This window comes from Melozone crissalis, unplaced genomic scaffold, assembly GCF_028551555.1.
Source record: "Melozone crissalis strain CALT ecotype California unplaced genomic scaffold, PUWL_Pcris_2 ptg000009l_1, whole genome shotgun sequence".
Lineage (NCBI taxonomy): Eukaryota > Metazoa > Chordata > Aves > Passeriformes > Passerellidae > Melozone > Melozone crissalis.
In genome coordinates this window covers 4,123,659-4,195,747 of record NW_026535787.1, presented here as the reverse complement: position 1 = coordinate 4,195,747, position 72,089 = coordinate 4,123,659, and positions in this window count along the sequence as shown.

Here is a 72,089-nt window from a genome sequence, read left to right as displayed (position 1 = left end):
TTCCCATTCATTACTGATTGAAGAAATTATTTTAATGCTTGCTGTCTAGGAACCTCTTTATTTTAGATTTGTCTGTTTTCCTCACCTGTCACTATTTCAGTTTTGTGGCACTTTCCATGGAGATGTTTCTACAGCTGACGACAAAAATATTTCACAATAAAGTGCTGTCAGCATGACTGAATCAGGTACTCTGAGATCAGCTGCACCTCAGAGATGGTACACTTTGTGTAGGGGCTGCTGTAGGAAAATCCAATTGCAGATGGCTTGAAAGGGAGTAAAAAAGGGGCCTAAAAAGCCAGGTAAAATTTCACACAGTGTTCCAAAAGTCTTCTCTAGAAAAAAAAAATTAAATCCATATATAAAACCTGGAATAAAAAATGCCTTCAACCTTTAAATAGAGAATACCATCAAAACCTATTCTGTGGTTCAAATACAGCTTTACAGAGCCCAGCTTAAAAGTATTGGCTTATTGTTATCTATGATATTATATTATTATGATATTATCTATGATATATTTATCTATGAGATTCATACACTATAATAACAAAATCTTACTCATTATGAAGCAACATTTAATTAACCAGCGGTATAGAAGACTTAACAGAAAGATGTCATTTTACAAGGGCTGGTGAAACCAGAATTGTTGTAAACCAAAATCTTCCTGCTTTTCCATTTGAAAAAAACCTGAGAAGCAGTTTTCAGACAAAATCTGCCATCTCAATTTCTTAAATATATCTATAATATAAATAGGATCAGAGTTTGAATTTCTTATGCACCATTCTATAGTGAGAAGTACCTCTGGCCTTGATTTTTGGAGTATTACAATGCTTTTTCTAATTCACATGAGATGAAAACAAAGATACACAAGCTGAAGGACAAGGACTTGCAGCTGCATCCTGTACAATTAAAAGACAAAAAATCAAAATAAGATCAAAATAATGCAGGACTGCACTGCTTCTCAACCATCCTAAGGCTCTTGAATATTGTGCAAATTATCTTTAAACCAGCATTTCCTGAGAGAACATTAGTCCAGGTGGGAACAGTTATTCCTTTCACATTATCTGTTTGATTATAAGATCATTACTGTTGACCACTCCCCTATTTTTGGTTTATAGAGCATCTAAAAATTGAAGAACGCCCTGAAATGTAATGTTTTCCTACTATAAAAACAACAAAAATTTGGTATTTTTTTCCATGTAAATGTGTCTATATATGGAGGGAGGGAGGTGGAGGGAAACAGACCCTGTGTTTTCAATATTTTGGACTTCAGGGAATATATTTTGGCAATGAGTTAGCCTGCAGAATGTACAAAATAAAACAAAAAGATTATTATAGAGCCTATTTTTCTGCGGAGCAACTTCCTAAAAGATAACAGGCCTATTGGAGACAGGATTTAAACTTAGTTCAGTCACAACTTCTGGAATGAGGATAAAATGGAAGATAAAATGTGGTAAGATTTTCATACGATTTCAGCAATCCACAAAAACCCCAGAGTTTTCTGTCACATCACTTCTCACAAATGGGCACTGCAAGACCTTCCTTGCAGTGATATCTCAGATACAACAGAGACAATAAAAATGCAGTCAACTGCAGTGCATAATTCCACAGGTCTTTCAGTAGCTCTACCAGGGAGTCTCACCATTCAGCACACCCTGAAAGAAAATTTTAGGGAGCATCTAAGGGAAAAAACCTCTTTGAACTGCATTTTTGTACATCACTTTGACCTCATAATCTGGTTTATAGCTACCAGTTCTTTCAAGATGAGACCATGTGCCAAAGTAATTGGCAATTTTAGCATTTCACGTTCAGAGGGACAAATGCACAGTGACGAGCAGGGACACTTCTAAAAGAACTTTTAGAGGCTCTCAAATTCTAAAAGAACATTTTTTACCATACACACCAAGAAGTGGACTTCTTTTTGTAACTGCACTCATTCAAATACAGCCAGGAATGGTTTGCAGAGCTTGTGCTACCTCAGAGGGTACTGAGGGGAGGCATGAGGATGTTCCTTGTCTCATAACCTCCCCTCATTACTCATGGTTTACTTCTAGACCTAGTTACCAGCTGCAAGCCATTCTCATCAATTCCTCTGCAAACAACTGCAGGATTTCAGAAGAATTTTTCTAAAATTGCCAATTTTTAAAGGGCATTTTCAATGGACATGGCTAAAATGGCAGTGTCTGTATTGACAAATTCAGTCAGAAAGAAAAGAGAAAAGCCTCATTTTAAATCTTATTTATCACACTCAAGCTGCCAAGTATGGCTGTGCAAAATCTGTCAGTTTTTAAAGTGCTACTTACTGCATATTTAAAACCTCTTCAAAGAATATTTCCTTGAGTTACATCACATGCAGCCACCCACACCTCCCCACGTCCTGCCCACATCTTCATACAATTCAGGGAGCAGGGTGACAGAGCAGCATTAACCTATCACATCTGAAGGGTTATGTATGGTTTTACTTTGATTGGGAGTTTTTTTAAAAGACAAAAATAGAACCAAAACTCTCTTGCCTACTTCAATATTAGGTTCCCTAATACCTAAATTCTCTTTTGGAGACTATTTCCACAAGTAATGAGAGCTGGCTGCTAGGGGCCCTTTAGGTAATGATTTCTGCAGGAAGTCTTGTTAAGCAAAAATGTAAGAAATACCAACCTCACCCACCAGAACTCCATGTTGTGAATATTTGTACAGCAAAATTCCAGCAAGGATTGAATTCTGCCACTTCAGCTCCACAGAGCAACATTTGGCTCAGGATGAACAGCTCGTTTTAGATGGAGGGATTTAGTTCAGGCAGGGAAGGATTACTCACCATGAGTTAGAATGGCAGAATTTGGCCAGAGAAGCCAGAGCAGCCTTTGCAATACCAACACATCATTTTGAAACAGCTGGGAGATGGGTATCTAGGAAAAAAAATAAATAAAGGTTATGAAGGAGGATCAAATGCTGTCTTAATTGAAGCAGGAATTCAGTTTTTAATTCATCTAATTGTGTTAAACTGCTAATAGGCTAATTTGAAGAGCTCAGTGCATTCAAGAAGCTGGTATTTAATTAACAAAATCACGTTTCACACAATGCCAGACAAGGGGTCAATCCTTGAATGAGGAGCTCCCTTGAGAGGAAAAGGCACAATTAAGGCTGTAGAAACTTCTCATTCATTCTTCTGCTGCTAAATATCACTGATTGGGAAGAACCCCATTGCTTCTTAGCTAATTTATTTGGCATAGACTTCCCTCTTTTCCTTGTCTCTGTATCTGACCTCTGCATCCTCTCCTCTAGTGGATTTTGACCTCTATCTGGCTTTATGCATTTGTGATTATATTTATTTTAAAGAGAATATTATCCATGCAGACTTCTGCCACGGAAACAGAAGTTTCAATGATACCATTTTAGTGTCCACCAAGATTTTCCAACCCTGTGCCAGGAAAATGGCTTCTCCTGGCTTAAAAGGATTTTACACACCCCTAAAATTACTGGGCAGACTTCAAGGGATTCCTTAAAAAGGTTTCAAGCTTCAATGACAGTCAGCCTCCATTCCTTAGCTTCAGGATAAATCCTTCTAAGTCTTCATTACCTCAATTCAATTTTATTTGGAGGCATTTCTGGGCATGAATAAGGTAACAGGATCCAGTCCCCGTCAGGGCAGCATGCACACACCAAACTGAAGTACTGAGAGGTTCTGGGAATATTGATGTGGTAAGATTTGATGAACAAGGAGAAGAGATTATTTCAACACAAGAAAAGAGAGACTGCTTGGTGAACTTACTCAAGAGTCCTGGCAGGCATGATTATGGAGGTGGAACTCAGAATCATTTTCAGTCAGGGAAGTTTCTTCCTTACTCAAGTTCAGGGCATTTAAAATCAAAATTTACTATTGCTCGACTGAGGAGACATTCAGGAGAATATCTATAAATAGCCATGAGGGTCTTTAAAAGGTAGTTTCTGTCAGTGGCAAGATGCTTTCACAATTAGAAAACTCTGCCTGGGGCTCTATTAACCACAACAGCCTTTCCTCAGCAGCCAGACATCTCAATTAGCATGAAGAGTTGCTTCTGACTCAATACTTCCCATAACTAATACTGTGCTTGTTATCCTCAATTGTTTAAATTAAAGTTATTGACCTTCTGTTATTTATTACATGACAGCTATTTGGTGTTGACCTTAAAGAGAAGGTGTTTAAGTGTATATGAACATACATTCATAACACTTCAGGAAAAAAATCTACATTTATATTGCATGGAAAGACTACAGCTTTCTGTTTGTGTGGCATTTCTGGTTCTTACAGACTTTATTCTGTGGACAATGTAATGACTTATAAAGTGTAAGACTTTTCTATTTTAAAGAAAATGTCACATTACCACAACATATGTGGAACGTATGATTCCTCCCTGCAATTCAATCTGTACAAAGCACTTGAGCAAAAGATCAAGTACAGCATCTTTTGAAAGAAAAATAATTAAGAACCAATGGAAAACAATACTGGGAGAGCAATAGCCAATGTGTGGGTGGCTTTTGGTAATAATCTAAGAAAAAACAAATTATATTTACATTCTATCAGCAAATAGGTTGATAAAAAAACCCCCAAACTTATTCATTGGGCACAACCTCTTTCCTTTTAGGCTTCAGCAACATGCTCTACTCGCTTCACAGCTGAAATGACTGCTTTCAGAATTACTTCACAGGTCTGAAAACAACTCCCTGGAAAAATGTCACTTCTGTTCTCTTTTTCCTATTGTATTTGTGTGATTCACCATCAATGTGCAGCAGTCTCAGGCATAGAACTTTGGTTGCAGCAGTGCAACTACAGAAAAAGCAATTTTATTGTGTATCTTGGGGGAAAAAATAGCATTTTATTAAGAATATGGGCACGATTTTTATTGGATACCTCTATGATCTAACTGTAAGAACTATAAAAATCTTTTACCATTTTCTCTCAATTGCTATGCCAGAATTAACCAGAAGTTAAATCCATTATGAGAATAATTTCAAGTATAATTTTCAGTAGAACATTCACATGCCCAAAAATACATCCTTTACACCTTTAAAATATTTAAACAGAACAAATACCTGAATCAGCAGATAAACTCTACTCTTTTCTCTGGGTGAACAAGACCTTAAAAATAAAGATTCTTAAGCATTTAATGTCAGAATGAGACTTCCACATCTATTCAACCCTCTAATTGCAAATACATAAAGAACACAACCCTGAATTACACCTTTACAAGTTAGATTAAGTGATTTCAGTGCCTGTGTATGATCCTTGTTCAATGCAGCAGATTTACACTGCTTTTCTTGTAGCTAAATTAAAAATGAAGAAATAAGTTCTTCCTGGAGAGTTTGAAAAACTTCAAAACAGTGTGATTTATATAATAAAAAAATATAATTTATCATAATCCAAAGCTTCCCCTGAATGCAGTCACAGAAGCATTGGTAACAAAGTCTTGCTACACTTTTGACCTGTGACATCACTCAGGGGCTGTTTCAAACTTCATTCTAAAGACAGTTTGTAATCTTCAAAGTGTTACTAAGCATCATTGCTAAGGACAAAATATTTGAAAAGCAACAAATAGCATTCTCCCCATAGTGCAGATACACAGTCCTTTAAAAAGTCCACATTCCTGTGAGGAAAAAAACAACCAAAAAAACCCAAAAACAAACAAACAAACAAAAAACCCCACAAAGCAACACAACCAAAAGAAAAAACCCCATAAACACTGTGTATTTTCAGTCAAAAAGTTCTACATTAGAATTTCTTGGAACTTTATTTTTTGCCCAAATTCATCTTTTTATCTATTTTATTTTCTTTACGCAGTTTCACATACAAGGGCTTCATAATAACTTCGAGGTCCTAAATCTATTGATGTTCTTACATTTTTACAGCTAGTTAATGGTCTCTGTTAAATAATTAACAAATGATTTCCTTAGAGAGTGTGTCTGTGGTTCCTAACAGCCTCTGGAGCCAGCAGTGAGTGAAGCCCTTTATCACACAGGGGGAATGTTAAAACATCCTAAGAAGGAAAATGAGAATAAAGATTGATGTACATATGGAGAGATACCAAGGTAGGCAAACACTTTCCTATATTGTGATTTAATTCTAAGGGCCATTAAATGCTGAAAATTTAACTCAATCTCAGCAGAAAATTACAATTCAGATTATTACAGAAGCAATAAAATAGCTGAACTCTGGGGCTGTTCTTCACTGATATAAACTCTCACATGTCAACTAACTGGCCTGTGGAAATTAATGCCAACAGGTCCAGACTTGTGCCTTTGGTTTTTTCACACTACTTGATCTTCCAGTTTTTATTTTTGCTCTTAAGAAGGTTTAAATTCTATTTACACTGCAGCCTTTCAGCATTCTCAAGATGTTCAATTTATCCCCCAAAATATTAATAGGCTAACTCTCATTACAAACTCAAAAAACCCCCAAAGCAAGCAAAGCCAAACCAATAGCAAAAAAATAGAGAATCAAAGACCCTAAATGCCCTAAATGTGATATATCAGTTAAACAGAGTTTAATATTAGTATAAAATTAGATCACTTATTCATACATTGCCTTGCTACATATTAACATCATCCTGTCTGTAAAGATCTTCAGCATATTAAAGATTTTAGCTCCTTCCTGACAAAGGACCACCTTCCGTTCTAGAAACGCTCACTATAAAGAGAGGAAAGTTACATTGAGAGCTTTTCTGCTTTGGCAGATTGGTTGGAGACAAAGTATTTAAGCACAAAGGAACATAAAAATTTGGATTCTTAGGAAAACATTCCCTTATACGTCCACCTCTGAGTCCATGAAATGTTATCTCTCCTGCTTTTTACATTACAGGGACACAGGGAATTTAAAGTGTAGCACTTCAGTCACTCTGAGAAACTTCTCCATGCCCAAAGATATGAGGATTTCAGATACCCTTTAACACAAATATTTTGAGATTGGGCCTCTCACATTTACAGATCACTTCAGTGCCTCATTAGACAACAGAAGAAAATAAAAGCATGACATTTCTAAACAAGGAATTATGATTCAGGGAAAAAGGTTGAATCTGGATACAAGAAGAAATAGAGTTGAGGAGGGTACAGAAACTTCTATTTAGTATTTATTAGTTGCAACCACAACTTCAGCACAGTGGCTGATGTGACTGATGGCTGATGAGTGAATATTTGTGTTCCAACAAGCTTCATAATTCAAAAGTGGGTTTTTTCCTTTCTCTTCATTTCCTTTCCACAGAAACCTGACTGATGCCCTAACCAGGCATATTGGACATGAAAAAATTAACACAAGTTTAGCACATCACAATTATTTACCTCACTATCTACACTCCCCCTCACATTACTAGGGCCAGATGAGAACAGCTATCAATTCCCCTTTAACACAGGCCTCAGAATTGATATTTTTGCTACACATTACAGCTTCAAAAGCAGCCTCCCAACATCATCCTTACAGGCTCAGCAGTGCTGCGTTTGGTTTGTTTAATGCGACCTTTCAATACTCAATTAGAACTATTCCAGATTTTCACTTGTCATTACTGCAAATTGAGCAAGTTTTCAATTGTTGAGTCCTTCAAAGAACAGGTTTTTGTGCACTTTCCTGGAAGTGTCAGGAATTAATGAACTCATACTGAATCACATGTGTTATTGTGCTAAGTTCCTAGAGAGGCAACAAAATATATCATCTACCTTGAAAGATAGTACCAAACAATTGTTTGAGATAAAAAGCAGTGGTCCAACACTTGAGACTTTAAGTGTCTGAAGCCCCAACTCTTGAGAATTGTGCCAGTTCCCTATTTTAGCCCCATAACGGCCAATGTCTCTCTTAGGATCTGGAAAGTTCTAGCAAAGACTGGCACAATAGAGGAACTGGAAAGGAAGGGGAGGCTCTCATTAGTAAACAATTCTTTAATTGCTTTTATTCTGGCCTTTAGAACATGTACTTTTCCACCCAGAAATGGGATCTTCTCTCTGTTGAAGGACTCATGAAAATTCACTTCCTCTGTTAATCTTGGGTGTTTGGGGATTAAGATATTAGATGCAGTATACAGAAACAGATAAAGTAATAGCTAGAATCTCACAGAAACCTCTTTTTTTTTTCCAAGAGAAGCAGCATGACATCATGTAATTACATATGAAATCCTCATATTGACCAAGACAATTTGGATCCCACAGAAAATAGTGTCACCCAGAGAAAATGAAATCTCTTAATGCACCACCTAACCAGTGACAGTCACCTTTTTTGTACTCCTATTGAGAAATCTTTTATTTTGTTATTTTCACCAAAACATTTATAATCATTCATAGCCAAATTCATTTATAGTAATTCAAGCAGAGAGAGAAGTCAGTGAACTTGAGCATCCCACCTCAAGTCACTACCCTTTGGTCTGTATTGATCAGGAACTGCATCACCTTTAGTTTTTCTAGTCCTAGAGATGAGGAGAAGAGTTTAGGATTAACAATTCCAAGCTTTTAAGGCCTCTTATGAGAGGAGATTTAATGGACTGGCCTTTTTGGAGACATTCATGACAGAATGATGAGAAAGAAAACAGCTTAGAAATTTCTCTGTGAGCATGGGGCTTCCACAAGTTTTGTGAAATAGCAGTATCACTGAAATTGACTTAAATACTGAAATTTAACTTGTTTTCACTCTTCAAAAAGTGAATGCCACCAGCAAAATCATATGCAAAACACACAAGCTACATGTAAAAGCAAAGTGATTAAATATGCAAAGAGGTGTTGACTCAGTTCTCCTGGAACACTCTTAACAGAGTGAAAACCTGTTCTTTGACTGTGTTTTACTGCTCTGTTCCTTCCTGGGAAGCTCTTCAGAGAGTCCCCAAGTCACCTCTTCTCTTTTCATAGTTTTTTCTTTAAATTTTCCTTTACATTTAATGGGAACTCCTATATTCCTCACCAAGGTTTTGTGAGATTCTTCTCTTCTACATCCTGGAAAGTTTTAGCCTATTGAAGTTTCTTTACCTAAACTTGCCCCCTTTTAGAGGTACCCAATAACTTCTTTGATTACCAAAAATTGCACTGTCATGTATGTATTGCATAGAAAGTATACAATTCCACCTACCCACACTGCAGGGCTGAAGACAAAAAGCACAAGCAAGCAGCTGGCAATAGAGAGGCACAAACACTTCTCTAAGTAATAATTTTACCCATTTTCTCTCTGTTTTAAAGTAAGACACACATGAGGAGCCAATATTGTAGTAAAATCTTCGTACTTGTTATTGCAGTGGGTTCTCAGTACTGTTATTTGAAAGTCAGCTGCTGAAATCTGCTACTGAGAGCTGTCATCTGCTGCCTGCCTACAAGCTGCCAATAGATTTTCATTCCTATTGCCATGGAAACAGAGGTTGGCATGACTTGGAAGGAAAAGTATTTTAGACAGCCAGAGTTTTCAAACTTTGACCCAAGATGGAATTCACCTTTATTACCCATAAAGGTCACACTGAAAGGGTCAGGCAGGGATAGTGCCTGGCATTGTCCCTTCCTTGTCTGATCTCCCAGCTGTCAAAACTCTGAGCCTGGCCAGATTAAGTCATGGGTACCTTCTCTCCAAAGCAGCTGCAATCAGGAGTGGGAAAGGAGGATGAAAATCTGGGATTTGTCTTACCTGGAAGCAGGACAGGGCTGCTGAACGTGCCAAGTGTGGGAATCTGCAAAGGATTTGACAAGAATCACAATCACTGCAGGCCCTGCCTGAGCAATCCCATCCCAGAAAACACTTGAATTGGTAGGAGCTGCATTTCTCATTGCAAGTTCAGAAATGCTTTCTTCTATCAGCTAAAGAAGCCCTCTCAATGTCTGTTTAATAGAATAATCATGGAATAGGAATCAAAACTTACTCAGCTTTAAGGTGGAACAACTCCTGTCACAGATTTAGTAGCCATTCCCTGAGTCTGCCTGGTATTGAAAGGTTCATGCAGGTGTTTAGCTGTTTTTATTACATCTGACAGTGGCCAACTAAAAATGGAGCTTGAAACATTTGCAAGCTTCCTTTGACCCATTTTTTTCTCCCTGATCCTTTGTCTTTATTTGTCACCAGGTGTCATTACCTGTGGACCTTATCCCAACTCTTCCATTTTTCTCTCAACTATCATTCATGGTTTTGAGAAATCATTTCACTTTTAAGCTTAGCACAAGGAAAACCACAGTTTAATAAACAATTGGAACACACTGTTGATCTCAGTTTAGTTAGCTGGTGTAATTATAGTCAGTTTATTAATTTTTTTTAATGAGGCACTGCTATTGCTTGCTTGGACCTTTTGTCCATTACAGCTCCTGTCTGATGCACATTTTTTCCCCCATTTCTTAACTTCTTTTTGTATGACCTTTTCTTTGCTTCCTTTTACTGGAGGAGCACCAGGAGGGACCTGCTGGTGTTTCTCCTTGATCAGTGAAGTGCCCCCTGTGCCATCCTTTAAATCACACTGTGTAAGCCAGAGACTTAAGCACCTTGAAGCTTCTGCAACACATTTCTTCTTCAGACAGTACCTCATCTCCTGAGATCATACAGAAGAAATAGATTCTATGGGCTGCATTGTGCCTGCACAACTTGCAAAATTACTGCCCTCAACCCAAAACGGCAGATGAAGTGGAAAATGAATAAGGAAATGCACCTGGACACAGGTGTCCCTACACCCCTGTCAGATTCCTGTTCTAAAGAACTCAAGGGCTAAAGTCACAGATATTCTGGTTTAACATGATCAACAAGGTGGAACAGCAATCAGGGTTAACAAAGGTGACAAAGTTAACAGCAATAATTTCAGGGGTTCAATAGCAGCTTCTCATAAAAGTAAAGTAGACATTTCTTTTCCCTCCATACTCCCTATCCTTCATGACATTTTTAAAAGAAGTTTGCTCTGGCCTATATCATAACTGGATAAAAACTCACAGTACAGAACATAACAATTTGGTCTATATTTGGGGTTTGGTATTAAAACCTTCAGGATTATATATCCATTTTTCTAGTTATATATGGAAAGGGCAGCAGTGGATTTCTTGAAATGCACAACAACAAATTATTAAATCATCATGTAATCACTACCACAGGAGAAAAAGAAAAGCAAAACAAGAAACATCACATGGCTCAGAAGGAAGTGCAAGAGCTGACAAGTGTCACTCCCCAGCCAGCCCACAGGACTTGGGGAAGCAATTAGATCCAGGTGACCCGCAGACATTCACCTTCCTTCACAGCTTGTTCCAAAGGAAGCCTGAAAAGCCCTGCAATGAAACAGCTCTGATCTGCTCCCGTGACCAGGGGAAGCATCTCAAGGGGATTGTAGGCACTCTGCGAGGACAAGATTAAGCAAGGGAGGTCAGGAATGATGAAGACGAAGAGAGCAAACAGAAGCAAAGATAGAAGCAACATTCAGAGAATTAAGAGATGGAAGAACAGGTAAGCAGAGGTGAGGAAAGATTTGGTGTTTTCCTGCCCCGTGGAATCAATTGTGTTCCAAAAAATGCCAACATGTTGCTCAAAAGAGGGATCAAGGATACAAAGAGAAAAACTTTAAAGAAAAAAGAGGATTTGAAAAACTCCTACACAAACATCCCTGATAAACTACAGGCTAAAATTTTGTATTTAATCAGCTCCTGCAGTGGGTGAGACCCACAGCCACTGGCCCTTGCACTTCCATCACATTATTTCCTTGCAGTGGTTGTGAGGGAATCCTAAATCTTGCCTTCCCTCCCAGGTTCAATAAGCCATGTTTAAGGCTATTTATTTCAGTCACTAATCTCATGTCTTTGCCAGTACTACTCTCATTTTAAATACTAAGCTTTAGCCATATGCAGTTTCCAGTTCCTCAAGTTGCTACATTTCTTTACTTGAACATTCACAGTTTCTCTCAAAGTTTAGGTCTTCTTTTAAGGAAAAGAAAGTTAATTCCCATTTTTTTTAAATGGTTAAGTCAAGTATCAAGGCAAAATTTTATTATGGTTATATGATAAAACAGACTTGACACAATAGCAGAGAAGACATACACACAACAGGCAAGGAGCAAAGAACAATTTGCTGCTCCTGACTGATTTATGTTTCAAAACCAAAGGTTCCCAGCTCAGAAACCTACTGAACAAAAAACATAAAGGTGGATTGAAACATCTGTCAGACATACCTAGCAACAACAAAGCCTTATTTTCCAAAAACTGCTATTCTGAAACTCTGGACTCCTCTTCTGTAGAGTTCTGGCTGTAATTAAGAGTCTGTAGCTGAAGAAAACACAGAAACTGCTGCGAAAAAACAGTGTGCACACAGTGCAAAGAGACAGGAATTTTTCTGGGACTATCTCCCAAAAGAGTAAGTGTTAGCTAAGTTTTGCAATTAAGTGGGATTTTTTTTTCTTCCCAGTGGTTTCAAAACTTGTCAGGACCACTGGAAAACCTGTGGTTTCCCACAAGCACATTAAGCCTGGCAGCAGACACGACCTTCCCCTCTCTGAGCCAAGCACTCCAAAATGGTGCTCCCATGGTTCTGTCAGTCTATTGCTCTCTAAGCTTGAAGAACCAGTTATAAGAAGTGACAATCAGAGAGAGGAGGCATCTTTGGCAAGGGTTTCCCCAGTCACTTTGGCCTGTCACAGACCTGCAGGGAGATCACTCAGGTATCCCCCCAGAACTCAACAGTTATTTATATTCTGTGCTTCTGCACAAAATATTAATTGATTTCATTATTTGGAGCACCAGTTACCCTACAGAACTTCACTCTTGAGCAGCGCTACATGGAGAAAACTTCTCCCAAAGACTTTTCAGAAAACCACTTTGGTGCCAGCATAGCCACACCACACTTTGTGTGTAGAAATCGCTCAAGTAGGAATGGTTTTTGCTCCTTGGAGAAGTCCACACATGGAGCTGCTGCTTGACAAAGCCCAGTGCAGCAGCATTTTTTCCTCTGGTGAGCATCTCTTGGAGTGCCAGTGACAGTTCTCCCATCAGTGCTTTGTCGCAAAAGAAACGTGTAGCAAAACTTGACATATGTTCAGATATATTTTGGCACCACTGAAAGCAAGACAGAATTCTCCATTTATAAGAGAATGCAATTATTTTCTCAGGAGGTATAATTTAAAAGAAATAAACCTAGTTTACTCTATGGAGGGCTTCAAACTAAATGGAATTGAGGAGAGTGGCATTTTGAAGAAGTAGAGAACAACAAAAATATCTCCCCATTGATGAATTTTGAAGCAGCATTAATAAAAGTGAAGGCCAGGCTGATCCCAAATGTGTTGTAGAAAGGTAATTAAAATACTTCCTATTTTTTTCATATTTGTCTATTTATCCTTGGTCTGCAAAACCATGCTAGTTCTAGTACGCATTTTAAACTCAAAAAAGTGAAAATTTTGACTTAATAGTTTTTAAAGTACTATGCAATCATTTCTGTGGAATATTTAGCAGACCAAAGAGTGCTTTTTCTATTAGAGAGTATAAAAATCAGTGTTTTCCAACATACTGCAGAAACTTGGTAGAGAATGTAAAACATTGCCATTCTCCAAGTTAGTCTATTGGCAACCAGGCAAATAAATGTTGGAAAGATGCATCCATTAGCACTTTAAAGCACCCAGAACAAGAGAAGTTAAGGCAAAATCTATGATATTAGACAGAAAATATTATCTTGCCAATGCTTTTACACAGAATTTTAATTGGCTGCCTAGTGAGGGCAAATTACCATTTGTGATTTGTTGCCACTACTACAATGTTTCATTACAGCAGCTTTGGAAAAAAAAGCCACGAAACAGATCTGCTTAATTTTCTATATTCCAGTGCAGGAGTTCTATGACAAACAGTAATTGCTGTATCAAAGAGGTCTAGCTAATTCTCAGTGTTCCACATTCACGCTGATATGCCACAATTGGGAAGGCAATTGTTTTCCAATATTGCACTGAAAAAGAACAGATAAATACCTCATGCTGATTTTTCACTGGCAGAGGTGGGAGAAGCGAGAGGAAAAAGTTTTAATCTTTCACTCCGATGCTGGAGATGACACTTTTTTGCTTCTTTAATGTGCACCTCATGGTTGCACCCCAGCCAGCAAGTGAGGACCACAGAAATCTTGTTTCTTTCCCCCTGCCTTGGTGGGACAGGGTAGAGAGTCAAGGAAAAAAAAGTAAAATTCATGCACTGAGGTAAAAACAGTCCAATAATTGAAACAAAGTAAGGTATACTAATAAAATTGTAACAATTATTGCAATGAAAGAGGGAGAAAAAAAACTGAGGGAAACAAGCAATACACAACAAAATTGTTCACCACGCACTGAGCAATGCCCAGCCCAGCCCTGAGTAACAAATCAGCTCCTCCCAGAAAACTTCTCCAAGTTTATACACAAACTTTCTGGGGTGTGGAATATCCCTTTGACCAGTTTGGATCAGTTGTCCTGGCCGTGCTCCCTCCCAGGCTTTTGTGCACTGGCACAGCATGAGACATTGAAAAGTCCTGAACTTGGGGTGAGCATTGCCCAGCAACAACCCAAACATTGCTGTGTTACCTTTATTCCCATACTAAACCCAAAACACAGCACTGCATCAGCTGCTAAGAAGAACAAGCTCTATCCCAGATGAAACCAAGACAAGGCAGCTTCACAGGAGAAGCATGGGGAGATATAGATAGGAATTTGAGCACACAGACATTACTGTAAAAATAGCTTGTTAAACTATCCATCTCTGTAAATTGAGAGGATGGCTTGATTAAATTTTTCAACCTTATGCTAACTGCCCTGTCAATCAAACCTCCTCCCTTCCTGTTTATCACTCACAGTGGATTTATTCCCTCCTTGCACCGCTTCTTGTATTTTTCCTCAGCCCTCACACTCTCCCTTTTACCCTGCAATGTCTCACTCCATTTTCACACCACCATCCCCTAGAGCTGGCTAGGGAAAACAGAAAATAGGCTGACTTTTTGTAGAAAGTTCACTGTGCTTTGCCTTGCTACATGAATCCCAAAACCTCAGCTTAGTTTCACAGAAAAATATCCCCTTTTGCAAAAAGCTGACTTATCCAAACTTGCATAAAGCCCTGTGGCCAGGGGTCTGGTTCTTGGTTCCTCTTCAGCACCACTGTGCTGACCACGCTAATTGTTCTTGGTATCCACAGCAGCAACTCAACAAGGGATCTGAAACACATCTGCCAGTCACTGTAGTAGATCAAACACAACTTGAAAGGGTCAGAACTTCACAAATTCTATCCCAAAGGGAGCCTGGACTGACTATGCAGATTATAGTGCCACAGTGTAAGGAAAAGGTTCTTCCAATACACACACACACCCTCAGATGGTCTGACATGACACATCTTCATTTTCATCTCAAAAATCCCCAAAGAAGAGAAATTATGATGTCACCCAACAAAAAGGTGTTCTTTTCTTAAGAACGATGGGCTCCCAAATTGAATAGTATTGAGGAAAATCTATCTGAAAACAAAGCACCTTTTTTTCTAGCAGAAGAGAAAAGCACTGCAGTTTGCCTAGGGCACTTTAAAGCATCTCTTTTTTAAAGCATTCATTAACTTCTACCTTGTTATCACCCCATCTCCCTCTGTTCATCACCGGCCATCATTAAGTTCTTTTAAACTCTAAAGGTCAATTACAGCATAATTGTTCCCCTTACAGTGACTGATCCATAGATACACAAGTTTTCTCCTTTTAAATAACAAATAAAGAAATGGAACGGAACTATTCTTATTTAGAATCTGTTCTGAAAGAAGTTTCTTAAATATTAATAAACAATTTCTATGCCAATAAAATCCAGCCAGCACCTATATCATTTACATAAACCAGTGGGGTGCCTTAAAAAGGGGGTTTAAAGGAATTGTGGGGAGGGAGATAAAACTACCCTTGTGGTCCATATTTTTCACATCAGATGCAAAATACAGCAGTAACTGTCAAAGTGCAGCTGCAGCAGCTGAGCAGTTTATGGAATTTGTAAGTAGGATTAGCAATGGGTTTCAACTTTGCTACTCACACCAGCACACACAGCTTTAATCTGGAAGGGAGTTACCATTTTGTTTATCTGTATATCAGTCAGACATGGAAAAGCACAACTAAGTCATAACAGAAGCAGAAAAACATCTCCTCACACAGATTTCATCAGGATCCCAGACTTTGGGTTTTGTTCTTTGGCTTTAGATGTACTTTCCTAACACAACAGATGACAGATTCATATGTGGCAGATCAGCATTACAAAATCTTAGACCACTTTTTGGTGACAGACAAAACCTTACACATAGTTTGAAATAGTAATTTATACAATTCTAATGTGCTGTCATTTTTTATTATATTTGTGGTTTACTTTCACTCTAAGTCCCATGTTAAATTAGACTGTTAGTCTAAACAGAGGGCATGAGATAGGGGACTAGAAGGGGCTGATGGACAAAATCCTGATTAATATAACAGAGCACTAGCCATGCTTCTTTAAAGCCCAATATATATTTTTGATGATGTAAAATCAAATAATCATATCAAGACAGAGGTGGAGATTCAATGACAGTGCAAACATGTTGTCAAAAAGTCCATCTGTGGGGAAAAAATTCCAGAGGGCAAGCACATGAAGCAATGAGAATAAAATATCACTGATAAATTAGTGGCAGGCAGTATAAAGAGCTCCTGTGTTTAGGTGCTTTAATTTCAGTTGCCTGTAGAGAGGCAGCAGTTGGTGGCACATGTGAGTAAAGTGTCAATAATAATCACCATTTTAGAGCTAGGTGTTCCACCTGCAGCAGGGGAGAGAGAAAAGTCTGGCAATGAGAAAGGGAAGTTATGAATGTGAAATATAGATTGGTGCAGCAGGCTGAAAAGGGAAAGAAATAAAGGTCACAGTATAAAGAAAATGAACTACTAGACAGAAAATAGACATCACAATGCAGAGCAAAATGCTGTGAAAGGCATGGGAGAGTACAACACAGATAATGGCTGTTGAACCCATGCCTCAAAGAAGAGGAATAAAGAAGCTCTTAGAGAAAAGTAGAGACAGGTTTTGAGAGAAAAAGAGTTATCATCAGCAAGTATTTTGACATTTTGTAAATCTGAGTTAGTTTAGATTCATTGGTACCAATTTCACAGCATGAAATTTCTGTTAGACTTTCAAAACCTGAAAATCTGATTTTAGATAAATGACATTTCCAAATACTTATGTCCTGAATTAGAGATTGTAACATACCCCTTAGTTACATTAGAACATTTGTTGCACTGGCAATAGTTGGGGCTAAACACTTCAGAAGAGGACATCTCAAGCTCTAAAAGCCTGTACAGTCCAAGAAAAAAAGTAATACAACAACAACAAAAAAAAATCTAAAAAATTTGTTTTCCTACTGGTCTCTTTTCTAATTCAGATAAAATTTTGAGGTAGATTTTGGTCTTCCTTTCTAAGATATTCAAGGAGGTGACTTGTCCTTGCAATTCCTGATATTAATTAAGAGATAAAGTTTGCTTGCATAAAAGGTGTGAGTGTTTAGATTCAAGTTTCTAGCAGAAACCACATGAAATATGTGTGCCCATAGTACTTTTTGAAAGGTGTTCAAAAGTCTCACTAATGTTACAGAAGATATGATAAAATCCAGATGAAAGCATTGCACTTGGGACAAAAAAAAAAAAAATCACTCAGTTATATGAAAAGAACCAATTGGAAGATATTATTCTCACTCTCTTTTGAAGAGCCTTGAGTTTACAATAATTTTCTCATTCACATCTGAGATAGGAACATCTTTGGAACAGCCATTGCCTTTTGTTTGAGCAGCCAGCTGCACCCTAAACAAGGTTTATGCTCACCAGCTTCAGGTTATAAACATTTGGGTTTATTCTTGTAGTATCTGCTGGCCTTTATCAAGTTGACTTTGTTATTAAATCAATGCCATATATTTGAAGTTCTAATGAATATAAACATGCATCTTTTTCTCTTAAACTCTTTACAGAATAAGCATGAAGTTTGCTTCTACAAAAGTCAGGCATTAGAGTTGTGTGTTGCAGTGCCAAACTGAGCATAATGTTGGATTAAATTAATAAACAAATAATCTTGTTGGCAGAACTCTCAAGAATCTTGGTAAACATTTGGGCTGAGTATCTATTAAAACTACTGAGTGTTTACAATATTTTTCTCTTATGGTAACATGTGTCAAGCATAAAAAAAATATTTCTTGTTTATCTCCCATGTCAGTCTGCTTCATTCTGCAACTTTCATCTTATGTTTACCCTCCCAAAAATGAAAATATAAAGTAAGAGGAGCAGAGAAATTTAACACTAATTGGTAGCAAAACCAGCATCATCATTTCAGATCACACCATGTCATTAAACTTTGTTATGATGAACTACTGGGGTTCATTTAGCTTGTGAATCACTTGGACCTTTCACTTCAGATGAAGCAGTGACAAAGCCAGAGCTCATGCAATCAGGTAGTAATACATAAAATTAAGCAGTCACCAGCTGCTCCACCAGAATTAATGGAAATGTGGAGTACAGATTTCTTCTTGAGCAAAATTAGATTAGACACTTGGGAATATGTTTAACCTCACTAGGACAAGGTGGTGCAGTTACAACTCTACAGTGGAAAAATCATAGGAAAACCCAACAGGTACTTAGAACAAGCCTGGATATACCCAATTTTTCAACAGAATTCATTTCCTCCATCACCAGGTTTTATAAGCCATTCCTACATTAGCTGAAATATCCTGCAGGCTTCCTGCTGGAGCTATAGAGACTTCTCTTCACAAAGGAGAAAAAACCCATCCAAACGCCTGTTCAGTTATTGGCCATGCTCAAACTCCCTGCAAAGCATCACACCTTACCTAGGAAAAAAAAAGCCAACTAACAAACATAGCTGAAATGTTGATGTCTGGTTACAAACCAAGCTCAGAAAGCAATGACTTGAGAAAGCTTGTTAAACATCTTTTGAGAAGACAATATTTCAAAACTCCCTATTAAATAAACCAACAACTCCCACCAATCTTTTGCTCCACCATTTAATTTGGAGCAGCTGAATACAAGCAAAGGGTAGAGTTTGCAGTATTTAGTACAAAATTTGATTAAGGTACCATGCTAAGGAACAGCTTTTTCAAAAGCATTAACAAATGACTACAGCTGCTTCACCAGAGCTAACTCATTACAGCAAATGATTTTGCAGCACTTTCTTTAGTGCCACACAGATGTCCCATCCACCATGAGAGGAGATGCACACTCTGATTTTTAAATGCCCTGGAAAGGAAGCCAGCCCAAGAAAACCAGAAGAATATGTTAGTGGCCTAGCTACAAACGATACCCACGTGTCCAAAAAACTCCATTCTGTAATAATGCTGGCCCAGGGCATTCAGTTCAGTGACCATTTCACTGTTTTTAGCACAGGTATGTGGAATTCTGCTGTGGCATCTCAAAACCATAAGTGGCTATAAATACTGGTGAAACCCTCAGCAGGTTCTGAGAACTACTAATGACATACAAAAGCAAGCTTCCAGTCTTGAAAAAGGGTAGGCCAGAGAATTATGCCCAATCATACCTGACAATTAGGCTGAACTATTCTATTGGCATTTCCCCCAGACAAAAGAATGAACAATGAATCTGACTCCATGTTCTCAGAAGGCTAATTTATTATTTTATTATACTAAATTAAATTAAAGAATATTATACTATAGAATCCAGAAAGGGTACTTACAGAATGGTAAAAAGATAATAATGAAAACTTGTGACTCTTTCCAGAGTCCCAACACAGCTTGGCAATGATTGGCCGAAGGGTGAAAACAACTCACACCAGAAACCAATGAAACACTCACCTGTGGATAAACAATGTCCAAACACATTCCACACATGAGCAAAACAGAGGACAAGCAAATGAGATAAGGATTGTTTTCTTTTTCTCTGAGGCTTCTCAGTCTCCCAGGGGAAAAATCCTGGGCGAAGAGATTTTTCAGGGAGTGTGAATGCCACATACCCCCACTACTGATCCTGTGTTGCTTAAGAGCAGAAGGACAAAACCTTGCAGTGGAAGGATAAAAGAACCTCTTAATGAAAGCTTTCAGGTGCACAAACATGGCTCTGCACTCATGTGATAAATAATTACTACAATTTCTATAAAGTTAATTATTACACCTTGCAGGTACATCCAATAAGAGACCAGTTTCCCCAGCATCCTACTCTTGTTTCCGTCCCTTGGAGTTGATCCAGAGCATTCTTTGCCCCTTTTGTTGTTGTCTCAAGTTCTGGTAGAAAAAAGTCAGAAATTTTCTTCTTCGGGATAAAACTAGACAGAATTTCAAAACCAGATCACTAAGATTTTGCTAAACTGTGAGAGAGGGCACAAAATGTACTAGAAGCTACACACATTTATATGTTGAAAATCCAGGGCTACAAAGATATGAAAAAGATAAAAAGCTGTAAAAAACCTTTAGGTGTGACTGGGACCCTGGCCCTCACTGCACATCCACAGGAAGATGAAGTCTTTTTTTCCCCTCCCAATCTTCCCCTCTTTTCTTACCCACATACCCTGACCACTTAAGACACAGAGCATGCTTACTCCAGCTCAATTTCTTGTTGCTCAGAAGACTGCTCTATCAGGCCTCTAATCAGTATAATCAAGAACACACCTGTTACTTTCTAAGCATGTACTGCAGTTGCCATTGTGGGGATAACAAATGGAAAAAAGGAACAGTAAACCCCTCTGCTAGTTTTCAGTATTCATCCATTTCCCTGCAGTATTTTTAGCTTGCTGCTTACTATTATTCACTTATTCCAGAGCCGAGATCCATCAAAGCTTTCAGGAACCGTGGGTGAAAAACTCCACCAAGACCTTCAGCTGGGGACAGCAACAAGGATGGCTCTGCCTTTCTTTTGCAAAACGCCTCTCAGGACAAGCACAATGCACTTGTAACAATTCGAGTGAGACTGTTCTGCAGCAACTTCCTTGATTATTGCGTGAAACATCGTTGTCTGCGCCCTTCAAAAAGGCCTCAAAGATGCAATTCGCCACAATAATCTTACTCACAATGTACCCATTCTTCTTTTCCATTTACATTTGAAAGTACTGCTCCTGGACTCCACCACAGAATGGTATTCACAAGATTAAGCACTTCTGTCCATTGAAAAGATACCTTTGAAAAAGTAAAAACTTTGGTTCTAATTGAAGAGAACTTAATTTCTTCAATATGCTCTGCTATCTACCTTTATACTGTTCCAACAGCCCTGATTAGCTATTTCTTAATCTAGTTTTTCTTTACTGAGTGATTACAAGACAAGTGACTCAGAAGATACATCCTGTAGGGAAAAAAATCCCCATGTTTAGGCTTGGGAATAAGCTGTACAACAACTGGGGAGTTAAAAAGAATGACAAAAGCATTATGTTTCAAGACAAAAGAATGATGTGTGGAAGTTGGCTAAATCAATAACTAATTGTAAAGTATACATCCCGTCCTAGAGGTGATCCAATAATTGAAACCTGCTGCTGGTCACCCGAGTCCTGTTTAGCAGGGTCAGCTCATAATTCAACTGACTTTTGCACTTCTCATTGATTTTATTTAGCAGTAGATTTGTGGTTCAGATAAGACTGTTCATTCCTCAGCACTGGTTCAGAGTCAATGAAAGCAATCACACTTGATTAAATATGTTTGTATGTAATCTTTAAAAGCATGCAAAAAAAATCTTTTTTGACTATATACTAATAAAACCGGGCACAATAAAAGTTGCTGGGTTTATTTTCCTCTTTAAGCTTACAATATTCATAGGAATGCTATATTATTGTCATCATTTTTAAAAAAGCCAGTTGATAATCTTCTTTAAATATTAGTTATCAGACTCAGGGGCAATTAGAGCAGTAGGAGATGAAGGTAAAAAAAGGTAGAAAATCTCAAGAAACTAGAGAAGTTGTCTCAATTACACAATCATACACATCAGCAAACCAAAACAGCTATTTTTGCAGTTTGTCATGCTGCTTCTCCAATGCAGAGAAATATCTTCCCTCCTTTATTTTGTGAACTTTGACAAATCCATTTTATATTATATGGACTGAAGGGAGAAAATCTACTTTGAACACAGAGGATACACTTCCCAGTTTTTAAATTGTAAGAAATTTGGCAATTTATAGAGAAGTTTTGCTCTAAGTCAATTTTTAACTAAACTAGCACCTTTTGTGAATGAATCTGGAAAAGACAATGTCATCTCATGCACTACAATGTTCATATACTAATATAACTTGCTTATTTATTCACCTGAATGAATTCTCATAGAGCTGCTTTAAGAGAACTCCAAGAATGGCATCTCTTTTAGCCTCTCTTGTCTGAACCAACAACTCTAACAACAAAGAAAAAATCTAGTCCTAGGCCTACAGAAAAGCAGCTTCCTAATTATTATAGAGAGCAGATTATGAAATCTTGTCCCATATCCTGGCTAGAAGCTGTTGAACACGTTTAAAAAAAAATGTCAAACCCCAGATCTTTAATTCTCAAGTAAGCAGAAGATAGAAAAATTAAATCCCTGTTTCTCTTGCCTAGAGCAGTTGTAACACAACTTCCCTTTGTGCCAGCTGGGAAGTGCCCTTTGACTCCTGCCTAACACAGAATGCAGGATTTCTATTGGCAAAATTGCACTCAAACAGGTAAATTGCAGAGGACAGTCCAGAATTATGCTTATCTAGAAAAAAAATTCGAGAGACCAAAAACCCCTATAAGCAAGCCTTATCATGTTGCAGGCCTGCTGCCCAACCTCTGAGCTCTGCAAATATAAGAGGTTTGAGGCATTAACGTAGAAAACACAAATGTTCCCTACCCTCCATATCATTTGCAGGACATGTTGCATCTATGTAATCAAAACCTGTGTTTAAATATGCCATTTTCTATGAACATGATTACTTTATTAAACTACACTGCAAGTTAAACAAACTGGGTTAAAACCCTAGGATTACTTGCTTCAGGACATTCAGGTCAAATTGTGTCACACTAATTGCTGGGAATTATAAGTGACATTACAGCTGTATCTGTACAAACAACTTGATTTGCTCCAAATCCCAAATAGGTGCTTCAGAATGCCCATAAATGAAGGCCCTTAATTCACATAAAACTTAATTTCAGTGCTCAGAAATTAACATCCTCTGGGCTATCATACCATGCAGCTGTGAAAATACCCAGATACCAATCCTGAGCTAGGGAGCCTTTAGACCATGCTCTTCCACATGAAAAAAAAATCAATCCTACAACTAATGCAGTGACCTTCTGGCTCCTCAAAACAGTAATTTTCATTTCCACCTTGCCCAGTCTGTACCTGAGGCAGAGTGGTGGCACTTTCAGAGAGTTTCATTTCACACCAAGTGAAGAGCTGCCTTTAACAGTGCTTAAGAATAATCCCCCTTTTTTTTTTTTTAAGGAGTGTTATTTTCAAGTACTTCTCACATTTACGGCCTCTTATACTTTTGAAAGCATTTGGGAAAACCAGTGAAAAGACTTACCAGCTATTTAGATAAAAAGGACGGAAGAATGGGATGGTCAGCTAGAAAATGCCCTGGCATCAGTGCTTGTTTGATGAAACCCAAGACATCAAGCTTGGATGCAAACCTGAAGTAGCTGATTTCCTACTAAGACAAGAGCTTTAGCTTAGCTCTTTAAAGGTACATAAAGTTGTACCTTTAAAAGAATGGGAGACTTCAGCATGAAGTACTCCTTACTTGAGGATGGAAAATACAATACAATCTTTTGCTTCAGTATTGCGCCCTCTAAGAAAACTCATGCAATTGTCCAATTTCTGCACCAGACACATTCATTTCTTTGGTGTCCACACTGACCAAGTAACACTAACAAACAAACCCCCTTCAGCTGCACCTCACACCTGCACAGATCACAAACACGGCCTAAATTCCATTATTAAATCAAAAATTAATCTTGGACTGCCAGCTAATGCCCCAGAAATAATTGCTGCCTCTCAAAGTACTGTATAACATTAACCTTGATCATACATTTAAGGTCAAATATTTTTTTACTTGTCACTACACACTGATTCTGACAAAATCCAGTGTATTGCTGTCCCTCAGTATTGCTAATCCCACAGTTACCTCTAGGAGACTTGCTATTTCAAACCGCTGTAGAGAAAAAAATTGTTGCTACATCCCTTAATAGTCACATGTGGAAAAACAATGAGCCATGCTTTTGTTTAAGCTTATTTTCATAAGGATAAAAAAACCCTTTAAAAACACACAATGGAAAAAATCATACATGCTTATACCACCACATATTCCTAACAAGAAATCTTACATGACCAGCATACCAAATGGCAGACAAAATGCCATCTACAAAATTGCTTTTAAGAATATAAAACACTGTTGTTCCTACTGTTATTTACTACTATGATTCATGTTCTTGAAAGTGCTATGGAACAATTAGACACTTCATATTGTTAATCCTAAAGACTTGATGTGCAAGTTCTAATTAATGTTTTCAAGTAGCAAACCTGCATGTAGACAGCCTCCCTTCTGGTCTACCTGCAAGTTTCTGACAGAGTTGACAGAATGTATCAGTGATCAATTGCTACATGAACTATTTTAATTGCTCAGTGGAATAACTTTCAGGCTGCACTACACTTGCCTTGATATATAATGACCATTCAGGCTGTTTTCTCTTACTTCTCATTTCCAAAAGTACAAAAGCTCACAGCCAGAAAACAGAAGAACTGTGTTCAAGTTCTACAGCACTTCAGGCAACTCAGATAGTAAAACAAGCAAAAGTATTACAATTACTAATCCTCTGAAACACTGAATAACAGATGAAGCTTGTTGCTTAGACCCATCCTTCTACCAGCTTTGAGAGGTTTCCTCTATAGTGCTGTTTGTGTTGCAGGTGGGTTTGGCAAAGTGTGACCTAATTAAAATTATATGTGTTAGTTAAATTGTATTGCAAACATCTGCAGTTTTCACCACACAGATTTCATTAGCACAGCAACAGCCTTGGAAATACAGCTGAAGCTAAAAGCTCTTCTAAATTTCCTGTGACCTTTGAATCCTTTCTTGTCATGCAGTCAAATATCAGCCTCAAAATTGTTCTCTTAACATAGTCCTGGAGATGCCATTGGCTACTGAGAAACACTGTTCATCCTGCTGTGAGAAAACAACCAAATATTATAGGAAAAAATATATTTTATACAAATTAAAAGCTATTTGTTTCAATTGCCAGCTAAGAAGAAAAGATGATGATGTGTTAGACACTGCTGTGTTAATACTCCTAGTTAAAGGACAATTTTACATACCCTAAGACAGGATGAAAATGAGATGGAATTTCACTAGAAATACATGTTAAATGCTGTATTTAGCAGTTGTAACAAACTGCTAACCAAGACTCATCTACAGAATAAAGCATAGCAATTTTAAACAGTTCATTAAGATGGTAAAGAATTAATGTACTGTCAAATAAAAACCTTTGAAATACACAAATAATGCAGGTATGAAGCCTAACCTCATCCAGAGAGATAAGGAAAAATTACATATAAAACACAAGATAAATGTAACAAATTTACATATAGCCAGATACTGATCCCAGCATATTATCTGACTGGTGAAACAATGAGCAATAATTATTACTTATACACTGTTATTTTGATTGCTACCCTAAGGTTACAAAAAAGAATCAGCTGGTTCATCTTTTAAAAAAACACTGGATAATTTAGCAATAACAATCAGAAGCCATGCTCCCAAGCCATGGCACACACATTAGATGTAAATCTGTGATTTTTTAAAAAAATGCCAAGGCCAAAGGTGGCAATGTTTGGAGTAATTTTTGCAGTATGGTACCTGTGAAGCAGAAGCTTCTGGATAGAATATAATACATCATACATCACTGCACCCTTGTTTGCTCGTGCTAAACAAAATAAATTCCTCAAATTATTTGTGTATGTCAGTGCATTGCTGATTCACAGCTTCTCTAATTTCAGCTGTGTTTTGGCATTTTGCCCTGGATTTGCCTCAGACCTCTGTCATCTGTCTTTGCAAGGGAGTAATCGTTTCCTTGGCAAAGGATGTGACACTTATTGTGAGATACTAAGTAGCCAAGCAGTTGTTTCCTTAAACACAGAGGGAAAATACATTCTGAATAAAGAAGCTTTTAAACTAAATAGAGTAAGTGTCAGGGGCTTAAGATGTATATTCCATTTCACTGAGGGGTGATATTGCACCATTCATTTTCCACGGGTATGAAGTAGTCCAAGGAGTTGTTTATATTCCCACACTACAGTAATGAATGCTTGTAGGGATTTAATCTAAGAGATGACAGCAAGGCTGACAAGGACACTAAACAAAAGGAGAGGGACAAAAGAGCCTGGAAATAAAATGGAGGTTTTAAAATAAAGGCCAGTGGGACATCTTAACTATATCTGCCATAGAAGATAACCTGGTGCCCTGAATTCCTGAGAATATTCTCCTCCTACACCTGAGACATCCCGCAGAATGGAAATTGTGTTTATGCATGTCACAGACAAACCTGAGAGCTGCTGTAAACAGTGAAGGCAACAAACCAAACAGTAATGGGCTATGATGGAATTATTAGGGGTAACAATTGAAAACATAATCTCAGGCTTGGCTGTTACTTGTACTAATCTTATTCTCTGTTGTTAAACACATTTTGATGGGGTTCAGGCCCAGATCTGTGCATAAGTCTGATGGCTGCCAGTGAATAAATCACACTTGTCAGCTCAAGATCCAGCAAACAAAGCTATCACTCCTGAGAGTCACAGAAAAGGGAAGACTTGCAGAGAAATCTCTGAGAGGGGCGATAGGGAAAAGATGATTTTGAAGTGTTATTTTGTGTAGCCTTTCTGGACTGAGTTCAGAAAATTGCTTTATCACTGAATATCCCAAAGCCTAGTGAGAGAGACATCCAGTATGGTCACTCATAACACAAGGGGGTAAATAACCTGCAATATAGTTCCTCTTAAATAAGCACATTTTGGGATTCTGATGATATTGTAGAAAAACAAACCAGTTTCTTTTTAATGCTTTGCATGCGTCTAGAGTTTAGAGGCAGGAATAATCATTTGAACATAGAAATGATAGGCTAAACTTCTGATTTTCAAAGCTACAAACCACTGCAAGTAGAAGAACTGCAAGTCAGTTTAAAATAGAAATAGCCAGCAGATTGTGTTGTCTGTACTCACCCAAGGCTGCTTATTTCCAATGGTTTCCAAAGGAGACTCCAGTGTGAAGCAGGGAGGAGATTGTTTGCTGAAAGATCTTGGCCTTGTCTGCGGCCTTCACCTACGAAGGCCAAGAGAAAAAGGGTAATTAATTCTTCAGCATTCAGCTATAATTTGTAATTCATTGGGATAAAAACAACCAGAGTATTAATTGTTTGTAAATTTTCATCCAGCTAACAACAACAAAATTGAAATCAACAAGACATTTAAAGGTTTATTTACCCTTTTTCCTCTTTCTTGCCCCTTCCATGTGATAGCCAGAGGTACCCTGGGGCCTGTGGACCCTACTGAGGCACTCAGGTGTTATCTTATTGCAAAAGCAAAAGTTCCTTCTTGGTGATTTTCATGGGCAGCTCTTCACAGGACTGATTCCTTCTTCCTCACAGCACAGCTACCAACTCCAACTCTCTCCTCACCCACTTAAACCACTCCTTTATAGCACCCTTCTTATTGGACACAGCTGCGGCCTGTTAAGGGCAGGCCTGTTCCTAATCTTTGGTAATTAGTACAGCTGCAACTCCTCAGGGGTGAGATCGCCTTCTGCACTATTCTCTTACATTCCATCCCTCCACACTCAGGGATGTCTTTTCCAGGGCTCCAGAACCCCCCATGAGCCCCCTGGGATGGCCAGGCCCTGTCCGCAGATGTCAGAGCAGGCCTGGCATCTCCACCTTGGCTGGGCCTTGGGACAGCAGTCCCTCCTCTGCCTGGACCATCAGCAGCCATGGCAGGCAGCAGCTCCTCTGTCCAGGTAGCCTTAAAATGCCTGGAGACAGAGCAGGAGATCCACAGGGATGTGGGATCAAGGTTATTTTGTCTCTGGGCTTTGACCTAGAACAACCCTCCCTGCCCAGTGCTTGAGGTTTTAGCCTCTAGGCTCCTCAAAACACATTCTCACCCTCCAAAACCTGGTTTTCCTCTCCTCACCCAGTGCCTGGGGGATTTCAGGATAATTGTAGGCATTTTAAGTCAGGAGAGAGGGCTCACTCTGCTTTCAGATTTCCCTCCACAATCAGCACACAGAGGGGCAAGGCTGATGCTTTGGAGTGGCTACCCAAACCAGAGGATAGGCAAAATTGAGGTAATAAAAGTGCGTGTTTGTGGAAGGCCTTCGATAGGTACACCTTGGGCAGTCCAAAGACCCTGAGGGGCTACACCTAGGACTAGGCCATGAGTTTTCCAGACAGATAAAATTTTGGTTCATTTACATATCAGGAGTTAATCCTCCAATTACAGTTTCAGGTAATGAAGTCATTTACTCCACATCTGCCCCCCAAATCACTGCTTGGGGCCTAACGGCCCCAACTCAGGGCCTAAGACAGTCCTTGAGTTTTAGGCCCAGAGAGGAATTGTTTTTACTGAATAAAATAGGAGAACAGTAGCTGGCAGGCCATGGAGTTTTAGAGTTACACACTGAAGCAGTACAGGATCTGAAAAACAGAAAAGCTAAATCCTAAGGCATCCCTGGGATCCCTGTGCCAGCACACAGGCCCTACATGAACCCCAGGGCTTCTCTGGCTTTGTTTGCGGCTCCTGGATGAAGAAACACAGCCCTGATTCACCCATCCTGAGTAACCTGTGCTCACAGACTAAGTGTCAAGATGAAAAGAATCACACTTTAATAATTTTGCAGCCACAGTGAGGAGGGTGAAACTACAGTTTAGGATTTGCTTCACCACTGATTACTCACTGTAAATATATTCAAGCAATTGTGCTCCAGTGTAGAGGGTAAATGACATTTCTCAGGGGAGCCATAGAGCTGTGGAACAACTTTATAACGTGAGATAAACTACTTACACACCAGTCATAGATGGGGTTTTGACATTTAAGCACTTCCCTGGCTTCTGGGTGTCATGTTAAATAGAACACATTTTCTCTGGTGAAATAGACCTGTAAGACAGAAATATGTCGCACACTGTATAAACAGGGAGGATAAAGCCTTCCCCATTTTACTGCTTGTAAAAAGGGAGAGACACCCAGACTCCTATGGCACAGGTTGGGAGAAAAAATGCAGACATTTCATCTTTTTTTCATAACTAGTTCATGCCTACTGGTACATGACATCTTACCAGTCTGATCTTTTAAAATACTTTACTTCATGTGGCTATACTGGTTCCTTTCCCACACAGTCCAATAAGAGGAGCAGCATCCAGATCTATGACAAAATTAATACTTGTTAGTACTTACTAATTGTTTATTTGGGTGCAGATCACTCTGTCCCTAGTAAATACATACAACACTACCTTACAAGTGTTACAAGAATTTTGGGGACTTTTGGGCTTCCCATTCAGCATTGTGAAAGAATACACCTGGCAGAGCATTCAAATTCCTGCTTTGTGTATTAGGAGACATTTCAATCTTCCCTGTGTTCAACTGTCATTAGGGCCTGATCACCAAAATGAGCAATTTTTAAGGCTGTAGAAAAATACTGCCCACCACAACAACTTTTTTTTTTTTTTTTCACTGTGTTCTTTCAGGGGTGCAAGCAGTCAATGTAAACAAATCTTCTTTACTGACCTCACCACAAGAGTTTCCTCAGATATCATTTCAATGCTTGGATTCTCTTCTAAGAAACTGAATTATGGAAAACAGATTCTCCACATAATAGTCTTCAAGAAGGTGGACACAAAGAGTAATAGGTTAATAATTAAGTTTGCAAGTTTTCAGTCTTTAAGTTACTAAAGAGAAGGACAGGCTTCACACAATTTTCTGGGGGATTCACACTTGGCTTTTAAAGAGAGCCATACTAAGATGCTGCTTTGGTTCTTTTGAAGTTCAGAACAACAAAAGTCTAGATTAAAGTCTACAAACTGATGTAAGTTTATAATCTGATTATTTAACAGTCAGCCCTCCACGCTGGTTACCTGTGGGCATAGACTGAATGCAAACACATCAGTGTTACAGAACACAGCTCCAGTGAACTAAAAATGTACTAGTTGGGATCAACTAGCATTGCAACCATCCTAAGAATTACAGGAATGAAAAAATAAAGCCTTGCTGTCACTAGTTCCTAATTATATTTAAGCTTTCTTAGCTGTATTTGACAAAAGATTTCCTTAAGATAGGAAACTTGTCATTCGACACACTTGAGGAATGACAAGTTTCCTACATCTTAAGGACCAGGAATCTCCTGTGGCTCCATAATAAAGGTCAGCATTTCTATTTCTACATTGTTGGCAAATAATGCATTAAGTCATTGTAGAGTATCTAACAAGTTACTGCAAATGCACCAATGGATTGGTTATTTCAGCATGCATAAACTGCCAGTAATTTATTGCTCTGCACTCTACAGCAAGAAACTTCTAGCCACAGTGTGTTAGCACCTGGACAAATTACAGTCATTATTCCTCCATCTTCATGCTGTAGCATCACCCCAGTGATAAGATCTGCTTTTGGTTCAATAAGAAGGTTGTTGGAAACCATGCATTTTCTGCTCCCTGGAGAAAGGCATTCATTTCCACTTGGAATCAAACAAAAAAAAAAATCTATCACAGCATCACAGAATATGCTGAGTTGGAAAGGATCCATCAGGATCAGTGAGCCCAACTCCTGGCCCTGCACAGAACACCCTAAGAATCACACCCTGTGGCTGACAGCACTGTCCTAACACTTTCTGAACTCTGTCAGGCTTGATGCTGTACCATCCACCTTGATTTATTTTAATTTTTTTTAAATTTCCCAAAATATTTATTGTGACCTACTCAGAGAGACCTATTTTTCCCACATGTAGCAAAACAAAATTCTTGCTGAGAGGATAATTAATTATATATATATAATTTTATTACATATAAAAACCAAATTATATTTCAGTTCTTTAGATCATGGTTCCTGCTTATCTTTTTGCTCAGCTAAACTTTGGTGAAGTGGTCCCTGATTTGGAGTGTCACTGTTGGTGTTAGAGGTGCCACATTCTTGATACTGCAGCCCCTGGGTTCCTTGTGGCACATCTTGGTTGCTGTTGACACTTGAAAAACCAATTCTGATTGCAGAGCGACAAAAAGAAACCTATGCAAAAGTTCTGCTGCAGCAAAACCACCTATGAAATAGAAAAATTTGGCCTTTTTAAATACTGTGATAACCATAAAGCCCTTAAAAAGTAAATGTCTGTATTAACTGATATAAGCTACATGGAAATGTAACATCATCCACTCTTTCACTATTGCTGCAGCAGAAGGAGAATCAAAGGTTGGGGAAAGGGGTCTAGGTTTAATATCTGCAAGTATGTGTGGAACCTTCTCTGGTTTCAGAGCTCCCAGCCAGGGGCTCAGCTTGGGAACATTTTGCATGATTTGCTCAGTGAAGGCAGGTATTATCAGGCAATGCCTTTTGCTTTAACCTTTTTGTTGATTCACCAGATCTGGCTGTCTTGGCTGTCATGAAAAGTTAGAATACTCTGCTTGGGGAAAAAAAAAAAAAAAGATATTAACTGGCAGCATGGAGCAGCAAAAAAAAAAAAGTCAGTTTGTGAAAGTAACAAAAGGGCAAAGGTTTTAAGTTCCATCTCCCACACAAGCAGAGCAAGAAATATAATTTCAAATGAAGTTGTTAAATGTTGTTAGCATATTTCTAGAGTCCCATATTGTCACAATCATATTTCTAAAGTCCCTTACCTTCTCAGTGATATTTCTTGGGGGCAAGTCTTCACAGCACAGACATCCACATCAAGGCTCCTTCCAAGTACACTGTGACTGGCCAAGCCCACCCCCTTTTATCCCAGTTATCTTCACTAGCTACAGCTGCAGCCCATTGAAGGACATCACAGCTGCAGCCCATCAAGAACAACCCGGGCTTATCAGGGCAAGGCCTACATACAAATATTCAAATACAATACAGATATTCAAATACAATACAGATATTTTACTAGGACTCCTACTATAGTTAAAACAAAGTATTGGTATAAGGAAATGCTGAAATGAACTCGTTTTGTGACCTGGATAAAATAAAAATAAATTACGAATTGTCACAACTGAAACACCAAAGAATCAGTGGTGGTTGACTACATTTTATCTGGGTCCAAACTCTGCTCAGGGGTAGAGGATGATGTTCCACCTCAATCCTTCAAAATTTTCAAGGAAAACTTATCAGCTTTTTGATATTCTGAGTTAATATCCAGTCAATGGATCCTGAAGTCCTTGGAGCAGTTCCTACACACAGATTTTCTGACTTCCAAATTTGCCCCAGTTTCACTTCCGTCAAGTTTTTGTGCTCTACAATGGAGACAAAACTGAGTGCACACCAGACAGTTTTAATAAAATCACTTTCAATGTAATTTCTTTTAAACAATGTTCCAATGGGCTGTGGAACAAAGAGATTTATTTTAAATGAGTTTTAAATGAGGAATAAAATGTAATTTCTTAGCACCAGTTAAAACTCTTAAACAATAATTATATCTCTGTTTTTTGGGATTCTGCTAGATTGAAAAATTAAAGAGCATAATTTCTTTTGTAACCAAAAAAATCCTTGCTCACAGAAAAAAAAGAGAAAACAACTTTCATTATGAAACAGATTTTATATTAAACTAGACTATTTCAGAGGGGGTTTTCAATTTTTTCCAGGAATGTTTCCACTTTTCCACTTATTCTAATCTGGTTGTTTTTTTTTTAAAAATATTTTTCCAGATTTGGACATGGATATTTAAAAGATTACAAAGTTTTCTGTGTTTAGTGTAAACTGGAGGAGAAAGAACAGCATGATGATCATCTCTGATTCTTCTGAGTTCTCAACTAAGTGATTTGAATAAAAAAACCTGATTTATGTATAATCCATCATTCAGAGAAGAGTGGAAGCTACACAGATAACTTGGGTTTAAAAGTAACTTTTCCATTGTGCTTGTAATGGCAAGAATAAATCTGTCACAATCTAACTGCTTCCTATATCTGTGCCAGGATTTTTCTGACTTTATATCTCATAGCAGGTCCCTGTTTCCATAAATAGAAATAATTTGCTTAAGCGCTTTCCTTCTGAATACTTTATTATCAAGCTCACTGTCTGCGTTAGTTTTCATGAAGTCTTAATCAGATATATCAGTCTCTCTCTGGATTGCCTTTTAACTATTCCATATTTGTGCTTTTTTAACTTCCCACAGGATTCCAGGTAAATTTTCTAGTTAAGGGTTTTATTCTTTAACTTTCAAACTTTGTCAAATGTTATTTCTCTGAAAAAGAAATTCCTATGTTGTATGTACTGTGGTGCAGCAGCAATGAGTGCAGCCATTGGAAATATTTTCCTGCTCCAAAATGTGAAGTAAATGTTGTGGGTTGGGTTCACCCAATTTTTTCAAACAGTGTTAGGAGTTAGGAAAGGAAAATTAGGAAACTGATGAACTGGTAGATGGGGTGGACTTGGCAGTGCAGTAGTAATTGATGTTAGAGGTCTTTTCCAACCTTATCTGTTCCACAATTGTGTGGTTTATTGAGAGTGTCATCCTCAAGAGGATCATACTTAAGGCTGACCCTAAAGACTGCTCAACATCCTAAAAATGCTTGTGCGCTGCACAGAGGAACATTAATAGTAAAACAGAGAATGATATGTGGGGAAAGAAAAAAAAAAGGAGAGGGGATGACAACTTGAAAGGGACAGAGGGAAGAAGGAAGGGAAGCAGATGAAATGGTGGTTTTCTTTCAAACATGTGCAGACCATCATTGCTGTCAACCAAAATTTTTGGGGAGATCTAATTTTCAGCTTTATCTTGTGGAATTCCTCTTCTTCACATGGAAAAGTAACACAGCTCTGCCAAGTGTCCAAGGAAAAGATACTTAGATGGTCTCCAGGTCTCAGGGTATTGATGGTGGAAGTTTAAGGTGTTCATTCGGAGATATTCAGCCACTAAAGAGAGCTGTCCTTGCTGTGGTTTTGTGCTACAATTGATGAGCAGCAGTTTATCAGTTGTCCAGGGGGAACTGAGCACACAGGCTGTGGGTTCATCAACCAGCAGCTCTTTGGTCAGACTGATCGATAATCTCTTTGTGTTTCTTTGCACTTGTCTGGCTGCACTTTTGTATTTTTCTCATCTCATTCACAGGTTGGGAACATCTTCGAATCACCTCCATGTGATAAAGACCTAGTTTGTGTTTGGGATGGGTGTTTGTTTATCTGTGCTGCAAATATTTGTCCTTCTAGAGCAGCAGGATGAAAATGGCAGTGGTAACAATAACAATATGCCCAGATCAGGAGGGGGATCATATGTATTAAATCTGACTGGGTTTCATGCTGTATGTATGACTAGATCCATCTGTTCAAAATGCAGCTCGTGTATGGTGTTGTATTCCTTTTTAAAACCAGGGACCAAGCTGACACCATTCACACTGCTGCTTCATAATAAGGTGTCACATTATCCTCCTCCAGCTATTTCACACCTCCAGCTATTCCCTTCAGGAAGATTCTAAAATGAAATTAGTGTGGGGGTCAGGAAAGATTATCATGGTAAAGAAGCAATGAAAAATGTTTGAAGGAATGTTAACCAGCACTTTACACCTTTATTCCCTGAGGCAGTGGATGATCACACACAGCACACATTTACACCAACTCAACACGAATCATTCAGAATGGCCTGGGCATCACATTGAGAAGAAGAATGGAAAATACATAACATACATAAAAGTATAATAAACTATCATAATGTGGACAAAACTGAATCTATCAAAGCAGTCATTTTCACACATTCCAGTGAGCTGTTCCTCCACTCCTCACTCAGGAATAAATGTCAGAGCCCTGGAGAGCTGCTGAGTGCAATTTGCCTTAGGTAGCCCTGTACCTGCCATTTTCTCTGCCAATACAAGCAGGTCCTTCTCCAGACCTGCAGACTCCGCCAGCTGCTTCTCTCTTGGCAAAATGACTGACATGACAGAATAATTCAATCCATGTCTTCAAGTCTCCTTCACTAAAGAGTCCTCATTTCCAGAGCAAAACTCATTTAGGGTTTGTTTTAAGGTGTTGCAAGATTTTCTGTAATCCTACAAATCCAGACCATCTCCTAGTGGGCAGGGTTGCCAGACCTTAGGTCAGGTTGTTCAGGGTCTCATCCAACCCATCCTTGAACATTTCCAGGGATGGGGCAACCACAACCTCTGTGGGCAACCTGTTCCCAGCATGGGAAACTGAGGTGTGGCACCTTTATTTAGATAGGAGGTCAGAAATGTTGTCTCTCACCTAATCATAAAGCCATTTCACCTCTGTATTTAGCAGGGAATGGAGGTTTTCATACTTCATCTTGTTCCTGTAGAAATTTCAGTCTGAATATTTAATGCTATTTTTTGTCAGAATTAAAATATGCTTAGAAAAGAAACATGCAGCTTTAAAAATCTGGTTATTTCTGAGGAAAAATTCTCAAAAACTCAAATCACAACCAAAAAAACCCACACACATTCACTCACACAAAAAAACCCCAAAACCAATCCAAAACAAAAAAACCAACCCACAAACCCACACAATCACCAAGTTACACATATTCAAACCAGTTGCAATAAACTTGTAGGTCAGGGGAATTCCTTTAGTCCTTGAGAGCCATTGCAGTTTTATTGTCATAAAATTAGGGTTGAGGTTTTTTAATTGATCTTATTTTAGCAGTCTTCTAAATCCTATCAGGTGGTACTGGAAGCCTAATTCATCAGTGCAAACAGTGAAGTGGATTTTGTTTATTTAATTATTAGGCTCAGGTTTATTTGTTTAGAAGAGTTAAACACACATAGGGAGAAAAATAAAATAGCATGTGAGGATTTGGCCTACTGGCTTCCATTAGCTTCAATAGGAATCATGCAGCCAAAGCCACAAATCCCACTTTAAATAGATACTGGGGGAAGATTAGGCTTAATCTGGGCAATGAACCTGAAACCATTAAAATGTCAAGCCTTTAAAAAGTTTTGAGGTAATAAACATACTTATAAGAAATTAAACAAAGGTGTGATGTTAGTGCAGGCTATTTCCTTGTGACAAAAATCTCTTTTTAGCTTTATCTTTCCTGTGTCATTTAAAGCTTCCCTTCCATGAGGCTGGTGGCAAAGTGGGGGTTTATAATCTCCTTTTCACAGCTGTCATGCACAAATAGATACATGAGAATGTCTTGTGTTTATCCTGTTGACAAGCTGCAGCTGGACTGCAGATCACAGCAGGTATTACAAGTGAGCAGCGTGTTCATAGCTATATCTTACATCTTTAGAAAAAGGATTATGCAAGCCCTTAACTTCAATTGTACTGGGATTTTTTAATAATTCAGAGCTTTGGTAGAGTCAGCAAGCAAACTGAGAGTATTTAATATGAACAAGAAGTGAGATTGCATCCATTTCTTGACCCTCTAGTCTACCTGATCCATCCTTTCCATTCGTATATATAAACATTGAAGTAAAATACCCTGTCTAATGGGAAAAAACATCAAGGTAACTAAAATATTTAGATGGGAAAGTTTCAGACAAGATGCAAAACATTTAAGGTATTTTTCAGGTTCTTTGAATATTTGCTTCTACAGTTTTTATGCTGTATGCATCTAAATTCCTCCAAGTCTGCTACTTTCACTGCCCAAAGATTTGCAGTAGCTACTTTTAGTTTTAACTCCATTGCAGAGCCTTAAATATAAATCTTGTTTATTTTCCTGCAGGTCTAACTCTTCTAAGAGCAGTGTTACAGCCACCCTAAGAGAATAGTTACAGCTTTTGGTAGTCCTTTGATGAGGTTCTGCAAGGTTCCCCTCGAGGGATCTGTGGGTCACTGTGTGGGCACTCCTGGAACCTGCCCTGTTCAGGAAAGGAGCAAAGAATTGAGACGTTTGGATTATTTTTATGTGAACTTTTGGCTGCTGGACACATTCTAAATAGAGAAAGGACCAAGTTGACTTAGAAGCTGTGTTTCCAGGAAGTGTGAAAAACTGAATACAGGTGGACAGTGGCCGCCATCTATCAGTAAAGCTGTTCTGTCTTCCTATTGAAGGGAAGGATGCTTCACCATAAGGAAAATTTGGGATATAAAATAAAAAGTGGTAGCAACAAAAAGCTGAAAGCACCAAACTGTGGAAAGCTCCCTTTTCTTGCTCACAAGCCAGGCCCTGTATTTGTAGCTGAAGAGAAACTTAAAAACTCTCATCTGTCACTAACAGTGCCTTCAATGTGCTGTGTACAGCAAAGAGATGCAGAGCAAGGTGTCACCCAGCAGGAGCTGCAGAATGAACAATAAATGAACAGATGAATATAAAATCCCTGACTAACCCAGCACACCGTGTCACCCTGCACGTGTGTGCTCAATGTGGCAAGGAAGCCTCTCACAATAAATGTAAAAATGCTGTCTGACATCACAAATGTTGTCAATATACAGCCAGACTTTACAGCACTCAGTTCTACCAGCCTGCATTTACCAGCATGTCAGGTGCTTGTGGTTGTTTCCTTCTGTAATTACTTTGGATGCCACTTGATGAATTAATGGAAGGAGACTCCTACTGACAGTTAAATCTGAAAGTTTGTAGCACAATGCATTCTTCTTGGTAAAGAATTAAATACAAAGAAAAGGTAGTGAAGCAAAAGAATTTGTGATTGCTAATGAGCAACGTGCTCAGGCTATGTTTGACTTCCGCATGTATACCCCAGGCACCACTGTGAGATTACATTCCAAAGTTCATTTGCATTCCAAGCAAGACCTATGTAGGTGAGAGTGACTAAATTCAGAATTGTAATGCACATCTGTTTGTACTTGGCAGGCTGCACTCCCTGAAATTTGACTGATTTGGGCAAATGAAGCACTTCGGCAGTTCCCTCAGAACTGCAGTTAAAACAAGGCTGTCCTTATTTTAAATTCCTGCAAACTGGGCACACAGTCTGTCCAGAAGCTGGAAGAATGGGCTTTATTTCAGTAGTCACCCATTCCTGTCCAATCTTCAGGAAATCATTTCACCACAGAATCTAGTTCGGATTTTTATGGAAAACAATGACTCTTCTAAACTTTTGGCCTCTTCAGAAATGTTTGTTTCCTTCTCAAGCTTAACACCAGCTATTGCTATACCCTAAGGGATGGTTTGCCTTGTGCCATTAATAATTAAAAAAGCAGATAAATAGCTCTGTGGCTCTGACTCCCTTCAGGTTCATTCCTTATGGAATTTGTAAAGCCAGTCCTAGGAGTTTCTGTTGCCAACATGAGCACGGGGCCATGTAAAACACAGACGTGTATGTTAGCAGGAGTAAAAACCAGGAGCCTTCAGCAAAAAGGCAAGTCCATTTATCATTTATCAGACTGGGATTAATTAGTGGATATTGAATGGATTAGAATCTGCCAAAACCATGGATTAGAATCTACTAAAACAAAAAAGTCTGTACCTTACCTTTGGAGAAAAGCCATTCATATGGAAAAGAGAGAGCTTCAAGTTCATGTGTGTTCCTTTCCTTTGAAGATAAGATTTGCATTTAAAAACAACAATTAGAAATCTATGGCAAAGACTAAGGAATCTTGAATGGCACTGTTAATCTGTTAATTCTGTTTTCCAAAAATGAAAACATCCAGCTGTAGGTGTGTAAATGAGAAATAACAAGGAAGGAAGTTCATCACAGTGATTAATCTCCTGTCACTCATTTAAAACAGTGCAAAACCAGCAAGAATTCAGTTATTGATGAAGACTTATTTCTCATTATTCACCTTAAATTTGGTTTCAAACTCAGGTTTTCTGAGGACAAAAATCTGACTTCTTATCAGTATTTAAACTTACTGTGCTATAATGAGATCTCCTCTAACCCTAAAACTAATATAGGATCAACAAACAGCCACAGTGGTTAGGAATGTTAAGTAGATATTGCTGTGAATAAAAGGTAGGACAACCTGCGTGTGGCAATAAATTTCTTCATTATTTTCTTAATTAAGCCCTAATTCTACTTGGAAGAGGGCTCAGTGTGTTCTCGAGTCTCTATGTACAATAGGATACAGTAGCATCAAGGTTAAAAAGACAAATAGGTTTTTACTCTAATTTATGTGAAGCAGTTTGAGCAGTCTTGTGAGATATTACACTTTAGGCAGAATAAAATGAATTAATATAGCATCCACTTCTGTCTGGGGAGGTAGACAGCATCAAAAGCATAAATAAGATCATGTATGAGGATGAATTCAGTTATTCACCTTCAGATACATCATCAGTGGTCAGATTCCACACACACACTCAAAGGAAAATAATACTGATATGTGTTGGTTTAGCTGCTGTCCCTGTAAGGCAGACAATGTTTAATGAATGCAATAAATCAAAAGCAGGGCTGCATTTTAAAGCAAATATTTATTTGATAATTTCAATAAATAGTTGTGGTCCATTCAAATGGCGGTGTATGAATATATCAAGAAACTTCTGAATAATGTGAATGAGGCTTAAAACTTTAATAAAAAAATTACCATTTCCATAGCACCTGGACATAGGAGTCAGCTCTCATTACTTTCACTTGCACCAACAGAGAGATGGGCAATTATTCTCAGACAGTTCTGTACTGAAAATGTGATTAAAAATTAGTTTCTTTAGGATGCTAAAAGGAATTTTAGGGGTGGAAGTTCAGGGCTACCTTTAATTTTCCTGGTAAATCATGACATTTATCATGAGTGTTGATGGCAGAGCTCTGCCTTAGGGTACACTGCTGAGAGAAACCCAGTATTTGAAACTGCCCTGCCCCAGGAGAGATCCCATGCCATGGAATCCTTTTTTATCATATTGCACTAGCAAACTGTCTGCTCTGAGCAGGTAAAGGAGAAACTCCTGTTTGCAGCTTCCTCTGTTACTTTTTCTGACAATTCAGCTGGTGCAGAGGGTAGCAAGCAAAAGCAGGCCTAAGACTAAAGAATCTTCTTGAGCCCCCCATCCTATCTCTGATAAATCATGTTTCCAACACAAAAGCAACAGTTTTATTTCTCTTTGCTCTTCTGCTCTTTTTACTGTAAAGCAACACTGGAAAAGCTAAATACGGAAATATAAGGAAAATGAAATACATAGATATAAGAAAAAATTTTGGGGAAATTCAGATTGAGCATCTATCTAAACAATGCAATAAAATGCTCAGATCTGATACCAAACTACCGTTATGAAGGGTATATTTATGTTCCCAAATGAGTGTATTAATGACCTCACACCGGGTAAGAGTCTAACCTGAATTGTAGCATTTCTTTTCCAGGGAAACTTTTCCCCCATAGGTACTTCTGAAACAGAAAAGAATTATATTCTGCCAAAACTATTCTCCTTTTTAACAAATCTACTAATATCTCCTTTGTCTTGCCTCTTATCTTACAGGAGGTCATAAAATATTTTGTCAGTGATTCATGAGAAATACATATTCCAAGCCTCCTCATTTCCGATTGTTCATTTTCTCGTCTGGGTGGAAGTGGGAATGCATTATTCTGTGCACTGAGACCAGGAGCAGTTTCCTGCCATTTAATATGTCCATTACAACGTGTCCTGGTGGAGGCAGTAATGGATGAAGATTGAAAAGTGCAGGAGTTTGGTGTGGTTAATTACAGCAGATGAGGTGATAATTCAAAATTCATCCATGCCACCCAGGGAAAATCGAGTGGCTGGAGCAAACCACCAGTTCTTAGCCTGGATCCAGGTTTTGTAATCTTCCCATGAATTTACCTTCCTTTGTTTCCATTCTTCAGACATCTTTAGCCACACAAATACCCTGTTTATGATGACAGGACAATTGCTGGAAAAATTACCTTTAGTGTTAAGCAGGAGGAAAAGGTTCCAGCCTTTTCTGGAAAAGGATCTTCCATATCCATTCCCTGTAATTCTCTTCCTCCTCATCTTCCTTCTCTCAGCAGGACCAGCAGTCTGTGCTTTCAGGAGATGTTTTTGTGCTGAATTTGTGGCTGGAAACCTGTTCTGAATCCTTCCTGAACAAGCTGTTGCTGGGTGTTGGTCTGGCCAACAGGCCATCTGTTTGTGCTGAGTGCTCCCAGCTGACAGCAGAAAGGATCACAGGAAAAGTTGTCTTTTATAAAACCTGGAAAAAAGTTTTGCTAGGTTTTACATAGGGAGTATAGTAGAGAGGAGAACTGAAAGCAGAATTCTGACATTTAAACCCATTGTCCTTCCACCACAGTTTAGTGTGCTGTCTCACTGATTCTCTGCTTTGTGTGCAGGTCTGGATTTAGATAAAAATAGGGTAAGAACTGAAAAGCTTATCAAAGTTTCTGATAACTTACTTCCAGGTATCTCATACTGTTTTTCTTATTACTGATAAAGTCCATCCAGCTCTTGGAAGACCACCTATGGAAAAACACTTATTTTTTCCTTCCTTTGAATTGAGAATTTGATTTTTTCAGCTTGTCTCTTAATCCAGTCGTTTCCTCTTGTAAAAGAATGCAAATTTTCCCCTGCTCTATACATTACAATGTAAAACAAGGCTTCATTTCCCACAAGTCTCTTGATCCTCCTCAGTCCTGTTCAGCTAAAACATATTTTGGCTGTGGTTTCTCCCTCTACTCCTGCAATTAGGCCCCTTCAATAAACTCTGTCTCCTCCTGGAACTCTGCTGATTTGTTGAAAAAGCATGAGGCAGGAGCAGTCCATGGGTTTTAAACACTGAGAGGACCCATCTCCTTCAGATGTGACCTTTGTATCTTTGTGATGTGGAAGGGCTTTGCCCACCCTTTCAGAGTCCCCAAGGTCAGGGTAAGTGGCACAAAAATCAATGTGCACAAACCCAGGTTCCCTCACTGACCAGTTGTGAGTGTAGAAAATAAATGGAAACAAATATCAACTTAAAGGTTGAGATGTGCAAGGAATGCAGGAAGGTCAGAGTGGGGTTTGAGTTATTTAATCTACATTTTGTAATAGACTTTTGCAGAGGCTTCTGGAGCTTTACTCCCACCCTTGTAACTCCCTTGGCATGAGCATTAGGAAGGCTTACTCTCAGTTAATCAAATCTTGAGCTGATATGTAGGGGTTTGACCCACACACTGAGAAGTGATTGACTCTAGATAAAGTCTAGAGGGAGGCTAATTCAGTTTAAAGTGCCCATTTCACACATTACCTCATCTTTGTTTCCCAGAAGAATTTCTTGCTTATCTATATTGACTTCTAAGTTTATCCACCTCTTGTGGGAGGTGATTAACTGCTCAATCCTCACAATGGTTCTGTTCTGCCACCTTTTGCTGCCTTTTTGACCTGCTTTCACTTTCTGTCTGCTTTTGGAAGTTCAGACACCAAGCAGAAAACATTTCTTTGAAATGCATGTGACCTTGTTTTCCCCATGAAGCTGAGGTCCCTTTTCCACACCAAAATGTGCTTCCTTTACACTCTATTAACCCCTTCTGGAAAATGCAGTCAGCTCAGCTCCCCTGTAAACATCAGTCAAATTCATTGTACCTTAATATAAATATAAATAATCCTATAAAAATAAATAATTTATAAAAATGCCTTTTTTAATCTGATGTGAAGCCACTCTTTTATTTCCAGATTAGATAGTGCAGTGGCTTTTGTTCATGTTGCCCAAAGCTAGTCCTTTCCACTGGAATGCAGCTGTGCTCCTAAGCTACAAGGTGTGGGACTTCTGCAAAGTCCTTGTATCCTAAAATACTTTGGTTTGTGACTTTTCAATGTAAAATGCTTGAAATAGTGTGAAGGCTATATCAGAATCTTGCAGAGAAATTCATTTTCTCAGTAGCCTGGTAGGGAGAGGCCCTGCATACCTGACAACAGGACCTGAGGCCATGGGGGGAATTGGTGCTGCCATTAGAAGACTTTGAAGAAGTCTTGCTTTATTTTGCTTTCCCATTGAAAACAGGGCTGCTAATTCAGCCTCTTAACTATTCCCTGATTTTTTTTTTTTCAAATTTCAATTTAGAAGAATCTCTTTGTTCAGCACCAAAATAGAAGCTAGGAATGAATGCATAGACTTTGTGTAAGGTAAGGAATTGCAATGCAGTCATCATAAATAATGAGTACATAAAATTACATTAAGGAAATCTACATGAGAATGGTTTTTCTAATTTTATTGTGAGAAATGAATAAAAAGAGGCAAATCCCCGAATACTATGCATAGATTTTGGTCCTGCCATTTTATGATGCAGGATACAGGAAAATAAGGTTTAATTCTTCCACTGACTAATTAATAAAGCCATGTGGATTTCTTATTCAATTTATTTTCCTTCTAAGGTACTACCAAGAAAGATAAGATTTCTATTTTTTAACACAGTGATATGTTAAAGGCTTTAGAAATATTAATTAGTTCTGAGTCACAAAGAGCTGACATTTGCTTTTGTGGAGTGTTCCCTCACAATCCATGGTGATGAAGAATACAGTCTTCAGTGAGACTTGTTAATTACAGAGGGTAAATTTCCTCATTCCCATTAATGGATAACAGCTTCCTGGAGTTTATGCAGCCTCAGTAGTCAAGCACTTAAATCTTGGCTACCTTGGACTAAAGTGTTTTGGAAAGCTTGCATCTCAGTTAAAAGGGCCCATGCGGTTTTTTGCTGTTAGAACTCAACTGGAGTCAGGCAAACACATCCAAACATGAGTCCTGAAAAATGCTCAGGTTATTTACAACAGAGCTTCAAAATAATACAGAACTTCCTTACTACAAACCTTTGGAAACTCTGAACACCTTCTCTGCAGATGTGACTCAGACAAAATAGAGGAAAATCAGTGGATTTCTTCTGCCAGAGCTTCCTACTCTCACCTAATGAGGGATAAAGGTGCCACAAAGGCAGAAGAGAAGAATTGGTTAGGCTGCATTTGAAATCCCTGAGCACTGGGACCTCTGCACTCCATCCCACTGCATGGGTAACTCAGTTTTAGTCCCTGGATGTTCCTCCTTTGTCCAAAAATGACTTCAAACTTAAAGTCCTAGTGCCCTGGAGGATTTTTATCATCTCCAGTGCAACTGCTATGGGGAGGAAAAAAACAAACCAACACAAAAAACCCTCTCAAAACCCAAAGACCCAGCCCCAAACCCATGGTACTTAAGGAATATTTTATGGTTCTTAGAGACCAGGCACCAGCACCAAGTGCTCTGGCACTGCATGCAGAGGGCTGGTCCAACAGGAGAATATGCTTTACACAGAAAGGGTGAGCAGAAAGTGGCAAACAAAGCAAAGGAACCAGTTCTGAGCACACAGCACCTCAGCATTGGACCTTAAGAGAAGGAAAATTTCCCAAATCTCACCATACTGATTTATGTTATCCTTCCTTGTGTGATTCAGACTGAATTACCTATCATAACTGTTATATGAACAGTTACTCTGTTATTTAGCACATTTTTTTTTTACAATATCTGACTGCGTTTCCTGAAAAAAATTCCACCATATCTATTTTGGCCTCTCTTATGAGAGGTGTGTCTGTCATGCTGCAGTTTGAAATCACAAAGGTACTGGACAAAATTAGCATTATACACTTGCTGCAAAACTCAAAAGAAAAAGGAGCCTACTCTTGCACACTGAGGAATTCCATGATGTTTTGTTTTGAAGGAACAGCCTTCTAAACAATCCTTTGTTGAAACCACAAAATTGTGGTGATGGGAAACAAAACTGGTTTTATTTAATATATGGAGTTTTCTAACAACCTTTCTGTCTTTTTTTATAAAAAAAGAGATAGAAGACTAAAGATTAAGATAAATATCAAGAAGCAAGATGTCACCATTTAACACTCTTTTTCAAGGTGTGACTTTCACCTCATTCTTTGGCCTTCAGCCTGCTTTTAATAATGAAAATCAGGAACATTACACAGGTCAGTGCAATTCTGTCGGGGTAATGGCAAGGCAAGCCCTCAGCTCCCTAGTGAAGAGTCTCCAATCCCTAGCTTACATTTTATAATTTGAGGATTAAACAGAACATGATTGTGGTTAAAATCAGTTTGCAGGGAGCTGTGGATATGTCTATTAATTATTTATTACGTCTCTAACTTGCATAGTTAAAACTAATTTTAATGAGTGAGAAGCTAGCTTAGGCTTCAAGAGCCTAAATTTTATCTGTGATGTTCCTTTGGTGTTCTCAGACTTATGCATGTATTTATAATCACTTTTGGACAAGAGTCTGAATGATCTGAGTGTGTTCATTTGAAACAGAATTATCAGACAAGACAAACCCTGAAAACCCTAGGAAATATCTTTATTATGTCCATATATTTTAGTGGCAGTTAGGATGCCTGGAGTAAAAGCCACTGAGGCATGAGAAGGAGGGGTTCTTTAAAAAGGAATTGGAGGTTTTCACATGAAGAGGAGCCCACTGAACTCTCCTCGTGGGATAAAAGGAGGCCAAATATTAGCCTAGTTTTAAATAAGGTTCTCTAGCACAGTTGATTTTGACCCATGACTAATTGCAGTATAAACAAACACTGCAAATAATCTTATGAAGTGGGGAAACTGGAGTGTTGTCTATCTATTTAATCAGGGGTTTATATTTATTATTTCTAACAACAATAATAAAATGGCATTCATTTTTCAATTAATATTAGCATGAATATTGACTTATGCTATTATGTATATCAAGACACAAAGAAGAAAGGCTTTCCTGCTGCTTTACATAATTGAATAATGCTAGTTTAACATTTCCAGAACCTTTAGGGAAGTATAATGAATTCTACAAATACTCAGATTTACATACTGGAAACAGAAAGCACTGGAAAATTTTAAAATAATCTCTTGTTTTTCATGCAAAGTAATGTTGACTTTCTTAAAAAAAAATCTGGGGCTCTGCATTCCCTTCTGCTAGAAATAGAGGAGTCTAGATTATTTTCCAGCTAGACTATTTCACAAATGATTAGTTTTCTTTGAGGTCTGCAACTCTTGTTTGCTAGCTGTGAATTTCATTGTAGGCAAAAAAGTAAGAGGAATTAAAGTCTACAAGTGTGTTGCTGACACCTAGCAAAACAAGCTGGACTAATATCTTCTCTCCACAAAATGTCTGGAAATGCATGAATAAATGCAGTTTGTTGCATTTTTTCTTTTCTGCTGCCAAATGTTGATGTCACTGTGCTGGGCTGCCTTCAGAAACAGCCAGGAAGACACAGTGTGAGATAATGATAAAACTACAGCTCCATTTTTGAGTTGGAAAGTTAATTCCTTGCTTTGAAATCTAGGTTATGATTCCTATGTGTGCCCTTACCTCTCCCTCACACCTGGCAGTAATTCCAATATGGGTTGCTGCAACTGAGCTCATGTTAGTGAAAAAAGTGCATTATTTCATTTGAGTGAAGATAACTATAGTTCAAAGAGTTTGACAGAGATAGGGCTGGTGCTGCATTGCACCAATTACCATTTGTTTGGATTTCTGCAATATAGCTCCTCATCCACGAGGTCCTCACCTTTAGTTTTTAAATCACCTCCCACAAATCCAAGCAGTGAGGATCATCCCAGGGCTGGCTTTGCTCTTTCTCCCTGCTCAGCTTCAGACCAATCTCTGCTCCCAGGTTCTATCCAAAGCTGCCAGTGCTGATGTGGTGCTGCAGCCTGGCCTTTGAGGAGGGTTTGACACCTCTGAGCAAACAGAGGCGCTGCCAGGAGCCATCAGAGGATGCGATGATTGCCTTTGATTCCCCTACCTGAGAGTTTGCCCAGGGCACTGACTTTCCTCAGGCTATGCCTTCCCCAGCCTCTTCCTCCTCCTGAAGCCCACAGGCTTCACTCCCAGGCTCAGAACTCTGCCTTGCCACAGCAAAATGCCTAGTGAAGAATGCGCTGGTGCTGAATGATAATGGATGTAAATGAAGCCTTCCCACTTCCCTTCTCCTAGAGGGCTTTTCTTCTTAAGCCTTCTGCCTTATTGCATTAATAATTCATAACCAGCGTGCTTTATATAGGCTCACTCAAAGCAAACTCACAGAATGCCTTTTTTCCACCAGTGTTCATCAGAGTGGATTTTCTTAAGAACACGCAGCTTCACAAAGCACAAATTCCTCATTTCTGTGGTGAACAACTCCTGGTGCCATGAACTGGATTAAATTGATTATTGACACGTTCCTTCTCTGCAGAGTTTATGATGTGCACAGGGCAAGGAAGGAGGGGTTTGCTGGAACAAATTCTTCAGAATTATTGTAGGTAACAGATCTGCATCCCTGGGAAGCCACATCCTTGTGAGGCAGGGGTTGACTTTTCCTTTAAACATTTCTTTGTAACTTCATTGTAAGGATTTAGCAATTCACCTTTAGTAAAATATAAACAATAATTATTGTACTGTAAGATTGGGAAAAACTTGACAGGTGGTTCAGTTATTTTAAGCCTGTAACAGTAAGAGGAAAATTTTTACATTTTCAAATGACAAGTTAACAAACTCTTTCATTCCCATTGCTAAATAATAGATTTTTTTAATAAAAAATATTTCAGAAAACTGGGAAAACTTGGTACAAAAACATGGCTTAGCATAATTGGATAACTTTGTAAAGAGAGAAGTTTCCAGAAGAAAATGCAAAGAAAAGTTGTGAAAATGAAACAGAACCTAGCAGGACAAAGCAGGCTTGTCTAGGTTAGCACAGTAATAATGGTAAATAAATTTGGATTATAGAGTAAGGTATGTTTGGTACTTTGGTCATTTTCACCTCACATTGCTGTAAAACCTTGGTAGGCATCACTAACTGGTCAAAGTGTATAATGGGGATTATGGGTCCTGGGAATGTTTTCTGCCCAGATTCCAGTTTCTGTTGCAGAATGGGAAATCACTGTAGAGAGTGGCTGAACCTGAACTCCACAATGTCCTGCCCAGAGCACCAGCAACGAGCAGGCACAGAGAGGAGCCCAGAGAAAACAAAGGTTGAAGAAAATGAGCAGCTTAAAAAGACCAGGAATTGCTGAAAATGAGGGGGAGAGGAGAGGGAAAAAAATAAATCTTTGAGTCTTTTACAGAATAGAACTCTTCTGTCAAAATAATATTTGTATCAGGTAGACTCAATGCTGGGACCTAGTCCTCAACAGGTCCTTGAGAACCTGAAAACTGTCATTTACCTGGACAATTCCTTTAGTAATAGCAGCCATGGAGTAGTCAGTGTCCTTTTACTAACCAAGACTTTTAGCTGGAAAACAAAAAAAGGATTTAGCCAATTAATATACATTTTCAAACCCCAGCCATCACAGAGTCAACTCTGAAAGCAAAATAAGGAGTTGAGCTAAAGCAGTGATACTAATGGTCCCATCAGCACTCAAAAACAGTTATAATGTGACTCCTACTGAAGCTCTGCATCCCCTGGGTTCCCTTTGTTGTCAGAAAGAGGCAGCAGGGGCTGAATCTTATCCTCTTACAGCAGGAGTGCTGTTGTTTTCCTCATTAGGAATTACAAAACTGAACAGCAAACTCCACTCCATCAGGTTTATTTCATAATGCTTACTCTGAGTTATAAGTTTCCTAGCAAAGTTTTGTAATTCTTTGGCCTCACCCAAATCCCTCTTCAAAGCTGTAATAAAAGGAAAAACAATAATAAAAGAGTAAAGTTTTAAATCCCAGCCAACCCTGGCATGTTGCAGGAGGGAACAGAGATTAGAAAATAATTTTCAGCCACACTGTGACAACAAGAAATTGTTTTTCACAAAAATGAAAATGCTATACCTACTAATACAATCACAGGAGATTTATCTACAATCCACAGTAAGATAAATACCAGGGATTATTTCTAGATGTTACTGTTACATTAAATTGAAGGCTGCAAGTGAAATGGAAGCAATTCACACCCACATGAAGCATGACAAGACTGAAGATCAGTCTAGGTTGCACATTAGGTCAGAATCAGAAGCAATGTATTTTACAATGCTGGGCAATTGGTAATTTTCATAATTACAGGTAAATGTTCAGGTTCTAGGTGTTATAATGATTTGGGGGTTAAGGGAGAAAAACACATTTGGTTAATTGAGTTCTATAAAATAGTGCTGTTTCAAAAGTTAAATTAGGCCTAAACATTGTATGCAGAAGCATAACAAACATTTAGAAAGAAAATCAACACTATTAGAAGGTTTTGTCTAAAGCTCTTTTGATAACCCAGTCCTCTCTATTTCTTACAACTTTTCAGGCTAAAAACCTGGGGTTTGCACAAAGTGAAGGTTCAGTGTCACTCCAGTGCAGGGGCAGACAGAGAGAGCATTATGAGTTGGTTTACTTTGTAAATAACTACAGAAGACAGGAATTCTGGACTCTGGCTCAGTGGAAATGGGATGTGGGTGCAATTTCCCTGCATCATCTGCCATCTTTGCAGTTATTCAGTTCAGTTCAGCTGCAAAAGCAAAACAGAACATGAAGTTTAAAATAAGACTGTCTCCTCCACCAGCTCAGAGTGTTCCAGAAGGAACAAGGAGGATGGGACAGATGGAAGTGTCAGGCAGGCTGTTATCTCTCCCCATGCCCATTTTATGCCTAGTTAGCTGCTGTCACTGAGAACAGGACCTGTGTAAGTTCTCTTCTTGCCTAGTTCAAGCTCTTGCCTGCCTTTTTTTTCCCTTGAGGCAAGCAATAATTTGGCAAGCAGCCCTGTAACCACAGCAAGAATGAAAAGCTACTCAAGGAATTTATTGCATGGAATGAACATGAAGGGTTATTTAAAAGAAAGTTATTTTCTATTATTGCACTTACAACTGGGATAACAGGTACTTCAAAGTAGGGACAGGAAGGTGGAAATGTGGTACCTGTGCAAAATGTGCACATTATGGTCACATAAACAGGAAATCTCAAAGCAGAAACATGAATACAAACTTCTTTGGGTAGTTGTCAGTCTTCAGCTTAGCAATGTTTCAGCGCTGAAGAGTTTCTTGTTATCAAATACTCATTCATTCTAATTATAGTAAGTAAAGATTAATTAGTCATTGAAAGATAACAGCAAACTTGAAAAAATATGATATTATTGCTGTGGGATGTTTTTTAAAATGTTTTTGTTAAGTTTTGGGAAGGTGGATGTGCATAGGCAACCTCTTAAAGGTTGGTTCTTCCTTGGCTTATGGCATTCACTTTGAAGTGCTCAGAATCATTGGATGAATGTCAGTGTGTATTAAATAACTAGTGAAAGGAAAATGTCGTAGCAGAGTAAGGCACATTTGGTTAAGAAGCTCATAATGAATTTAACAAAAATAATAACAGTCCTCTGAAACTTCTCTGATTTTCAATTATTAGGGAAAGAACTGTTCTTCCAGGCACAACTTGCAAAATCCCATTTGTTTTCAGCCTAGCCCAGGGGAAGTTATCAACATTACCATCCCATATGTATTGCATTAAACACTTCAAGTCACTTCAGTAATGCTTGCAAGTTTAAAATTAGATTTAAGACTCAAATGATTTAAAGGTCTTTAAAATGAATGAACCGTGAGATTGCTTTAATTGTTTTAAGTATAATCATCTGTATTTAAAAATATTATTCCTAAAACATTCAATTTTGGCATCCAAGAGGAGATTACTTTGGCAGGCTTTTTTTATATTAGGCTTAATGAAATCACTTAAATTCAAATGGTTCAGAGTAACCAATGATTTGTAGCAGCCTAATTTAAGCCTTTTTGGAATGCCATTACCATAAAGCTTCTTCAATATCAGAAATTACATCATTTGGGCCCCACAAAGCTGTAGTTTTGTTGAGCTACAGTACCACAGTTGTGGTGTAAATCACTATCTAAATTACTTGGGAAAATTATATGAAAGTAGATCATTTAATGCTCACCTGACTTTTGTAAAGCCTTTTGAGGACTTCAGTGCAGCACTCAGGTGACAACTGTGTCATGGACTCCAAGTTAATGAACCACCCCAGTCTGTAAAGCTGATTAGCACAATGCCATAATGTGTAGGAACATTGGTGCTGCCACTGACCCCATCCTTCTTGACAACAGAGGGAATGATTTGGTGAAAACACAGCTTGAAGGTGTTGCACAGAAACTGCAGAAGAAAACCCCCCAGAAAGGTGAATTTTGAAAGGTGAATTTAAGACAGTTTTCCACATGTTGCTGTTCTGCTGCATGCAGGGTAAAGCCTTTTAACATAATAATTTAAATGCTGACAGTTGATTTCTTACTCTGGTGAGGAGGATGGATGGGAGGAAAAAAGCAAACTCCTTTCCCTAAGGCTTCACCTTAAATTTGGCTTCTGTTCTGCAATGAGAAATGGGGAGTGAGAGGTACAGAGGAGGTTTTCATATCTCAGGAAGAAACACCTAACAACAAATGACATATTAAAAATGGCTGATTTAATAAGTCAGGATGAAAGGAATACAGGTAATGAGCAAATTTTATACCCCTTCAGGTGCTGGGAGTCCCACATTTATGCAGCATCAGATCCAAATAAATACAATAACAAAATACAGGGAGGGAGAAAGAACCATCACACCCCTATTTGTGCATGTGCAGGGGTGGATGTGTGGCCAAAACCAGGTGAGCTGAGCCTCTGAAATGCACTTTCACTGCAGGAGGGCACAGAGCAAAGTTTTGACACAGCCTATTATGGGTTTTAGCCCTCATATTTCTCCCAGGACATCCCCTGAGCCCATGACAAATTACGTGTTGACAAATTACATGTCAACAAATTGCAGAACTCAAAGATGTATGGCTGGAAGGAGTCAGATTCTCTTGAATATAAACAGGCCTCATTAAGGCTGGCTGTAGATTTTAGGTCTGGCCAAAAAAAGAGTCAGTATTGTGTAGCCTCAAGATAAGCATAAAAATGTGAATGGAAAGGACCTTTTCTCTTTTTCCTGACAATAGCAAGACATGGAACACTAGGCAATTTTAGAGCAGAAAATTTTAGTGCTGGAAAGCCCTTTTGCAATGGGCAGTAGAGCCCCCACAGTTCCAGAAGACCAGAGGAGAATTATATTACTTCATTTTTCTTATAAAAAAAAAATCCCTCAAAACAAACAACCAACAAAACCAAGCAGAAAGCCCTGTCAGATTAATCTGGATTTTCCCCAGCCCCAGCAAAGCTCTGCAATGAATACTATAGCCTTTCCTAACAAGAAAACCAACAGACTTTTATAAAGAGGCCAGAAGCCAATTTTGCCAATTTTGTGGAGCAAACCAAGTCTAGCCCATTCCACAATAAGATTAATACAACTACAAAAATACCCCCGAAAAAAACAACAAAAAAGGAGCTAAATATTTGTCTTTAAAACTGAAATTTGGTGGTCTCACTGTTTTAGAGCACAGAAATATTTCAAATATGCTATATCCAAACAAAGCAATATTTTTCATGTAACAGGTTTAGGTAATATTTAACTATGTAAGCCATAAGCTTTTCAAAAGCTGGGAGATGGAAGGAGTGTTTTGGGAGGGAGTTTTTGTAAATTTATTAGACCTAAGTGCATCTTTAGGTTAGTGAGGTTTCAGATGACAGGAGGTGTCTTGACTGTAACTTGCAAAAAAAGATCAAGAGGTGATGAATTTCTTGTTTTGTATATGGACTGAGTATGAAGTCACACAATGCTATTGTAGATAACGTGAGCCTTTTCTGGCAGAAATAAATTTTTTATTGCTTTAAAGAACTGTCTATTTTGCCATTGTTGTATGTTTTATAGACTGGAGGCTTTTTCGTTGGGCACTGTGGCCCAAAGGAAAAAAGAAAAAGTGTAAACTGGTTTTGGTTTCTGTTGCTAAGGAATGCTGTAAAGGTGTCTGTTGAAACCTATTTGTGATAACAGGTAGAAATTGCTCTCTAGTACATCTTAACTTCAGTGATTCTAGGATAAAATGGGATTTCCTGGGTGATGCAATATTGACAAAAGTGTCACCAGGCAGAAGAATTGCCATGCTTACACAGAGGCAGCAGTGAGTTTTTAGTGTCTTAGGAACGTTCACAACACCTTATGCGACCAGCAAGTTCTGATTTGGAATTCTTGAAAGCCATGGCTTAAACTGATAAAAATTCTGGGTAGGAGAGCAGTGCCATTCAGCCAGGCTGGAATAAGGGGAATATTATGTACAGTGACAGCTTTTTATAGGGCCTTTTTCCAGAATAAGCAGGAGCTTCATGCCTCATTCCATTATCCTGGGGGCTGGGGGTCACCTCTTGGGTTACTTGCTACTGGATTGGAAAGCTGTGTGGTATTTAGAAAGGAAAGTTCAAAGCTGTGTGAGTCACAGAGTTCCTCTTTCCTTCTTTCACTCTGTCAGATATTACAGATTAGCAATTTCCCTAAGTGATATTTAATGCTAATTACTTCAGGGTCAATGAGCTGTGATTAAAAAAAGACCTTTAATAGGGTTTTTCTCATATAAGTCTCATAATGGGAATTTCTTCAGCCCCATTTCAGCTCTCACGTGTGCCTGTCCATGCTGAGCCCACACCAGCCTGGATGTAGATATTGAGATTCAGTCTTTTGTTTTTCCAGTTATCCTCATCAAATGATGCCTGACTGCCAGAGATTCCAAAGTGACAACACAGACCTGTGATTTGAAATCAGCATTCCAAACCTGTGGAAAAACCCCCACATTTTCTGTGGGGCACTCACTTCCATTTCAAAGTGTTTCTATCAGAGATGAGTTTGTGTCACACCCTCCCTCTTCACCTGCCTTGTGTAATTTTTCATTAATGGGAAAGCACTAACAAAAAAATTTGTTTTAGTGAGGTAACAAATATATCCATTTGGTTTTTTCAGTGCTCCTAGGTATCTACTAAAAAATTTTCAAATTATTTTTAGCTAAACGCTTTTCAGAAATGTTTTAGATTAAATATGCTGTCAATATTACCCATTTTGCCCAAACAAAAGGCAACAGAAGGACAGGAGGGTTTTAACTTGACACTATTGCACTGTTAACCCTCTGTAAATCAAAAGTAACATATCAGTGCACAGTATCTGAGTTGACAACTGCGCCTGGCTATATGCTTTCCCTGGAGTTACTTTAGCCAAATTCAGTGCCATAGGAAAAGAGTTTATGATGTATAAAAATAAACTTACAGTGGAAGAGAGAATTCAGACTGTAAAAATGACACCTATAATTGGCTGCTCCAAAGTGAATGTCTGAATCAAATCTTATGCTTTTTCAAACTTGAAGAAATGAAAGCTGAATGATAATCTTGGCTATAAAAAAAATGAAGATCTACTTCTCTGAGTGAGAAAAATACCTGAGGTTTCTTTCTCAGCTTGAAAAGCAATGATAACAAAAGAATAACTTTATATGCAGTGCTCTCGGCTGCCAGAGATCAAGATAGGAGCACTAAAACTGACAGAGCTCACAGATACAATTTTATGAAAGAAAGAGAGTTATTTTTCAAGTTCTCAGTCGTTCAGTGAAAACCAGAAGCAAGAAAGTCACTCTTCTTAAAATCCATAAAATGTTGACATTGCATTTTTATCCCATCAAGCTTCAGATTAATGATCTTAAAATCACATTTATGCTTGATAGGAACAACATATTTATAGAACAAGGTTCAAGTTACAAACCCTGTCACTGGTATTGTAAATCTGATGGCCAAATTTGTGTCATCTCCTTGCAAGTGTTTTATTTTTGCATACAGTGATTTGCTCAAGGCATGTTGAAAAGGGTACATGGCTTTAAACAGAAAGAGATTATGTTTAGGTAGATATTAGATATTAGGAATAAATACTTTTTGTGAGGGTGATCAGGCCCTAGAGAAGCTGTGGCTGTCCCTGGATCCCTGGGAATGTCCAAGGCCAGGTTGGATGGGGCTTGGAGCACCCTGGGATAGTGGAAGGTGTCCCTGCCCATGGCAGGGTGTAGGAACCAGGTGATCTTTAAAGTCCCTTCCAACCCAAACCACTCCAAGATATTCTGATTTAACAACCTTGAACAAGTAGTTACTAACTTTTTAAAGCCAAGAATTTTCATTCAGTTCAGGCTGGGGGCCTTGCATTGCTCTGGCTTTGAGTAAGGATAACTTAAGGATATTCCAAGAGTGAAGTTGGAGAAACAGAGACAAATTATTTGAAATAGGCTATAGAGAGGATAACCTGTCAGTTCCTCTGCTTTTTTAGTTTTTTGAACTTAAATGTCATCTGAACTTAATAATAACTCTCTAGTTTGTTTTTGGATCCTTATTCCATAACTGTCTATATTGAATAAACTTCAATCCATTCCTTTCCCACTCAATCACCTCCAAAGTTTGAGGTGGAACCAGAACATGTGTAACTTTCTCCACCAGGTGGGGAGATTAATTTCTAACAATATTCATTCGTTAGCAGATTTCACTGTGTTATTTAAACACTAGAGCTGTGCTCCAGGTCCCTTCTGATCCAATGCACATTGATTCTACCTAATGAACAAAACAGAGCCACTGCTTCTGAAACAGAATAATTTTTTTCTGAGCAGGTATCACTGTAACATCTGGCTGTGACAGATAATCCCTGTTAAGAGGAACTACTGTAGAATTGAATCTTTCCCTGACTGTGGCAGTGAGTTGAAAATGCCATAAGTTTTCTGGAACAAAGTTGGCAAAGTGCATACTGTGCTTCCTGTAAGGATGAACCTTCTCTAATTTTACTAAAAGTTGTGAGTGAGCCCTGAAGGTTGAAAACTTCTCTTTGGTTGTACTTCTTGTTTGTGGTTGCTGAAAAATATCTACCATACACAGAGTAACCTAAACCAAAAGTGTGGTGAAGGACAAGATACTTTAATATTATTGGAAAAATAAATCAAGCTGGATCATGTATTTACAGCAGTTGCTGAACCTACCTGGCTCATTTGTCTAGCAGGAAACACTTAAAATGTCTCTGGTAAAATTTTTATCCCGTGATTGGGTCACATGAATGACTTTTCCTAAGAGGACACTGAAATTACAGTGTAGAGAATTCCAGGCTCAAATAGGATAAGCTTTCAGGACCTGGAGGCTTCTGGTTCTTGTCAAATTTTGAGCAGTGAAATAATTTTCAATTTTGGAATAATTGGCACAACATTTAATGTGTTCATAACAATTCAGTATTTTTCTCCAAGTCTTTAAAATGGCTGCTTGCAAGTTGAACATAAAACCTTCAACAAGAAGATTGCAGGTTTTAAAATGCATCTCAGCATTCTTTTTGTATTCTATGATACCCTCAAAAATCACCAGCTTTTACTGGAAAAGAAAATTATATTGGTTTGGAATATGAGGTTAATGTTTTTTTGAGACCTCATGCTGTTTCTATTTTGTACTGCAAGGCCATTTAATTTGTATTAAATATTAGCATATTTATTTTCCAGAACATTCTGAACCCTAGGAAGTCAATTCCCACTGTTAGTCAAGGAGTAAGGATATCCTATAATTAATTTTTTTACAGTAGGAATCAGCCTGATCCTGATTCATATTTTTTTTCAATGGTACGTCAATAACTTGGTAAAAGTAGTTCGATTGGCATTTTTACAAAGTTGCTAAATTTACCTTGAATTCTTTTTATGGTGTTTTTCTTTTTTTTTTTTTTTTTTGCTATAAAAAGCAGCCTAGTACTTTGGAGCGGTATTTTCAGTATGTCTTGATCTAAAAGAAGCTGAGCACTACCTTCAGCATTTTATGTCCCTTCTGACAAACACAACATTAACAACAAAACCAACAACAATAAAAATAACTAAAAAAAAAAAGCAAAACTCCACAAGCTTGCACTCTAGTTTTGTAGAAGAATTAATGTAGAAATCCTGATCTGGTAGTTCTGGGGGTTTCCTTTCAAATTCTAATCTTAAGGAGCGTGCATTGCCTTTCCATAATGCTTTTAATATTAACAGTAGAGAAGGAATGGCTTTTCACATAGGAGTAAACATTTCTACGTGCTTTTTTTTTTATATACAATAAGGAGCGTGCTGTTATTTGTTCTTTGATTAAATGCAATCAAAACAGTCTCAGCATTTGGATTAAAAATATCCTATGAACTCTACCCTGACACATAGAAATAATCAAGCTTGAGCACCTTGGCCTTTATTCCATCAGCTAATTAGAGTAGGATGAACATAATGTTTCCTAAGGGCCTCTCATTATGACAGAGTGGATCCAAAAAAGAAACTGGGAGCCTAATTTCATGTTGTAATGTTCAAAAGTTCTGCTCCTAGATTCTGCACAACAATCGCCAGGGTTTTATGCTGCAGTTTCCAAGACAGCAGAAAATCTGCTTCTGAACAGATAGAAGCTAAAAATAGTGACAGAAAAGAAAGCGTGTGCTCTCACAAATCCCCGTGAGGCTGGGAAACTCAATACCCAGTTAGTCCCTGAATCCATCCAGATCCATGGGCTTGATGCTCCATTTTATCAGAGGAGATGATCAGCTAGGGATCTGATCTGGGCTAGTCTTTACACAAAAACCATCACAACCATGCACTGGACCAGTCTTTGCACAAAAATCCCTTTGCACAAAAATCTGGTCCCCCGGTTCAGGTGCCCAGCTGTATCTGCCTCCCCTGCGCTCAGCTCCTCTGCCCCCAGCACCAGAGCTCCAGGAGCTGCCTGATGTCTTCATTCACTTCGCTGCCACATTTCTTTTGGGGTGTGGGCTGCTTCAGATGAGTGTCAACCGTGGTCTTTTAACTTCTGAAGGATAAATGCTGCCTTCAAATTGTGCCTTTTTTCCCCTGCATGAATTTCCCTTTGATAATTGAGTGGCGGTTGCCGAATGATCCGGTTACATCTCACAGGTGGCTGAATTAGGCTGGAAATAGCTGCTAAAGGAGAAAATGGAATAAGGAGGGGAAGAAAGATGAGAATTAGCCTCTCAAATGGAACTTGTGCTTTTAAATTAGATGCATGATAGAGGATGACAGAACAGTGATAGGAGCTGCAATCCTTACTCGTATTCCTATGGACTTCAAAGGGAGTTTTCCCCTTTGAGAAATGCAGGATCAGACATCCTATCTGTACTTGTTTCTTTCAGCGTCTGCCTCTTACTTGGGTTGTCAGGAGAGCTTTTCTCACCATATGGGACTTGTGAAAGGTTTTTAAAGCCCTTGGTGATGTTCAGTCCCTTGCCAACTTCCCTGGGCATTCCTTACACCTTTCTAAAAAGTGCCGCTGCAGACAAAACTTTAATTTGCACTTAGATGTGGGAAGCCTTCCTTTTATAGAACAGTTTTTTACAGCATTTTACTTTTACTGCAGCTTTTGAAGAAGTAGACCTGAAAAAACTGGCTTGCCCTATGCTGCCTCAAAAAAACTGGAGCATGTCCTTTTCACTTACTACTGTTAGACTTTGGCTCTTCCTTTTCCTACCTGAAATTAAAATGTTCTTTTTTTGAACAAATCTTTGTCCCTTTCAGGTCATGAGATGCAGAATGGCTCTTGGACTGCTCTTTCAAGCTGATGAAAGTAGAAAGCTAATCGTTAGGTACAGGTTTCTGGGTAAAAATGAATCAGCTGATATTATTCAACATATATATAGAAGACATAAATGTTGCTGTGTAAAAATCTCTCATGTTCCTTAATGGGGACCTGATTTTGTGTGTCCCCCAGTCATCCTAAATGCTGGCTTACACTTGCTGCTGTGGCACACCCCAGTTCAAAGCTATTTGTTGTCATTTTTTCAACAGAGGAGAAGAGGATAGGTGAGGGCTGGAGAAGGTTCTAGCACCATGGTCACTGTGTGCACATAACGAGAGGTGTTGTCTTACTAGCTCAGGTTTTTGAGGGAGGAGTCTTAAAAACTGTGATGAACAATTATGGTCAAAAATGTTCTGAGAGCTTTAGGCTATTCTGAAGGAGCATGAAGCATCCTCATGCAGTAATAAACATTTTAATTGCAGAATCACAGAACCACTTAGGTTAGGAAAGACCTCTAAGGTCACTGAGTCCAACATTTGACTGATCACCACCTTGTCAGCCAGACTAGGGCACTAAATGCCATGTCCAGTTGTTTCTTGGACACCTCCAGGGATGGTGGCTCCACCACCCTGAATTCTTTTGCTGGTGGTAGTTTAGGGGGTGAGGTTAATTACAGCACACATGGCAAATATTTAATTTATTCCCTTGTTATAAATCATGATTTCTTTCAAAACATAGCATTGTTCATTGTCTGCTGCACCTATTCGGTGAATATCTGTAAATAGACTTACACTTTTATAACTCCATTTTTTTTTTTTTTATCAGCAGACTCTTCTTGCAGACTAGAGCACCTAAGTTTCTCCAGTAATCCTCTCTTTCCATTTATCCTCTGACATTCTACTCATCTAGTTTACCTACTTCCTCTGGCTCAAGTGATTTGAGATACTGAGGGTGAAAATCATGACAGAAGACCCAAAAGAAATCATTTGGTTAAACCTCTGGGTGGCCATCAAAAAACTCTTGTTTCAAATGCCTTTCAGCTGTGCAGAAATGAAGAGAGCCTCATTGTGACACTCAGCTTTGATCAAATGTCATATCTGGGATTCCTCCTGCTCAGCAGTGTTTTTATAATAAGAGCTATCATATTATAGCAGCTCAGACTTTAAACTGGCACCAAAGGAAAGCCTGGGAGCTGGATGAGTTTTCCAATGCATCATAAATCCTCAGCATGCTCTGCCAGAGAGAAGTTTAAACTAGCAGTACCTTCTTGGGTTTTGGCACCAAGCAGATATTGGTGTATTCTGACCTAGACTTCCTCTATGGCCTTGCATAAAACACTCAAGCTCCCTCAGTTTTTTCTTTACATTTATTTTTAATAATGATATTTTTTTCCTCAAGGAGAATAGAATTCAGGTAAAGCAGGGTTGTGTTTGTAAAACTTGAGGATCTGTGACTTTGACAGCATGGTAAAAACTGTGATTTTGGGTCTTCTGTGAAATGCGCAATATATTTTGCTTCTCCTCTTTTGTGTCTTTTTTGTTAAATTATATACTCTTGTTCATACTAATAATTCTTGCCCTACTTCAATGATCACAGAGAGAATCTAGGGTTTTTTAAACATGCAACCCCAGAATTGATATACATATTATACATATATAATTTACAAAATTACATACATATATGTATATAATTTTTAAAAAGTATATAATTTAAAAAACATATAATTTACCAAACAATATTATAAATTATCCCCCACATGTACAAAACCACAAAGCCTTAGTCAAAACCATAAAAAAAAAATGTGTGAAGAATTATCTTTGCAAATATAACTACTGAACCAAGGAAGGCAGCAAAAAAGGAAAACTGTACATGTATCCCATTTAAATGATAAGCTTTAAATGACCATTTGAACGACAATTTGCAGGGTTCAGCTTCATGAACTGACCACATTAATCCTCTGAAACCCTCGGTGTTGCTCGTCCTTCAGCTCACTTTCTTCTCCATGAAATCAATAATCCTTCCACCTGCTGCTGATTTCATTTTTCTGGGAGTGATCCAGTTATTTGTTTAACACTAAATAACATATCATTAAAAGATGTAAGTACTAAAAAGAGATAAGTATGACTTGGAAGTCTACTGCCTGCTTAAGTGCTTGCTCAAATAATGTAAGTAGTCTTGTCTCATTCTTCATCAGGACTATGAAATTCAACCAAAGAAATCCTTTGCTGACTAGACCACTATGGATGCCTTTCCCATCTCATTTTTCATTTATTTTGATGTCAAAGGCATTGTTCTCCTCATCTATTAAAGGCTTTGATTTTAAGTAATTAAGTGCATGCCTTTGCTCAAATGTCCAAAAATGTCCATGTGGTGAAAGCAAAGTCAAGTAAAAATTAAATATAGGGAGAAGCAAGAAGAGAAGAAAGGAAGAAACCTAAAATAGGTCTCTAAATTAAAAGTGAGTAGATTTTATTTTTGGTTTTTTTTTTAAATCAAGATATACCTACTTTTGTTTGGAGAGATAAAATGGAAGAGTATTCATTTTCTATTATGTAACAACCATCCATGAAGACATTCCAAGTGAATTTGCCACTCTCTAGTTCCTTATTAAAAGCAGCTTACCTGGATTTGAGGGTTCAGGCACTTCCTTCTGAATAAGCCAGCAGTGGAGGAAAAGGGAGACAGCAGTTGTGAATACAGGTGTTTCTGTTGGTGGATCTCAGGAATTGAACACAGATGAGTGGTGCCAGCAACCTTTAGTTTTGAGAGACAAAAAAATATTTGTTCAGAACAAATGTGATAGGAAAATGTTGGTTTTATCATGAAGCAGTTGGGGCTCAGGATCCAGCAGATTTCATCATGCTGTGGCACTTACATCAGCTGCTATAAAATACAGATCCTTGGAACACTTTCCAGGCCAAAACCAATTTTTGGGTTTTAATTCCTCATATCTTTTCCTTCTTTTTCTTACCTCACAGTCAATTATATATTTCAGCAACGAGGCAATTATGTTGCTGCATTACAAATCAGGGGAAAAAGGAAAACCACCAAGGTTAAACTTGTAAAATTGTTAGGTGAGCACAGCTCATGCAGCAAAGGAAACAGGTTAACAGCAAAGCAAGGATTGTGAATGAAGTCATGAGGAGGTTTCCTGAAAAGCCTGATTGCATGAGAGTTTGTTTCACCAGAAAGCTTTAAAGCTTCCTTGAGGGGATATCTGCCCATTGGTGTCCTGGGTTCAGTAAGCCTGTGCTCCCCAGGATCTCTCCAAAGCTTCTTGTATTTCTTCCATGTTACCATTTAGTCAGTCAAGCGCTCTATTCCCCTTATTTTCTTTTATGCCTTTCCCTTTTCCCCACCTATTTCCTACCACTCTGTTAAACCACCAGGTTAAAATGAATCCTTTACAAAACCCATTGAGATACCTTTATGTTCATATCTGATTTATTTCTCAGGTTTTTCTCTTCCCTGGTGCTACTCAATCTATATAAAGTGGTAATTTTAGTGCATGAAAACTTTTATGACAAATCAGGCACTGCACTGCTGAGGTGAGTAAGCCACATCAGGAGAGGCTTCCCTCAGGCTGCAAAATGCAAAGCAGCCCTGGAGATCTCTCATATTTGATTGATATTTTCGTACTTGAAATGAAATCCAAAGATGAGCAAATTGATGGGCATCCCATTAAAGGCTTTTCTTATGAAGACTGAACACAATTTCTGTCAAAAAGCTGATCCTGCCTTTCACTGGAAGACTTTTTAAATCTGTGGCTGGCCGAGCTGACTTCACAATTAATAAATATCATACCTGGGTGCATATGCAGTTGCCTATAATAGTGTCAATTCCAGTGAAATCTGTGGAGTTCTGTGTCTGTAAATGTTGTTATCTTGTATTTCACATTTCTAAATCCCATACTGTCACAATCATATTTCTGAAGTCCTGTACCTTCTCAGTGATATTTCTTGGGGGCAGTTCTTCACACCACAGACCTCTTCTTCTATTTGTTGCTGCTTCTTACTCAGGGCTCCCTCCAGACTCTCCCTGACTGGCCAAGCCCACCCCCTTTTATCCCAGTTATCTTCACTGGCTACAGCTACAGCCCATCAAGGACAACCGGGGCTTATCAGGGCAAGGACTATACACAGATATTCAAATACAATACAGATATTTTACTAGGACTCCTACTATAGTGCAGCATGTCATAAAACCCTGGAAGAACTTTATTTTCAAAAACAGAAAAGCTGAACGCATACATGGACATTGTCTCCCAGGATTATGTTACACAATACCATCTCTGACACATTTAAAAAAAAATCATAAAAGATCAAATATTGCACAGTTATAAGGGATGATTTAATTTAGATTTTTTTTCCTTTATTTGAAAACCTGCAGTATACATTTAGTTCTTTCAATAAGAAAGAACTTATTAAACAAATGTATAATGCTTCCCTTTTTGTTTACCAGGGGGTTAATTGTGCATTTGGCATGAAAATATTAATTTAAATATTTTACTGCTCTTTAGTAAGCCAAACGTTATTATTTCAGGAAAGAGTCATTGCAGCTTGTGGTATCAGTGCTCTTCCAAAGAGATGCCAATGTGGAAAAAGCTGAGATTTTCACATATATTAAACGTACTGCTAGCAGTCCTTCAGAGCAGCCTACAGTTAATTAACAGTAGCTTCTGATGATCTGAAAATGGAAAAGCAATTTATGCTTTATTATCTGTGTACTGAGAGCTTGTACTTTCTATTTTCCTGGAGTCATCCACTTATTTCTTCTTTCAGTTCTTCACTAAAGTCTTGGGGAGCAAGTGGTGATTTTGCATTTCAGAAAATGGGAAGGGTTCCTCAAACTGCCCTGTCCTGGCTTTACTGTTCATCCATGTTCTTCTGGGATTTTCCAGCTAGATTACCAAAACATTCTCTTCAAGGTATAGAGAAAATCCCTGGAAAAACATGAAGAAAAAAGACTTATTGAAATATGTCATTTTGAAATCCAAAATATTAAAACTGTCCATCAGAAAATATTCTAAAATGTCACTGATGAATGATTACATAAATGATGGGGATAGAGAAAATGGATTCTATGAATTTCATATTTCCAATATTTGCAGTTAGATCATCAGATTTCTATCCTTTGCAATCTGTTTTCTCTTATCTTTACCCTTTGGGCAGCTCTTTGTTTCCTTGTCAATCCTAGCAGAGTCAAAAATGCTTACCAGAGATTCATAAAATCCAATATCTGTAGGATCAAATTTGGAGGGATAAACCAATCACCTGTCAAAGAGGCAAATGCTTATTAAAAAAAAAAAAAAAGGCTGAAACTAAATAGGACAAAGTTGTATTTAGAAGAACTTCTCAGTTACTTCATTGAACCTGAAATCTCTCATTTGTAGGAAGCATTTTTTGACTGAAAAACTTTGGATGGCATAACCTTTTAAAAATAACAAGCTTTTTTTAAAACCATAAACTACAGCTGAGTGAATATATAAAGAAAATCAGTTGACATTGTCCCCTGTGTCTAGCATTAGATATTCAAATTCTCTTTTGGAATCACAGCCTATAAATGACTGAACTTTTAGGAGACCCATTCCACCTTCTGCTCTGGGCATGTACCAGCAATGCCCAAACAGTTGAATGCCCAGTGAACAACCACAAACCCTTTCACTTCTCTTTTGGTGGTACCAGTGAAAAGGGCTCATGTTATTGCAAATATTCTTTTCCAGGAATGAAAACTCCTTTCTAAAAGGTGCATGGGCCGAGTTAGAACTCCTCAGTGAAGGGAAGTGCTGTGTCACACCCATCACATCACCCTGGGTCACCCCAGATGGTTGGAGCATAAGGCAGCAGTGAAGTTGTCACCGTGGTGTCCCAGAGTCCCCGGGTCATGTGCCCAAACAAAGATGTTGCTCTCTTTTCTGAGCTGACCTTTGAGGGAACAAGCAGAATTTCCCTCCAGGTGTCATCTGCTCATTTGGCTCTCTATAAACCACCCACAAACTGGCTTCAAAGGCAAACATGCACCAAGACAGGCCTTCCCCAAGGGGCTTTATTAGGGAAATTATTTTAAGTGCTTCTGGCCAGGAGAAGGCTGATGAAGACAGATGGCAAAATGGAGGAGTCTTTTTCCAAGGGGAAGGATTTTGTTTTTCAAGCTTTGCTGCAATGTCACTGTGTTTCTGGAAAAGATTTAAGAACCGGGTCTGCACAGAAAAAGAGTAAATTCATAAATGCTGGTAAACTATCCTAAATTTTTATAATAGCACAAGGTTTTTTTCATAACTGTTACCTTTCCAAGAATGCTTTCACTGGGGTGTGTTTTAGCAGGAGATATTCACCAGCTGGGGCTGCCTTCATGTGAGGGTTGGGAATATTGCCTCCCTCTTATGCACAAAAAGAAAAGCAGAGATTAAACTCCTTGCATAACCCAGTGCATGAGCGACTTGAAACAGGTGAAATACCAGAAGGAACACTAATGAGCACAAGTAATTACTGAAAATGGGCAGTGAGAAGGAACACAGAAGGTGAGGCAAGGTGTAAAAGCTCTGTGTAAAGGAGGAGCACCACTGATGAGTGCAGCTCCTGAGTGTGCTTGTGCTGCTGCCCCTACACAGGGTGAGAGTCCTTCTCTAAAACATGTTCTGATTTTCTAAAACATTTTCTAAAATAATTGCTGATAGAATGCAGAGTTCCTCTGTAGGGTGGCCGACTCCCTGGCTGTCACCTGGGATCTGTGGCATGTCACCCACAAAGGGAGCAGTGGTGAGCAGCAGCCCAAGGTGAGCAGGGGCAGGCAAAGCAGAGGTGACTTGGAACAGCTTTGAGGATCAGTCAGGACTCATGACTGAAAGGTAACAGGAGGGAGCCAAACTTCACTGAGAGCATGAAAGGTTTCTGACTGGGTATCACAGAACACAGTCCTGCAAAAAAACCTCATTAAAACGTTCAAGCTTTGGTTGTCCCTTCAAAAGGGAGGGCAGAGCAAGTCTAACTTCATGGTCTGATGTGTGCTGCTGGTACCATCTCTGAGCCCACAGAGGAAAGCCTTCAGCTTGGACTCATCCCAGAAAATTTATGTTTCACAAATACATTTTCTTATAATAAAATATTATTTGGCATTCAGACAAGTCCTTCTGCATGCTGTGCCTCATTTGGAGAAAACTTGACTTCATTGCTGGCTGCTGATCAAACTCTGTCTCTAGGATTTCTGCAGTGGGCTCACAATTAAGAACCAGTCCAAACCATAATGAGTGCTACAAATTATTCTGGGTATCATGAACTTCATTATCTCACCCTAAACCTATTTTTTATAATATTAAAATAGTATCATAAAGAACATTGCACAGAAAAGTTTCATTGGGAAATAGATTCAAAGTATATCACAGGAGTCATATAAAGTTTTCATAAATCTTTATGATAGCAACACCAATTTATTTATAGTATAATTTTTTTAATGGTGATAATTGCTGCAGTTAGTTCCAGAATAGGGTAATCTGTAATTTAAAAAAGCAAATTTCTTTAATTATGTTATTTTAAATTTCAAGCTATTTTTTGTGAAGGGTTTTTAGCTGAAATTGAAAATATTTTTAAAGTTTGGTTTGGGGTTTTTTTTCTGTTTTTCGATTGATACAATATTTTAGAGCCATGTGCCTCAGGATTGTTCCTTGAAAGCTTTGGGACAGAAGAAAGAATCTTATCTGCACTCTTTTTTTTGGTGTAAACACAAAATGTTCCTGTCCTAAATTTTTGTATTCTCTTCTAATTGCATGAAAGTTATTGGGCTTTGTTTTTTTATTTGTCACCTGGGTATTGCAAAGCAATAGCACCAGTTTGCCTGCTTGTGCTGCAAAGGCAGAGTTTTGTAGCTGTGTGAGGAAAATCACAAGCTAAAATATAAAGTTATCAGCTACATAATTCTGGGTTAATATTTTCTGAGTTTCTTGAGCCTCTTGCTTGCCAAGGAGCCTATTTCTCAGGCAATAATATTAGCTGGGTATTTATATTTACAGTGCTTCAAACCAGTCTGCTTTAGCACAGGGACCTTGGCAGAGCACACAGATTTTCCTGGAGCCCCATTTTTTGTGGCATTTCAGGCTCACAACCACGGAGCTTTCTGTTAAATCAGGCTCTCAGCCTGTGCTGAAGGATCTTTGCTGTTGCCAGGTGGAAATGGACTTCCTAATATTGGTGTCAAAGCAGCTGGAAAAAGGGACACAGTATTTTATTATTTGCTTTGGTTTGGGTTATTTTATTCCATAACTCAAAAGATTGGAAAATAGCTCTTATTTAATACCAAACCCAACAGCTCAGGCACCTGCATTCCTCATTTGGGTTTTAGGAATGCAGTTGTTACTTAACAACAATGGTTGCTACTTTACAGGCAGAGTGGGATTGCAGCGTTGTGTTAAGGGACTGAGGGCAAACTTCAATCTAATTTTGTGTGTCTCTCATATACAAAAAAAATTGGATGAGATGTGCTTTGTAGACATCTTTGGATCTGTAGTTTCTGCAGCAAACAAGGTCACCTGATGATAACTCAGGTGGACATTTGTACCCTATGAAAAATATCATCACCAGCAACTTACTCCAAATCAAAATTCCAGTACTTTACATCACTGTCACTAAATAATTCATAGGATGGAAAGAGCTACCACTGAGGAAATATTTTTTTAAAATAATATTTTGTAATTTCCCTGAGAAGGCTCAATATGGCTGTTGTATTCTGAGGGTGGGAAGAAGCAAAACAAAACAAGAGGCAAAAGAGGGCGAGTCTCAGCAGTCAGCTAATTGTGTTTTGTAGTGAGAAAAGAGATTTCCTATGACACTGGTCCCAGGAGCACCAGCATGGCTTAAAAGCATTCTCCTGTTGGGTGGAAGTCTGTGTGCCTGTTTGATTGAGTGGAAGGAGTTCAGGGGAAAAATGAGAACACAAATCCATGTTTTGGCTGCCACACGGTCAATACAGTAATAGGTCAGCAGAAACATCAAAACACAATCAAGAGCTGTCTTCAGGGCTGTGAGTGAGCAAGAATTGTTGGGCAGGAAGCCAAGGGAAAGGAGAAGAGGTCTTCTGTTGTTCTTAGAGCTCATCAAGAGGTGCTAAAGGAGCAAACTGAAATCTCTTTCTGTTGAAAATGAGGTCTGTGTTCAAATCTGCATGTGCAGTTTCATTATGTGTGGCATAACACAGCTGCCATGTTCTCTCCCTGGAGCTGAGTAAACTTTGGGGGTGAGGAAGTCAATGGTGTGTGTGTAAATAGTGCATATCCAGTTTGTATCATGCTGCAAAAATTTTTTTGTAATGTGTTTGGGGTGGGTGCAGTGCTCAGGAACATTAAAGCCAAGAGTCATTGCAAGTGAATGCTTAAAACTTTATATGCAACTTCTGCAAATGTTCCTTTGCTTTAAAAACACAAGTCATGAGCACCTGAGAGCTCCAAGTTTATTTTTTAGTACTTTCCTTTTTTGAAAGACAAGGAAATAGTCTTCAGTGTTCAGCTCTGAGAAGGAACTGTAGAAGTTCATATAACATTATATCCACGTGCAAAAGGACACACATGTAAATTTCCATGTGTCTGCACCTTCCAATACTGTAAACAAGGAGCCATTTTTCAAAAGGAGTTTGTGATAGCCCTTTAGTGTGAGACTCAAAATCATATTTCATGTTCCAGTATCTGCCTTTACACTCACTATCAGCAGTGAGATAAGTTTAAAATGACAACACTGTGATCCAACTTAACACAGAAAGAGCAAATCACTTTCTCAAGCAATGGGAATTTTGAGGAACAAGTAATTTCTTGCTTTTCCTATCACACTTCTGACTGGCCTTGGGGGCAGGAATGTGTTGGATGAAGTGGTAAAAAATGTAGAAATATAAAGAGAAGTGAGACCATTTCTGTGGCAGATTGATTGAAAGGAGAGTGATAGATTTCTTGAAGCCTCATGAAGATTTGATCTCCTACAGAAGACATTAAAAAGACATTATGGAATCATCATGTAGCTATACAAATTCATTGTATATTCCTTTATATGTTAGCCTGTCTAAAAGAAACAGGAATATCAAAAGCCCTTGGGCTTGTGAGATCTGCCCTTTGGTGTGGTAACAAATGATTGGTCTGATTCCCTTTATTATCTCAGTGGGCATCATTTCCAAGACAGGGAGTTTTTCTGGCAAGGTGAGCATCCTTCCTTTTCTGACAGTGATCTCCTTCAAATTCCCAAAGCAGCTTTATTGATAAGCAGTTCACATGCAAGGATTTTTATGACCATGATTTTTGCCTTTACTGAACTTCTTAACATACAGAAGCACAGAGGCTTCATGGGCTGAAATCTACAACTCAAAGCAAAGGATGTTAAATTCCTGAGCATATTTATATCTATAGTATTTATATTTATATTTATATTTATATTTATATTTATATTTATTTATATTCTGCAGAGCAAACTATGCTCATCTATAAAGTTGTGTAAAAGTTGTATGAGTTGTATTAATCAGTCAACACAACAGATCCATACTGGATGGTTTGTTCTTGGCAGTTCTAACCACTTACACTGTTGGCTGGGGCTCTTTTCTACAGCAGAACTGAGTCAAAAACCTTCAGAACATTAGGATTCATTCTCAGGTTTGCCACAAACCTGGGTTGGGATTTTTTAACCAGAATGTCAATATGTGTTAATTAAAAGAGGAGAGATTTAAATTAAATGGAAGCAATTCTGGTGAGGCCCTGGCACAGGTTGTCCAGGGAAGCTGTGGATGCCCCATCCCTGGAAATGTTCAAGGCCAGCTTGGATGGTGCTTGGATGGTGCTTGGGGCACCCTGTGATAGTGGAATTTGTCTCTGCCCATGGCAGAGGTGTTGGAATGAAAAGTTTTTTTAGGTCCCTTCCAACCCAAGCCATTCTGTGATATCAGTTTGCAGAGTAGAGGTCACTAGGATAAGAGAGGAATGCTCAAGGCAGACCTGTTTTGGCATTCCTCTGATGTGCTGCTGCCCAAATACAAGAGAGAAGATTGAAATTGCATCATTTCTCCACCATTTCCATTTAAGCATCTCCTGTAATTGCCATAATTAATGTGTACTCTGGAAATACTTTCTGACATGCAATCTTCTTACTGGGTTTTTTTTGTTTGTTTGTTTTGGGTTTTTTGTTGTTGTTGTTGTTGTTGTGGGGTTTTTTACTTCTTTTTTTACTTTCCAAGTAATGGATCTTCAATGAATTGTGACATGTACTTTACTTTGCTCATTATTAGCCTGACATGTGGCCTTTGTTTTCTCTTGCAACCTGTGGGTGGTCATGCACTCACCTGTGAGCTTTGTTGCCAGCCATGGAAGACTGATTTTATCGAAAAGTAAATGACCATCCCTGAATTGCTTTAATATAATTGGAAAAAACCCTCTGTTTCTCCAAAGCCAACCATGCAGCGCACTAAAGCCAAGAAAACGTCCCTCATTGACATCCCTGGGCTTTGGCTTGGGGCCCCTGCCAATGTTTTATTGAAATGGGATTTTAACAGTTTCATATATTCAGCTCCAACCAATTCTCAAGTTCAATGAGAGAAATGTTCTAGAGCTGAATTGTAATGTACCCTGCTAGTAAAAATATTCATTTGATTACAGTGGCTGGCTGCCACTGTATTTATTTTGAAAGTACAAGCTGGTGCTGCACTTTTCTGAAATCCAAGACTGGAAATTAGGCACAAGTGTCATATGTACAAAATAAAACCTATCAGAGATCTAAGAGCTCTGGAGTGAACAGGAGGGGGAAAAGGAGAAGAAAGAAGAAACACCTGTAGGAAGCCCTAGAAAAGGGAGAAACAAACAACACATTAAAAAGCTTCATGGACTTGGTGAGAGGTACCTCACAAAGGATAAAGATTCTCAGTTCTTGGGGCAGCTAAAGAAAACCTGATTATCTCAGTTCAGTCAGGTATTTCAAGCCTCAGAGAACAAAGCACTTTTTATTACTATAATGTAGTCATAATATCTTGCCCTCAGTGTTGGCAAATTTTCTCTTTTCTGAAAATGGAGAATACCATTTTATCAAGTCAGCAAGCAGAGAATTGCATTATGTATTCCAAAAGGTTTAAATTCATCATCTATTTATTAACAGGAAACCAACAGAGGATGTTGAGATATTTAGGGCATTTTGTATTCATTTTTATTTTATGGGTAGTTTGCTGCTACAAAAACCACTGAGGTAACATGGCAGGAGTTAATATTGAGTTTTCCCTCTTCCTCTACAAAGCCCATGCAGGTAAAAACTCTTCTTACACCTTTCTGTTTTATGACAAAGCTGGGTTCTCCTCCTTGAAAATACAGTTTTTAACATTACTCAGTGTTATGAACTTAGTCTGGTCTTCAGCTAAAAAAAATCCAAAACAACAACCTAAAGACTTTCCTCACCTCCAGTTTAACCCATTTTTAAGTAAAGCTGACAGAATCAAATCTCAACAGCTTCCAAATGAAGTGCCATAACCCCAGCAGCGTGGTGACACTTACATGGAGGTCACAGGCTGGGCAGAAATTGAACTGTGTGGCTCAGTCCTGCCAGGAGGCTTGAAAGCTTAAAGATAAAATGGGAAAGAGGGTGGCTGAAGAAAAAAAAAATTATCCAGGTGTAACTGCTTGACATGATGGCCATTTTCATCAATGTTAATAATTTTCATTAACGTTATTGAACAAGAATTATAGACCTTATTTTCAAGCATCTATCTCCTTATAGGCAATTCATTTCATTCCTTATTTCCAGAACATCATTAATTCTACCTTGCATCCTATTTCATTCTCTTTTATCTCTTTTGGGTGCCCAGTTACTCTCAATTAAATATTAATCATCATCTTTTTAATTTACCCTGTAATTTGGAAACAGAGGAACGCTGCCATGGCTCTTGTCTTTTCCCAGGGACAATATTTCTGAGCAGTGCTGGGGGACTCCAAGTGGGAGTGCATCCATCTCTTGGGGTATCAGGCCTGGGCTGACAGCACAAGGATTGTCCTGCCACTCTTATCTGGTGGAGCTGTAGGGAGGTGTCAGAAAGGATGAAAGGAGGAAGATAGAGGCCTCAAATGAGTTTAAATAAAGCCTTATATGTCCTAAATTTTTTTAACAGTTCTTTTGCAGAACCAGATCCACCAATCATCCTCCATGTGCTGTTCATCCAGCAGGGCTGCTCTGCTGGGAATGAGCATCTGGGAGAAAGCAGAAAGACCTGCTCAGACACAGCAAATGGATTTTGGAACTGCGTCTCTCTTCCCAATGTTTTTCTGAGGCTGCTGCACCAGGGAATGAGCATCAGGCAGGTGTCAGATCACAGGCAAGCTCTGCCTGTCATTTCTGCAAATCAGGTATCTCAAAATCCAATTTTTTACCATTCAAAATCCCCTTTGTGGCAGTGTGCGGAGAAATTCACAACCTCAGAGGTTTTTGCTCAAAAAGGAGACAGAGGAGTCCTGGAACTTTATTCAAATAAAGGGAGAGGCCATGGGAGGATTCAGCCCCCTTTTTATCCTAATCTCCCAGCTGCATCACCCTATTCCTTCCCCCCCTGGCTGAGGTACTCAGAAGGTACAGACTTCTCAAATTGCCTACTCTATGCCCCTCTCTAATATGCATCCCTTTTTTTTTTTTCTCTCTCCTTTACAACAAAACACTATTCATAATTCTATGAAGCCTTTGTTCTTTTCCACCAAGTTCAGGAATTTGACATGGCCTTGGCTGAGCACCTGTCCATGTCAGCTAGTCACATTTTCTAGAACTGATGGTTTCTGCTGTTACTGACCTATCTGTAAGTCCCTGGCCCTGTCTGCAAGCAGATCCTCATGGTCTGTTTGTAAAGACACATTAATCTTATTCCTTCCAAAATGAAAAGTGCTACAGGAAGCTCTAAGTGCAGCTGAGCCACTGTTTACAGAGGACGG